Source organism: Mesoplodon bidens (genome assembly GCF_964165515.1).
Source record: "Mesoplodon bidens genome assembly, chromosome: 6".
NCBI classification, from domain to species: Eukaryota; Metazoa; Chordata; class Mammalia; order Artiodactyla; family Ziphiidae; genus Mesoplodon; species Mesoplodon bidens.
This window is the reverse complement of record NC_138162.1, coordinates 57,080,346-57,152,434: the sequence shown is the minus strand read 5'-3', so window position 1 is coordinate 57,152,434 and position 72,089 is coordinate 57,080,346.

Sequence of the window (72,089 nt, the reverse complement as noted above, 5' to 3'; positions counted from 1 at the left end):
ACTGGGCACTGTTCTTTTTTTTTTAATCTTTGTACATAGAACAATCAAAGGTTCTTATATTATCTAAGTGAAGAGGACAAATTGGCTTTGTGTGTGTGTGTGTGTGATTTTTTGTAGATGTTTTAATATTAAGTGACCAAAACAAGACAAATACCTCCAAACTGAGAATTTGTTTCTTCTTCTTTTAGTCAGTTTTATTAATACAGTTCTGGAGATTAGTTTTCAGTTCAAATGAGTTTTAAAACAGCAAATTGAGTGACAGAATTTGAATTGGTTAGAATCACATTTGTTACCAAGCTGACTTCCAAGCCAGTTGGTCTTGCCTTCTACTATTTCCCACTTTTCTATGCAGAGAGAATGCAAACACTTTTTCTTAATCTTCTCTGAGATTCTGCATGAACTCCACAGAAAACAAGGAGGAAATGTAAAACAGGGATCAAAATATGTTCAATATCTTTTTATGTACCTTTTAATTTCCTGTCATCTCTGTTTCTTTAAAGTTTTCATTACATGAGTTAGTGTTTATTTTTGTAGTGGATGCAGTTGTTTTTCATATACAACCAAACACCTTGCAGAAAGGAAAAAAAACTAGTTCAAGGTCAGTGCAGGATTATAAAGACTAATTAAAGAAACCATAAGTAAAACAAGAACCTAAAGGCACATGGCTGTTTTATCCTAGTTCAGAGGATGAAAATCTCTTTTAGCTTCTCTTTTAGTGTTTGTTCTGTTTATAATTTACTAAAATTGATTGTCAAGGCTGGTTGAGAAAGTAAGATTAAACTACTTTTTTATTTTCCTATGGGTTCATATTTATTAGAGAGTAAAATGTGTATATTTGATTAGCATAATAGAGAATATTCCATAGCTCCAGAATATGTTATTTAGAACTGAGTCATTTTTCACACCCCCTGATACTGCTGGTAGTTGAGCATATAAAGTTGAGGGAGGGAAGTCAGTCACATTGAAGCTTCTGAAGCAAATGTCAGTCTCAAATTTTGAAGAGTTACTTCATGTGTTTTAAACATGTGGTTTAAAAAAAGGAAATATAAAAAGATCTCAACAGTCTTTCTACATACATTTTGGCTCAAAGTATGGAAATTTCTGGGTGAGTTTAAATACTCTTAATGACTTTTACCCTTCTTTTGCCATGTAGAAACATGAACCTATTATAAAGCTTCTGCCTGGTTTCCACTAAAGTCAGAAGACTACCATCTTTATCCAGAGGTTTTTTTTTTACAGGGTAAGAAGTTAACCTGCCACATTCACCATCTCCACCATCTGCTCATCTCTGCCTCTCTCCCCTGTGACCACTGCCACCACTGCCCACCATGCCCTGCAGCATTCCTTAGAGCTTTTAAGTGAGTTTAAGAGAGCCATTTGCTTATAGATCAAAAGTTAGCAATAGTGTACATTAGTGAGTAAAGGAGTTTTCTATAATTTATTTGTCTCTCTCTTGTTCTCTGTATTTTCTGTAATTTGTCCTACATCTCTTACTATAGTGCCTCCATTCCTCAGTTTTTCTCAGTGGGAGTTCTACTGGCAATTTGGGTGAGACAGTGCTCTATTTAAGTGCAGAATGTTGCTTCTCAATTTTTTTTTTTTTTTTTGCGGTACGCGGGCCTCTCACTGTTGTGGCCTCTCCCGTTGCGGAGCACAGGCTCCGGACGCACAGGCTCAGCGGCCATGGCTCACGGGCCTAGCTGCTCCACGGCATGTGGGATCCTCCTGGACCAGGGCATGAACCCATGTCCCCTGCATCGGCAGGCGGACTCTCAACCACTGTGCCACCAGGGAAGCCCGCTTCTCAATTTTTGACATTTAGCAACCCTGGCTCCCACTCACTAAATGTTGTAGCACTTCCTAGCCATTGTGAAAAGCAAAAACATTTCCTCACATTTCCAATACCTTCTAGGAAGCTAAGTTACCAGCCTTTGTTGAGGACCATTGTTAGACTAAAGCTCCACAAGGATACTGGTAGGATATATGTATTTCTACTATTCAAGCATTGATGTCTACTCTGTGGGTAGTATTGTGACAGATGTGGAAGCATATAAAAGTCAAGACTTGCAAGCAAGACAATCGGTGAACAAACTGGGGCTCCCAGTTTATTCACACTGTAATAATTCTCACGTGAAGTAAATATATAGGTTTTTAAATCATCTGCAGTTGCTCTGGTTTTCCATAAGAGCTGTAATCCACTGGATAACAGAAAGAAATTCAGTTTCATTTTATGATCTCACTGTAATCAACAATGTCAGTGACTTTCTATATAACCCATTCTTTTCTTAGATGCCTCAGGAAAAACACTCAGTCTTTTTAGATTTGCTCCATTGCCAGGGAGTGCTTGGATATATATGGAAAGGAAGGCTGATGGCATCAACTTGGCAGCAGAGAAGATGAAGCCCTCTGATCATCCTGTTGCTCTTTAGATAGTCTTTGTAGGTCTGCTCCTCGGATTGATTCCTGCTACATTGCAACTGACTGTTTTTAGCTATTTGGATAAACATGTAATCCTCCAGGTGAAGCTCAGGGCTCTGGCACCATTGGTCTTTGAGCTTGAAGTCCCCGCAAGAGATAGCCTCTTTTCTCTGGGTCTAGGGTTTTTTTTTTTTTAACGTTCTTTTTTCCACATATGCAAAGACTTGGTCTCTACACATAGGCCATGGAAAGACAGAAGGATTGTTTCAGTTTTACCTGTCTACCTACCTTGCAATACTGCCTTAGTTCTGATGCCCGGGTGCTGGGTTGGAAATGTCAGTGTGCAAACTTGTAGAGGTTTACTCTCTCACCTTGCTAGTACCTGTGTATTCTTGGCCACCTCTGTACTTTCCCTGGAGTTTCTAAGTGTTACCCTCCTCCTACATCTTACCCCAAATTCCTTGGGACTGCAAGAGGTGGGAAATTTCCTCCTTCCTCTTCCTTTCTAGACCATCCTTATATAAATTGTGAAGTGTGCCAAGCATCTGTTTCAACAATACCAGGATTTGAAACATATTTTTTGCTGTAATATTTTATTTTGAGCAAAAGCAGATGAATATTAACTATTTTTTCTATTTCTGTTCCTCTTACTGATATTAGTAAACTCATCCCTGGACAAATGGCTACATTTGACTTTTAGAGGAGAAACTTGTATTAGGGAAATGCATATATATGCAGATGTATATATGGAAACTTGTGTATAGAGAAAAGCATACAGATTTATTTTTATGTTATTAGCAACGTGTAACAGCCATGTATGTATATAATTATATATCATTGAGTAGGTCAAGTGTTATCTATGGGAGTTATGGAATATGGGAAAATTAAATCTGACATATAAGTATGGTATGGAATCTGATACATAGGTATGGTGTGAATGTAAAAGGAGAGAGATGGCACAATTACCACTGCATATGTATATTTGCATTTCTGATAACATAATATAATTTTAAACTGCCTGAAGAGTAACTATTTATATAAAGGGGTATAAAGGCACAAAACTAACCATTACAAGGGCCTTTTTAATTCTCTCCCCAAAATGTCATAGAAAATGTTTACAAACATGTCAAAATAAGAAAGACAAGATATAAAACTAAGGAAGACCTTCTGCTCTTTGTAGTAATTATTTTACTATTGTTATTAAAAAACATTCTTTTCTAATTATTCGGTGGTTTTGTTGTATGCTAGTGCTTACTAGAGGAAGTGTGGTGCCCAAAGGTTTATAAGATTTTTTAAGAGAGAAAAGTTAAAATTGGAAAAAATATTTAGTCCTCCAAATAACTTACTTTCCCCTCTGCAAATTGGAAAAAGGTGATCCTCTTTCAGTTTTAACCTCTGTAGAGATTGTGAATTATTAAGGTTTCCAGAGAATAGATTGAGAGCCGCTAAGATTGTAGTTTGTCCTCAACAATTGCTTATTTTAAATTAAAGAACATTGTTGCTTTGTTTTCTTTTTTCCACTTAATTTGGTAATAACCCTGTAAAAAATAATGTTTATTTTTAGCCATCAATTTAGATGTAAATTGTGGTTTAGGAAATACGATTTTTTTCAAGAATTTTCCATAGGTATGTTTTTTCTTTTTTTTAATTTATTTATTTTTTTGCAGTACACGGGCCTCTCACTGTTGTGGCCTCTCCCGTTGTGGAGCACAGGCTCCGGATGCGCAGGCTCAGCGGCCATGGCTCACGGGCCTAGCCGCTCCGCGACATGTGGAATCCTCCCGGACCGGGGCACGAACCCGTGTCCCCTGCATCGGCAGGCAGACTCTCAGCCACCGCACCACCAGGGAAGCCCCATAGGTATGTTTTTTATTTACCTGTTTATAATCTGAGGTATTACATATTAAAAGTATTATGTATTTTCAGGACTATTACCACATTTCAGATTTTTCCTCATTAACTCAGAGTTTAACTGGATCATGTTAAGAAGGTATATGTGACAGGCAGAATAATGTCTTCCTAAAGAAGTCCATGTTCTAATACCCTACACCTGTGTACATATTAAGTTACATAGAATAGGGGAACTAAAGCTACTATTCATCTGACTTTGAGATGGGGAGATTATTCTGGATTATATGGGTTGTCCCAATGTAATCACAAAGGTCCTTAAATGTGTAAGAGGGGCAAGAGAGTGGTGCTTTGTGAGAAAGACTTGACAGGCAATTGCTGGCTTTGAAACTGAAGAAGAAAACAAGACAAGGCATGTGAGCAGTCTCTGGAGGCTGAAAAAGGCAAGAAAATGGAGCCTACAGTCTCCAGAAAGGAATGCAGCCCTGCCCAAACCTTGATTTTTACTACAACAGGATCCATTTTGAATTTCTGACCTCCACAACTGTAAAACGATAAATTTGTGTGACTTTAAGCCATTGAGTTTTTGAAATTTGCTACAGCAACAGTGGAACCTAATAGTGTGTTATTCAAGTAAGAGTATTTGACTTGTGTAGGTATCTAAAACTGAGTTGCAGTTCTTCCTTTGTGTTGAGTAACTTTGAGCAATTTATTAAAATTCTGTAATGATACATATCCTCACTTCTAAAATGGGAAGGGTAACTGTTACCTTTCAGGATATAAAAGTAAGTAAAATAATGTATGCTTTTTGTCTTAAAATTTGAGATAAGTGTTAAACACTTAATGTAGGCTAGATACTATTTTATAGACTCTGGAAATCAAAATTATTAAGAAAAAAGAAAGCCTCAGGTTTTAAGGGATTTATATTCTAATCTAGAAGACAGAGAATAGAATGAACAAATCAAAATAGAAGATGATATTATTATCATAGAAATAATAGCAAATCCTTGGGGGAATGCCAAGAGACATACCAAAAAAATCATTTGGGAGGTTATATCTGAGATGGATCTTGAAAGATGAATAAAATTTTGCAAGATGAATGTTAATATATCTGGAATATCATCACTCCATCTTAAGGCTGAATTTTAGCTTGCAGTATATTTTTTAATAATGTTAAGAAAATATTCATTTATTCCTTAAAGTATTTTTAAAAATCAGGAATAGTTTTAAATTTTATCAAAAAATTTTTGGTATCTGTTGAAATAATTAAAGATTATTTCTCCTTCTAGAGAAAAGGGAACACTCCTGCACTGTTGGTGGCAATGTAAATTGATACAGCCACTATGAAGAACAGTATGGAGGTTCCTTAAAAACCTAAAAATAGAACTACCATACCACCCAGCAATCCCACTACTGGGCATATACCCAGAGAAAACCATAATTCAAAAAGACAGGGCTTCCCTGGTGGCACAGTGGTTGAGAGTCCGCCTGCCGATGCAGGGGACACGGGTTCGTGCCCCGGTCTGGGAGGATCCCACATGCTGCGGAGCGGCTGGGTCCGTGAGCCATGGCCACTGGGCCTGCGCGTCCGGAGCCTGTGCTCCACAATGGGAGAGGCCACAACAGTGAGAGGCCCATGTATCGCAAAAAACAAAAACAAAAACAAACAAACAAACAAAAAAAGACACATGCACCCCGATGTTCACTGCAGCACTGTTTACAATAGCCAGGTCATGGAAGCAACCTAAATGCCCATGGACAGCCAAATGGATAAAGAAGATGTGGTACATATATACAAGGCAATATTACTCAGCCATTAAAAAGGAATGAAATTGGGTCATTTGTAGAGACCTGGATGGACCTAGAGACTGTCATACAGAGTGAAGTAAGTCAGAAAGAGAAAAACAAATACCATATATTAACACAGATATGTGGAATCTAGAAAAATGGTACAGATGAACCAGTTTGCAAGGAAGAAATAGAGACACAGATGTAGAGAACAAACGTATGGACACCAAGGGGGGAAAGGGGGGGTGGGTGATGGTGGTGGTAGGATGAATTGGGAGATTGGGATTGACACATATACACCAATATGCATAAAATAGATAACTATTAAGAACTTGCTGTATAAAAGTAAATAAATAAAATTTTTTAAAAAAGAGTCCCAATAGAGTTGATACATATTTTTTAAAAGGAGTAATGTGCAAAAAGAAATCTATAGCTTCATTAGTCTTGGCCATTATTTCTTATTCTTGGGCACAAGAGAGTATTTATAATCATGCTGGAGGGCTGAGACTAAGCACAATAAAGGGTTTTTTTCTTTACAATATTACCAAAATTAGAATGCAATCTAACAATTATTAATTGCAAACAAAATGAATTCTGTTTTGAGTAATCATGGTGTTTCTGTTCTTGGTACTTTATAGTTGTTTTTAGGATCTTATTCCTATTTTTTTCTTTTAGACTTTTAAATCTGGATTTTCTTTTTCTATGCATCTTGTTTAATTTTTATTCATCTCTACTATACTGATTTAATTAAATCCACACAGATTTAAACAGTCTTCTTTCTTTTTCCAGATGGTTTTTTTTTTCTCAGACCTATTTCTTGCTTTTTCAATACTCTTATTCTTATTGGAACCACTCTTAATGTATTTTATCTTCTGCTTCCCACCCCCACCCCATTTTTTTGTTCCTGGCAAACTATCTCTTGTTTTTAGAAATAAAATAACTTGTAGGGTCATATTAACTGTCACACATTGACTTTTGGATGAATGACATAATGACACTTCAAGATTTCAATGTAAAATCATCTAGCAGTTGGGATGGAATTAATCTTTAGAGAGTTCTCTATGTGTTTGTTTCAGTTATTTATGGAATCTGATCATGTTTGACTTAAATATAAGCATTTTAGTAATATATTAGTGAAAACTAAGATATAAACTTGAATTACCATGAGATAGAAAGTTAGAATGGATTACTAATAAGACAGAAAGGAAATAAATTTATCTGTATGTCTAAACTCTTGGCTCCCATCAGAATCAATGATCATTTACCAGAATTAATTTCTTTTTAATTGTTACTTCTAACATATTAGTTTGGTATTGGCTTGGGTCTTCCACACACAGATTGGAAATGTCCAACCATCACAGTTCCAATAAACTTCAATTTTAGTGTTGTTTATTGAGCAATAAAATCCTAATATGATCTAGGATGAGTTGCAAATCAATAGGAGACAGATGGGTGTATTTCATTGTGGCTCTGACTTGGATTTTATTTAATGCAAAAATAATACTGAACACTGAAGACACACACAGACACACATACAGACACACACACACACACACACACACAGCGCTTCTCTGTCCCAGGTTAATGACTTAATTTAGGGATCTAAAGAAAATATTCAGATTTGAAACATTACCTTATATAATTAGTTTAGTACTGATAAATAAATTGATTTGCCCAACCGAAAAAAAGTACGTAGGAATTTAGGAACCCTTCCTAAGACTTAGGTTACCTTGGTTCTAATTCCTACTGTGTTATGAATTACTCCATTTTGTAACTTTTGTCAAGTAAGTTATATCATCTCCCTTGGTCTTGCTTTTTACATGTTTAAAATGAGTTTGTGTTATATAATTTCTGTGGTTAAATACGCATCTCTAATATTCTATAATTCTGTAAAACACGTTATCAAATGTTTGAGGGAAATTTTTTAAAACATTTTTTTGAGAAGGGCATATATTTCAGTTTTCATTTCATATCCCAGTTTAATATTCTTATTGATTAAGTAATTTTACACCCAGGAAAATATACCTACTAGCGGATAGCTCAGGTGCAGCAATTCTGGGGATTAGCCCAATGAAGTTATGGCAACATTTAATATTATTTTATAAAATGAACAGGAGATGCAATTTTTCCCATACCATTGAAGGCAGGACTTCTATCTAGACTATTTGACTTGGTTTAATTCTGTGATAGCCAGAACAATGGCCCCATAAAAATGTCCACATTCTAATCCCCAGAACCTGTGAGTATGTTAACCTCTGTTGCAAAAGCCATTGTGCAGCGGTAACTAATGTTTCAGACCTTGAGATGGGAAAATTATCCTGCATTATCTGGGTGGGCCCAATCTGATCACATGAAACCTTGAAAGCAGAGAATCTTTCCTAACTGGTCAGAGGGAGATGTGACTACAGAAGAATGGTCTGAGAGATATCAATACAATATGGAAAGGATTCAATCCACTGCAGGCTTGCTTTGAAGAGAGGAGGAGGGCCATGAACCAAGGAATGTGTTTCACATCAAATTTGGAAAAACCAGGAAAATGGATTATCTGCGAGAGGCTCCAGAAAGAAGTACAACCCTACTGACACTGATTTTAGTCCAGTGAAATCTGTATAGGTCTTCTGACCTATAGAACTGTAAGATAACATATTTATATTGCTTAAACTGATAAATATGTGGTGATTTGATGTAACAGCAAGTGAATGCTAATACACACACCATGTGTATATAGGCTGCTAAAGTTATTTGTATCAAGTAAAGAGAGGAGGTATGGTGGATTGGGAACAGTTTTTGCCTCCTCAAATTTAGTAAACATGAGACCCAGAAAACTGATGCATTTTGAAAGCTGAACTTGGAAACAGTAATACAACAAATCATAATTTAATTTCACAGGGGGCAGTTTCTCCTGACCTCCATGATAAAATGATCGCACATAATGCACCATGAAGGATGATCCTCCCAGTTCTCCTTTCCTACTTTTCATAAGTGTTTATCTGCTTACATTTCATGCACAGAGTTCCTTTACCAGAACCCTCTGCATCTAATCATAAATACATTTTTGCAGTTAGAATATGGCCAATAGACCCTTCTTTTCAGTAATCCTGAAGAAATGTTGAGCCTCTGAACCAGAGGCAGAATAAGTATCCCAGGCCAGTTTTCTTAATATTTCCTAATGTAAATTCTGCAGATCAGTTAGCTCAAATGAAGGCATTCTCTAACATCAGGGTCATCAATCATGTTGTTTTTTGTAACTCATAGTTTGAAGAACATGACTAGATTTTAAGGAAGGATATTGATGTTACAAAGCAAATTGAATGGGAGACAGTTCACACTCATCAAAATGATTTGTTATCAGAAGTTTTAGTCGGTTAGTAAAGCTATTCAACAAGTTTTAGAGCAAACATAATATTTGGGAGTGAGGTAATCATAAACAGTAATTTATTATGAAAATGGGGACATTTGAAGGGGTAAAGTTGGCATTACTAATAATATTCTTGCTAGTGTGGAAGGCAAATCAGGATATACAGTGATACTAGTAATGTGAAATTCCAACTTTATTAACAAGTTTTATATGAAACAATAATTCACTAATAAAAATGGGAAATATGTCAAACTTCAATAGTCTAAATCTTCTTTAACAAAAACCCCCAAATACTTGGCACATACCACGAATCTTATTTCAACAAATTACTATTGAGGATGAGGATTGAGGCTTAAGTCAGGAGGCTTGAGTTTCACCAACCTGCTTTGTGTCTTTTGCCTGCAAATGTCCATTAAATTTTCCTTTACATGAAAAAACAGATATTTGCTGATATTTAAATTCTCTTTGAGTATTGATATAAGTTTATGTAGAATCAGTATTGGGAGATCTTTTGTACTTCTTAAAATAATCACGTATACTGTGGTTTTCTATGAGGATAGTTCCTTCCCTTGAAAATTTGTTGGGACAACATTCATTGTTCTAATTATTAGAGGTGGCACTGCTGGCATTTAGTGGGTGGCTCTTGGGATGCCAGATACCTTTAGTGCTCAAGAAACCTAAATGATAAATTGTATTTCTTCCCTCACAACTTCAGAATGTTCCACATGATATTAATGTACATGAAACACCTGTTTATAATTTTTGATCTGAGAAACAAACCCATTTTATATATAAATGCAAAATAATTTTGCATAGTTTAAAGATAAGTGATTTTCAGGAATTCTGCTATTGTGAAAATTGGGGAAAGTTGTATTTTATTTTGTTCTTTGCCTGGAGTTAGTAATCATTTTAAAAATGTATGTCACTCTTTGCAGTGCTGCTCATGATATTACAATATACCTGAGTCACTGTGCATCTGTAGCTTCCCAGTGATTCTACTAATATAGTATAGTTATGCCCAAACATTTATATTAAAATACGTAATATTTTAAAATATATTAATTTATATCATAATTACATTGCTTTTTTAAAAGTTATGTGTGTAGATAGACTGTATTATCCATGAAGTTCATTTTAGGAGAGTAAAAATTTCTTATATAAAGGGGCATTGAGTCTGACAGGGTTGAGAACTACAGCATTAAGGAATAGCATTTTAGTGGTGAGAGAAAATTTAGAATTCAGCCTACATAGTGGATGAAGCAGTGGATTAAGGTTTGAAGACCTGAGTCTTAATTACAGTTCTGACTTTAGTCAGATTACTTTTGCAAATTATAGTTTGCTCATGTGTAAATTTTAAAAGTTGGGATGACTTGAAGTGGAGAGAACAGACTTTTAGTGTATTGCTCTTAATCCAAGATAAATAGCTAGAAAATACATGAAAATAGAACATTAATTAGCATATATAAGAATCCTCAAATAATTAGAGCTGTACAAAAATAAAATTGGCATACATTTAAGATATTTCAAGCTATGTCTGGTTACTCATTTGCTCTGGGTAGTATGTTGGGAGGAGGATGAATTCAATAAAGGCTACTCAACCAGAGAAGCATGTCAAAATCATCATTGGGGCTTTTATAAGTCAAGTACCATGGACTTGGTGGCATATAGATACTTCTAGAGTTTCGTGTATGATTTTGGTACCCACTCCAGATTGAAAACAAATGAGTTAGATTATCTCCAATATTTTCTTCCGTTATAAAATTATTTCCTACCACTGTATGTAGAGTTATCTCTAAACTTAAAAATCTTATTGTAGAGGTAGACTAGAAATAAATAACTCACCGAGTAGTATTTAATACATATATCTCATGCAATTGCCAGACCTAGTTTTTATTCCCCAGGAATTCTCTAATCATCTCAGAAGATGTCTTGATGTTTAAATTTTCTTTAAAAATTATGTGATATAATGCTTTAAGAAAAAGGCCTATAGGGCTTCCCTGGTGGCGCAGTGGTTGAGAGTCCGCCTGCCGATGCAGGAGACACGGGTTCGTACCCTGATCCGGGAAGATCCCACATGCCGCGGAGCGGCTAGGCCCGTGAGCCATGGCTGCTGAGCCCGCACATCCGGAGCCTGTGCTCCGCAATGGGAGAGGCCACAACAGTGAGAGGCCCGCCGCGTACTGCAAAAAAAAAAAAAAAAAAAAAGAAAAAGGCCTATATATGAAATCTTAGAAGATTTAGGATATTTTTCTAGTCTGAGTTAAAAGTCAGAATTCACTGATATGACCAAGAATCCAAAAAAGATACTGAAGCTTATGGAGTTCCATTATTAGGCCTTGCTCTTTAATTTTACCATTTAGTCTAAGAACTGGTCTTTCTGATATTTGTAGCCTTGATGAGCTCAGCTCACAATGAAACCACTCTGTAATTCCATGACGCCAAGTCTCTTGAGCCATTGCCTACTCTTTTATTAAGTATGTCCTGGTCTTATATTAGATTTTTTAAAAAAGTAAACTGAAGCTACTCAAGGATTACTAGTTTGGGGGTTGTAACAAGGTCATGTTAGCAATATTATTTGAATCTTATTGGCTACTGTTTGTGTGATAATAGGAATCTAGTCCCCATTTCAGAGTTCCATGTTCTCTCAAGTAATTTGGGGGATCCTTAGGGCATGAAACGCATTCTGCAAAGTGAATCTGAGCCCCTGCTCACTCCTGAAGTGCTTCACTCTCTATCTTTAAGCCTTTTACTCACCTTGGCTCATTGTGCCTGATACCTTCTTCACATAGGATATCGATTTGTGATTGGAAGGAGGAGGCATTCTTCAGTCACCTCTGGCAATTCAGCTTCTTTGGATGCACATCCTTTCTGTTAGACATCACTGTGATATCAAAGTCCAGATGAGGATATGACTGCATCATTCTATCCAGGAGGCTCTTCAGCCTTCCTGTAAATCAAAGTGTATATGGGTTGAGCAGTACCCCTTAACAACATTCAGCAGATAGAACCACACCTCAGATCTGCCTTGAGCGAGGATCACTCTACTCCAGCCCAGGCATATGACTTATCATTGTCAAGTGGGGAAAAGAATGAGTGAAGGGTTAGAACAACTGAATTTTAGACTAGACTTTTAGACAGAGACTAACTGTGTAACTTTAAATAAATCCTGTAACTTATGTGACCTTAGTTTCTTCATCAACAAGATATCAAAGGTCTGGAGTATATTATCTGTCAGTGCCTTCCAGATCTCAGGGTCCATCATTTTAGGTATAGGCTCATTGACAGCAGGAAATTTACACTTCTCTCATTGTACTCATCCCAAGCTAGTACAGTATTTTATATACCTTAGTACCTTGCATGATAGAGAGATCAAAGTTCTGAACATTTAGCCAGAGACTTCAGTTGAGTTCCAGCCCTGTTCCTGTAGAGTCCTGTAACTACAAATTATTCACTTAATTTGTTTACTTGTAACATAATGCCCTTCAAGGTGCTTTACAGCTGTGAGGGGGAAAGGTTAAGGTATTGACTATATTATTTATATGCCAATATGAGAAGGTATGTCTTGGATTTTTTTTCTTTGTTTAGCCTCTTACCTTGTCAAAGGATATCTCTAGAGGAGATTTGCTCAGGTATCAGTCTCCACTGTTTATCATCAGTGAGACATCTTCTTCCACTGAGTGGGAGAAGAGCGATTTGAAATTCTGTGTGTGAATTGTGTTTACTTAGCAAAGCTTTACCTTTTTTCCTCATTGTTTTCCCCTTGTCTCTCTATGATGCACTCAGGGGGCTTGCATTAAGCTTATGATGTCTGGCATGATTGATTATGTTTTCAGTGGCTGGACACTTTGCTGGGAGCAGTGGTTATGTCTTGGAAAATCACACTAATTGAATCTGAAGACACTGATGTGCATTCTCAAGTAAGAGCCTGGCTCTTGGGGGTTTCATCTAGGTCAGGTCTTATAAATTAAGTGATGATTTTTTTTCCTTAAGTCAGTAAATAAAATTCATCGGTGGCCTCACATTGCCTTCACACTTCTGCAGATCAGCCAACCTATGAGTCAAGTAGCATTTTTATTTGCTTTAAAGCTAATGTTTTGTGGTAGTTGGCAATCCATTTATTAAAGGTAGAAGATGGGAATGCAGGGAAATTCTGTTCTCAGAATTTGAGAACAATTTCTGAGATCACTGGAAAACTAGAGAAAAATGATCTTTAAATGTATGTCTCAGAAATAGTTGGAGAACATATGTTTACTATAATTTCTTTTGTACAGAGAGTAATGTAGAATTTTCCAAAAGTCTCAGAGCAAAAGCAGTTTTAAAATGGGAAAATGATGTTGTCTTTTTTATTTTATTTATTTATTCATCCACTTATTCAAAAATATTTATCAAATACCTGCTCTGTCAGGCATAGGCACTACATCACTACATGGTATAGTAGGAAGCTCATGGCACTGGAAGAAGGCCAACCTGTGTCTGAATTCTGTTTTGCCACTTATTAGGTAAGTGATAACACATAAGGAAAATGACCTTTAAAAACTTAGGGTTTTGTTTTGTTTTGTTTTGTTTTTTGGCAGTTGGGGTTCGAAAAAACAAAGCAGATACTGAGAATCAGCCCACAAGAACAGTAACATTATTGGGATGATTTTAAGTACTATGAAATTTTAATATATGGTACCTGGATTATAATAGATGCTTGTATATGTCAGTCTGTTTTCACTAGTGAGAGATGAAACTGACAAACGTAGATTGTTCTCAGACCACAGAAGATTTTGAATGCTGTGGGACTATGTTTATATTATTAATTGATGTATACTAGTCCAGGGCCTTACTAAGCACTTGTGGGTACTTAACAATTTGTTTGTAATGAATAACAATGAATGAATAGAAAATAGAAAGTCATTGAAGATATGAGAAATCTGTTGAAGATGCTGTAGACAGCTTTTGCATTAGATGGGATGTTACTCTCGGTGATCTTTATGGGAAAAGTATTTGCAAAACCAGAAGATAGGGACAGACACCACAAAAGTGTTAAGTATGGTTTATTGAGGAAGCCATAAGCAAAGAGTCATCAGGACTCCTAAGCTCTCATCCCATAAAGAGGTATGCTTGGCTGGAGTGTAGCTAAATACACAGTGGAAGGTGCTGCATGAGAGGGACCCTATACCTACCCTGATTTCCACTTCTATAGAGAAGCTGGGAGAGGGAGCAGAGAGCATCTGATCCACACTGTAATAAAAAGAACTTTTTGGTCAGTGAAAGTTGAGCTTTGAACTTTGGGAACTCACACAATTGTCTAGGTTAGTTTGCCTACTAACACCAGTATTATGAGAACCCTACAGAGCAAGAGTGCCTCTAGGCTACCTAAGAGAGAGAGGAAGCCACAGGGATTGTCCAGCAAATAGAAGGATTGTCTCTGCTTGGTGTTGATGCCATCATTTGTGCTTTGAAACTGTTGCAATGACCCAGAACTCTGTATTAAGAAGGAGCCTTAGATTTGTTTCTCCTTAGTCATTTTGTTAACGATTGTGTGAAAAACATTAACTACTGTGAAGAGCTGCCATTTATGGGGAATTTTTTTTTTATGTAATCTGAGTTTAGATTTAGTTTAGGAAGGAGTTTCTTAGGAAGTCACAGAGTGAGGATGGACAAAGCAAAGTGAATGTTGAGAAGAAATCTGCAGGTAGGATGATAGTATTAGAGATTCAGATTTTTAAAAAATTGGTGTGTATGTTAAGATAGAAATAAAGAACAGACAGATGTTGGCTACCTTGAGGATGGATTTGTCTAGAGCTAGGATACCTACAAATGTTAGGAATATACGGTAGCAACTTGGAGGAGAGAGTGTTGGGATTATACATAAGCTTTCTGATTTTACCTCTTACGGTTAGCTTTCTTGATTAGGCTATTCTCTCATTAGCTGCTGCACTGAGTTGGGGGAAGAAAACCTAAAACATGGATTTGAACTTCTACAGGTTGGATTTGTCCTTAGCTTGGGAGCTACACTCCCAGTGGAAGCCCAGGGAAATGACTGATATTTCTACATTTCCACATAATAGATTCAGGATAATCTTGGACATAATTTGTTCTCTTGGCTAACTAAAGCTAAGCAAAACCAAAATTTCTCTTTTCTCTTAATTATAAGCACTTGTATGGAAAGTTGATTTGTGTGGGTTTAATTTATTTACATATATTTACGTTTGACTCATTAAAATGTGCCAAGAGTTGTTTTGCAACTGTTGAGCATTTTAAGTCTTTTGAAAAATGAAAATATTCTTTTTGCCAATTGAGAATAAATTTAGAAACCCCAAAGTTTGGGTTGTGGTATGACTAACTTCTAAATATGAGAAAGTATTTTGTGCTGTCCACCACTAAATAGCCAACAAATAAAAACAGAGCTCCAGGGCTTCCCTGGTGGCACAGTGGTTGAGAGTCCACCTAACGATGCAGGGGACATGGGTTCGTGCCCTGGTCTGGGAAGATCCCACATGCCACGGAGCGGCTAGGCCCGTGAGCCATGGCCACTGAGCCTGCGCATCCGGAGCCTGTGCTCTGCAGCGGGAGAGGCCACAACAGTGAGAGGCCTGTGTACACCACACACACACACACACACACACACACAAACAGAGCTCCAAAGTAAGCAATCAATCCCTTCTCTCACATGTGCACCTTCCTATCTGTACCCACACGAAAGCTTTATGAAATCCATAGATTCAAGGTAAAAATGCCACACCCACACAAAAATTGGTGAGAAAAATGCAAGATGGACGTAAATTTCATTTCCATATTTGTGAACATTCAGTCACTTGTCAAACATTTATTAAATACCTACTTTGCGCAAGACATGGTATTAAAGCACCCCAGATTTGTTATGAACTATGGTCCTTGTTCTCAAAAAACTTATTATCAACCCAAACTTCAAAGAGTTACTTATTATGATGATACAAATTCATCACCCCTAAACCTTCCTGTATTATTTTTTATCCTATCACGAGCTAATAGAATTTGTCATTTGCTGAACCCTATGCTATGGTATTTGCCTAGTATGTTATATGCATTGCCTCATTAAAAGTCATATGGCCACATTTGGGGTACATGCTTTTATACCCATTTAATAGATAGAAGAAAGAGACTGAGAAACTGATGAACTTTTCAAGGCCTGCTGACTAGAAGGCTTTAATTCATTATCACTGTCCTTTTTCAAGTAGTTGAATGAATTAACGTATCCTTAGGAGTGAGGGCTAGGTGATAGAGGATTGTAGAGGATAATTTTTCATATTTTATCTAGGAAATAGTGGTCTTTTGTAAGAAAAAAATGATAGAACAGCGTCAGTGAAACATACAAAAAAAGATTCCTTAGTTATAGAGCAGAGGCAGTAGGTCCATGAAGCCAAATATTTAGAAGGAGAATAATGTTTAACTGCTTTGTTTGGAATATCTTAATGAACAATGTGATGGCACTGGATGATTTCTGACCATGTCAAAGGAGATTTTAGCTGACTGAACTAAATCTTTTTAATTCTGACCAGTTAATAATGGCCAGTTAAGAAATCTAAATAATTAAAATAGCTTTGCTTTTACCTAAACCTTCATATAAACCACCTAATTGGCTCACTGAAGAGTGGACATTATGATCTGACGGGTGGGGGGGTGGGGGGGTGGGGGGAATCAATCCTGTTAAATTCATTATCTACCTTTTTGCCTGAAACTGGATTAAGCCGAAAAGCTGATTGATTCTGGATCAAGGATGATTTAGGCTTTAGAAGTTAGATCTCCAAACAGAGAATTTGAAATAGGCCCTAGGGAATGAGAAGAAACTGTCACTTTTCACTAAGATTAGAGAAAAAAGTGTTAGGCGACATTGTTCTTAAGAGACTCATTTAATTTTGGCTGCCCCAAAGGGTTTTAGTCTTTGTAGTTTCATCTGTCTCCTTCTTAGTAATGGTATTTATTGAAATAAATGCATGATCCTAAGTCCAGGGAATACCTGAAGTCTGCAGTTATGTTGATCTATCTTTGATTTCACTAGAGTTTTCCAGTATGTTTTAAATCTTAAAGCATATGTATGGTATGAATAACATTGTAAAACATATTTATAATATGTATAGTATTTTGGAAGTAAAAAATACTGCATGTCAGTCTAAGCTTATGACTATTCCAAAGGGAATTACTCTAACATTGTTGAGTTACTCAAAAGAAATTTTCTTTTATAATAGAGCAAGCAGATACCTGTCTGGTTAACATGGATTAGTGGTGCTGAGTTATTTTGTCATGTAATCATTTCATTTTGTTTGTTTGTTTGTTTGTTTTGTGGTACGAGGGCCTCTCACTGTTGTGGCCTCTCCCGTTGCGGAGCACAGGCTCTGGACACGCAGGCTCAGCAGCCATGGCTCAAGGGCCCAGCTCCTCCGCGACATGTGGGATCTTCCCGGACCGGGGCACGAACCCGTGTCCCCTACATCGGCAGGCGGACTCTCAACCACTGCGCCACCAGGGAAGCCCCATTTTGTTTTTTTAAGAAATGCTCAAGAAGAAGTTTAGGAAATACAGATTTTAGTAAAATTTTTTAAAAAATGGAATCTCTTAAGATATTAAAAATTTTCATCTACACTAATTTAACCAATTGAACTATCTACCAGCAGTAACAAAAATAATATAATTTGACATACTTACAACAAAACAAATAGTTTACTGCAACAAATAACATGGAAATGTTGCTTCCTATATCAGTCAGAATAGGTATATCAATGCTGTGGTAATAAACAAGGCTCAATCTTAGTGGCTCAAATAACAAAGGTTAATCTTTCACTCACACCACCTTTCCACTGTGGGTAAGTGGGAGGCTCTGTGTTGTAATTATTCAGTGACCCAGACTGATGGAGTAGCTACTTTTTTGAAAATTGTTGATCTCCATGCCAGAGGAAAAAGGAGAACTCTAGAAGGTCTTACACTGCTTATTAAATTCTTGACAATAAGCTTGAATTATTACCACTAGAATAGTGGCATGCATTACTTCTACTCACAACTCATTAGTGAAAACTCATCATTCCTCCCTCCCTCTCTTTACATACTGCTAAAATAGGAGGGGAATTATACTAACAGTCTGGAAGTGGTAAGAAATTAGTGAATGTAGAAAATTGTAACTGATGACTAATACACTCTACTTGCTACCAACTATTTGATTCATCTTCCTCCTTGCACATGAAATAAATTACTTCCTTTCCAAGAAAGATAAGAAAAAAGCATCACTCAGTCCTTCAAGCTCAAAGTTGAGATCGTTAGTTGATACATGCTTATCTCTAAAGGAGGTTTGAATGTGGCTTCTCTAGATCTAGGTCCTATGAACTAGAAAGAAAAGTTTTATACCATCAAAAACTAATATACAATTGAGGAATCACAATAAATATTTCCATTCATAAAGAGAAAGATTGGGAGGTGCACAGCTATTTTACTTCTCCGCTGAATGTATAAAATCCCACTGATCAAAAATTTTAAGACCTAATGTCCTAGGAATGAAGAATGTTGCTTAATTAAGTGCTTAATCTGCTTCCTGGAGCTCTCAAATTTCATATTCTTTATGACTCTTGGCTCCAGGCTCTTGGGGTTTCCTATTTCTCTGTTATCCTCCTTGGCTACCTTTGAAAGAGCTATGGAGAATATGCTGTAGTTGGTGGCTGAGCAAGTCTCTTTGCCTGCTTCCTGCCTGTAGAAGTTTAAGGCTCAATGGGTCATTTTAGCTTTTAAGCAGTTGTAGTCTCTTTTAGTCCAAATTGCTGGAGGATTTTTTTCTGATTTCGTTTTTGTTTTTTTCTCAGAATATCAGATGCAGAAATATATTTGGCTTTTTATCTCCTTGATTCCAGTAAGAAACATGCACCAGTAGCCAAACTTATGGTTCTCTTTGTCATATCTACTTACTTTTCTTTTTCAACTTAATTGTAGTTATCTTGAGCCTAAGAGACTTTTGGTGGGAGAATGTCATTTGTTAACATCTTTTCCAGGGAGCAATTCGTAGAACTGCTAGGATTTCTTCAATACTATATTAATTCATTCAACCTGTCAATTCATTGAGAGGTATAAAAAATATCTGATCCTTACCACAGGCTGAGATTTGATTGGTCTTTGTCATCCAACATATTTTATAAATTTTTAAATTATTATTTTCTTAAACAGTTGCTTTTTTCCAGTGCTACAAATCCCCCAGTTTTGGACCTGTCCTAATCTTTTTTCATTCCTGCTTGCAAACTGGTCATTTTTTCCTAATTATTCTTATAATACCCTGTCAAATGCCACCAATAGCAGCCACCACATACTACTGATAATCTGTTTTTCATGTAAAGTAACAAGTTCATTGGGTACATTATCTGCATTTCAAGTCACTACAGTTAACATTTTAACCAAATGCCGTACTTTTGTATAACAAAGTACCATCTTTCTACTCTTCCATATAATATCACTGTTTCCTCTTTACCACCTAGTCAGAACCAGTGCCATGCATTTTAGGTCTTATTAGAGCAGTACTGTACTTCTAGGGAAATTGTTTATCAATAAGGATAACTAAGCTATTTTGATGTAGGAATCACACTCCAAATTTCAGGGCTTTTAAACAACAAAGAGTTCTCTGTCTCTCTCCTCTGTCTCCTTTCTCTCCCTCCCCCTCTCTTTTTTTTTCTCTCTATCTCATACTACATGTTCATCATGAGTCAGCTGGGAGACTTTTCTCATTTAGTGAAGGGGTCACCATCTCAAACACTGTCGATCTTTGTGCTGACAGAGAAAATAAGCTGCTCTGAGGGCCACAAACAGTTAAATGCTCAGCCCAGAAGGGACTTCCATTCATTGGTCAGAATTAAAAAAACACCTGATCACAGAGAAAATGTGCTCTAAATAATGGAGAAAAGAAATATTTGTTGAACATTCTAATGACATTCACACTCTCTTCTCTCATATCTTGTATTCAATCTCTTCGCAAATACTGTTGGACTTTGCTTTTAAAAATATCCAGAATCTGACTATTTTTCATCACCTTTATCACTACTAGCCTGGCCCTGTATTGTTCCAGTAGCCTCCTGACCTTCTCCTTGAAGCATCGTTATATAATTTCCCTGGCTAAGGAAAATCCTTGGATAAACTTTTGAGTGTTTCTTAGGTTTCTTAGGTGCAAGGCATTACTCTAGCCACTGGGAGAAAGATTGATGTTAGAGAAAGGGGAGCAGAACACCAGGTACAAAGATGAAGAAAAAAGTCCCTAACCACTAAGAGTTTGTAATAATGAGTAGAAAGTATATGACTTCAAGAAGAAACATAAACTTGAACGGAACGTTTGGAGACATTTATTAGGTATATAATGCAAAGTTGTAAATTTCAGAGTTAAAGAGATATTTCTCATTATTTTGCCCACTTTTCTTATTAAATAGGTGAAGAACTTAAGGCTCAAAACATAAAGTTACAATGAAGTAGATGCGTTCTGCTGTGGGGTGTGCTGGGATGATGTTTGTAGGCCAGTGGGGAAGGAGAAAAAGGTAAGGTCAAGGAGTGACTTGAATTAGAAGAAATGATACAACTTTGGTATAGGAAATACCAGCAGAAAAACGAGTGAAGACAGAATTGCTTCAGGCTAAAGACAATATACAAGGAAGTCAATGTCGGAGAAAGGATGTGCCATCAGGAGATGCAGTTATCCATTAATCTTTACAGGCATGTGGGTGCTATTATTGTGTTATAGTTGGTCAGTCCATAGGAGCATCATGCCTAGGGGTATAGGCATGTACTTCGGTCTGTCTTGCGAGATAAGGGCAGGACAGGTTAGGAACTAGGCAGGGATTTAGAATTTGGAGCTAAGTTCAGTAGGATTTCACTGTTAGCAAAGCCTTTGAGCCTAGCAGTCTCAGTCATAGTAGAAACCAAGCTTAGGATGGAAAGGCCTCCGTTTCTGAGGATACTTAAGTAATAGCTGCCTGAATCATGATTGGCTTAAAGGACTCCTAGACCCAAGTGTGCAAGTTGAAACAAGGAATTGAAGTTTGGGAAGGCAGTGACTGACAAAGTGATTTTTCGCAGATTATATAAAGAGTTGATGGGATCAAAGGAACAAAAAGCTTGATTGTCTGACTCTAATTTATCTTAGTTATTTTCTATTATACCATACTTTTGAAAAGATATTTAAAAGAGAGAGACAACCAAAGCAAAGGAAAAGGCAAACTAGAAATGATTAATTTCTTTAACTGTTTCATGACATTTTCAAATATTTTAAATATGAAGGAATTGAGTTCCCAAGGGTTTCAGTGTTTTGCTCTAGGCAGGTCACATCACACAGATGATGTTGCTAAGGCACGGCTAAAGCCTGATTCTTCCTGCTTGCCAAGACAGAACATCCACCTATTGTGCTTCCTCTCCCAATTTTAATTATATGTACATATGTTCTTGTTTTGGTTTTGTCTTTTTTCTGTCTGAACTCATCATTCCTGTGTTTGGACCCTATTTTTTGCTCTGGAATGTCCTTGGAGTGGAATGTCCAAAATTCCATTATGGGATTTGGACTCAAATATATATTTGAATTCAACCTATTTGGGCAAAGTATTTAAATTTTCTGATGCATATTTCTCAAGTAGAGATAATAATACTGCTAGGTACTGAGGAGTGCCACAGACAGGAAGGGGCTCCACTGTTTAGGAGGCAATGGTACCAGGGCAACCCTTCTGGTTTTTCCCCACATCTTACTCCATTCACAGAGAAGCAGGAGTAGGTGAGTTTTCTCACTTGATTGGAAAAAGAACACTTAATCTGAAAAATCAGCTTCTTCTAACTTTTTCTTGGTTTGATTTACATGCTCTTTTCATGCAGATTTTTATCTGTTTACCAGATCAAAAGGAACCCCACAGTCTATACTCCTACAGTGAGAGATGGGGGTGGGGGTTATCAGGGATGAAACTACAGCTGATCAATTACTGTGACCTGTTGAGTAACATGGATCTGGAGAAAAGGTGTAGAAAGACCATATTGTTCCTGGGTACAAGCTGTACTATGTGATCACCATGCTCCCCACCAAAAACTGATATTTCAGTGTCTATTTGATTCCTTTATCTCAAAGGATACACAATTTAAAGGACAAAGGGCTGTCAAACCCTGACAAACTTTAAGGGTATGCTTTTAAGAAAAAACAAAGTTTATGAAAAGTATCTAGCAAAGAAGTTGGTACACAGTTGGTGTTCAATAGATTATATTATTATATATGTTCATATCTTTCCCATCATTGTTTGTGTATAACTTCTACATTAATATTAGCGCTGCGTGATATTTGTTAGAAATTACAAGGAGAAGGCAGAAAGAGTATATTAAAACCTTGATTAGTATACCTCTTTTTATGCCAATTCCTGTTTAGACAGTATCTGTAAAACATTTGCTTTTTCCTCTGCCAAATAAGTAGAGCTGGTCATGACAGTCTTAGAATTAGTGTAAGCTAACTGATAAACTAAAACTAGCTGGTGAGCAGGAACAATATTGTTACTGGAAGGGGGACCCTTTCCAGGGCCCCAGAGTGGGCTCTTGTCTAACACTTGGAAATGAATTGCCTGAGGTACTGACAAAGCAAAAGACTTTACTGGGAAGGAATGCCGAGGGGTTAGGGAACCCAGGAGAACTGCTCTGCCATGTGGCTCGCAGTCTCAGGTTTTATGGTAATGGGGTTATTTTCCAGGTTGTCTCTGGCCCATCATCTTGCTTGTGCCCATTTTTGGTCTGACTCAGGGTCCTTCCCGGTGGTGTGTGCATCTCTCAGACAAGGTCAGTTCTAGCACGAGGGTTTCTGGGAGGTTGGCAGGACATATTACAGACTGGCATCTTGTCCCTGCTTTTGGCCCTGCCAAATTCTTCTGGTTATCGGCAGCAGCAGACAGCACTGTGCTCCTTATAGTGACCTCCTTTTGTGAGACAACTCATGCAAGTGGTTACTATCATGCCTGGCCAAGGCGGGCAATTTCTGTCAGTGGTTCCCTAACAATACAGTTTCAGGTATTCTATAAATAGTACCTGTGATTCTTAAATCTGCAATTGTATTAAGTACTTGGTTTACAAATTAAAGAAACAACTCAAGCTAACTTAACAAAAGTGGAAATATTTTAGAAGGTCCCTGGAATATGTCATGGAACTCAAAAAAAGATGGAGAACCAGACCCAGGGAACAGCAGCATAAGGTATAGGTAAACTTTGATTCTAAGTTATGCCATCATGTAATCCACTGTCCTCTCCCAGTCAGTTTAGCAGTGCAGTTTCTCTTTTTTGGGTCTTATTGTCTGGAATCATGTATCTGGCACAAGTCAGTAGAGATGTAGTCACTAGCAGCTTGACTCTGTGGCTTATATGTTAGACACCTCAAAAGTTGTTTCCCATAAGTCTTTAAAAAATATTTATTTATTTATTTGGCTGCACCATGTCTTAGTTGTGGCATGCGACATCTTCATTGCAGCATGTGGGATCTTTAGTTGCGGCATGTGGGATCTTCAGTTGCTGCATGCAGGATCTTTTAGTTGTGGCATGCGGTATCTAGTTCCCTGACCAGGGATTGAGCATGGGCCCCCTGCATTAGGAGTACAGAGTCTTAACTACTGGACAACCAGGGAAGTCCCCTCTCATAGTCTTTAAAAAGAAAGAGATTATTTGAAAATAACCTGATAAGATAATTATGGAGGAAATTATTAATGGATTCTTTATGTTGCTCAATTTGTTTTGTATGAAGATCCTAGTGGCAAATTCCTGTTAATGCGTAGATTGCAGAAAAACCTTATTTCTTTTTATCAAATGGATTGTTTTTGTGACAGTGAGACTGTATCATATCTTGTATTTTTCTTTGCCTTTATTTCTGCAAAGTTCAGAAAGAAATCATATTCTCTCATTTTTTGTAGCCCTCTTCAGTCAGAAGTTTTGACGTTTCCCTACCACTACTGTTTTCTGATTCTTTTTTTTTTCTGATGATATATAATTTTGCTATTATTACCATCATTGAATAAAGTATTTCAAATGTGTTTGGGAGCAGATATCATTGAAACAAATAGAAATCAAAACAGAAAATGTTGAGGAATTAATATATTGCATTTTATAAATATGCTAAATTAATCAGTTATATTTATTTACCATGATCTCTTTGTAACCTATATAAAGTCAGCTAAAGTTGAACACCAATCCTACCTCAGTAGCAGATTGGTAATAAAAAGATCATATAGTTATAGGCCCAAATACTGTTTTTCCTCTGTTCTCTAGTCTTCACTCCAGTCCCTTATATCTTTCTCGATTCTGTTCATTAAACTGGCTATTGAGTCTTGGGTGTTATTCTCCATTTAACTCTGGGCATTGAAATATAGCATATTGGTTAAGAGAATGAACTATGTAGTTAGTCTGATTTAAATTCAACTCCTGGTTTTGATATTTGCTAGTTATGTCACCTTGGGCGAGTTACCTAAATTTCAGTTTACCTTGGGCGAGTTACCTAAATTTCAGTTTACCTATCTATAAATATGAGATGTTAATACCCACCCAATCAGGTTGTCATATAGATTAAAATAAAATATTTCATCTAAAGCATTTAGCATGACATAATACAGGACCTAAGTAAATGGTAGGTATCATTATTACTGTAATGGTAAAGTTTTATTTACTTCTACTGTAGATTGTTCAATTTCCAGTTATTTTGGTAATTTCTAAGGCTTTATAGGTTTTTCTTCAATTCTTAGTGGTTCATTTAATTTCTTCACCTGTTTTTGCTGCTTGGTACTGATTTTGTTGTTGTTGTTGTTGTTGTTTTTTGGCCATGTTGCACAGCTTGTGGGATCTTAGTTCCCCCACCAGGGATAAAGCTGTGCCCCCTGCAGTGGAGCATGGAGTCCTAACCACTGGACCACCAGGGAATTCCCGGTACTGACTTCTTTTTGATTTGGTTAGAATTCCTTGTTGTTTGTTCCCATAGCATCCTGTACTTTTCATTTTATTGAGTTTAAAAAATATTTATCACGTGTTTATGTTCTCAGATAAGTGTAAACTCCAAGTAGGAAGGGATCATAAAGGCCAAGTGCATAGCATAATGCCTGCAACACAGTAGGGACTCAACAAATGTTTATTGATTTGAATTACATATCTCTGTCACTTTCTCTACTTTGCACCTTGCACATCCCTTGTTTCACCTTATTGTGGGTAGTTTTTATAGCTCTTCCTCCCTTAAGACTCCTGCTTTTTCTCCTCTCTTTGTGTTTATAGTCTCATTCCTTTGTTCTGAAATCCTTGGTTATTATTATAGATCATTGAACAAGCAGGCCCACAGGAAATCGTGTCATTTGAATGGTAAAGGACTGACTTTCTGCAGGGCCACTAGAAAGGGAGTCATCCCTATGAAACAAACAAACCAGCCAAAAACCCGTATCTCTTGAGCGCCTGTTTTCTGTCACTTAAAAATTTTTCCAAGCAACAGCCCAAAAGGGGGAACATTTAACTCTATAGGCCGAGTTGAGTCAGGACTGCCACCTCAGCACTTTCACTTATAACCATTTACTGCCCACTGTATGAGTTACAGTGGCACATTATCATCTTAACTGCCTTTTAATGGTAATGATGATGTCCTGCAAATTGAGAAAAAGAGTTTGTCTGTTAATTCCTAGGAGATTATAGGCCCAATAACTGCTGTTATTAGTTCCAGGATGATTGCCAATAATGCAGCATCACTTGGGCTCCATTATGTGCAATCTTTAGAGTGCTAAGAATCATCTAAATCCCTAAACCATTATGTTTAACTTAGACCAAGACAACTATGATGACAAGAACAACTGGGGTTTAGTCAACAGATATTTACACTGGGAAACAATTGCCTTTTTAGCAAAATACCCTTCTAGAAAATAAGTCAGAAAGAGTTTTGAAAGGTTAAGAAATGGTAGGAAAATAAATGCTAATTCTTTTTTTCCTGCTAGTTCGTGAGCCATTTTTTTCATAAGCAAGATTCTGAAGGAGTTTCAGCGGCCTGTTTAATTAGTGACCTTAACATTAAACCTCAGAAATCTCACAGTCACTCTTATATATAAAATGTAGAGATTTCTGTCTGTTCTGTGGATGCTATCAAGCTCAGTTCATGTAAAGTATCAGTGTAAGCTCCAGTGATGTTCATGATGTCAACCAGCATCTTTTGTTATTCTAATTCTTTTTCCTTAAGTTTGGGCTAAAGGACATTAGCCCATACATGTATGAGATTGAAATCAATTATTCAGAAGGGAAAACATCTGAAAATCAAAAATTCAGATTTTCTTTAGTAGTTTCTAGGATTTCTTGGTATATAAAACTGGAAGTGTGGTATACTGAAGAGACTATGGTTTTGAAATTAGATACAGCTACATTTTTTACATCTAAGGCTTTGGGCAAGTCACCCTCTCTGAGACTAATACTTATCTTGTTATAATATAGTTAGGACTAAATAAGATAATTTATGCAAAACTCTTCAGAGCTCAGAAATTCAGAATAAGAAGGAAAGACAGAAAGGGAAGAGGAGAATGTGTGTGTGGGTTAAGGCTGAGGGTGAATTTTGCAGAGACTTTGGGAGTTCTGATGCAACAGCAGTATGAAAAAATTCATCAGAAACAAAAAAGAAATTTGAAAGAAATATCACTATGGTTTTGAAGTCCTCTTCATTACACTAGAAAAATGGAAGTAAAGATTTTAAATTGTTGGAAATTCTTTTATTTCCAAACTGTTTTTCTTTGACTAAGACATTGCCTTGAGGCTGGATTGTTGAGATTGGTATAAACTCTTATATGGCTATAAATACTTCTCTCTCCAACTCCCCTGTTATTGATTGGGTTTATAGGGTTGCAGAGCAGAGAAAAATCCATGGTGTACAGATATTGGTTTGACTTCATAAGATTCCATGTACAAGTTCTTACTCTTTCACTTTCTCATTTAAAACCTTAAAGAAGTTCTTTACCATCTCTGATTTTCATTGTGTATTCTATAAGTTAGGAAAAATAATACCTCACACAGTTATTATAGTGATTAAGAGAATTTACACATAAAAACTTGAAGCATGGAAATGTACCTTATATTATTTACCATATTGATATTGTGAAATTGAATCAGTAAAGAAGGTACCACAGGAACAGACTAAGAGCAGCCCTGCCAATTCTTCATTGCTGTTGTATGTGGGAGTTGCCATTCCACAGAAGAACTTGACAGGGACTCCATCTCTTTTTCCCTTGAGTTTTCATTTTATTATTTGTCTCCCTTGTTTTATAAAACTTTTAAAAATTATTTTTATTTTTTCCCTTCTGTTCCCAGCACATCCTTTCTCCTTAGGTCATAAGTTATAAAGAATGTACAAGAAATGAAAGTAAGGGCACAGCTACACTTTGACAGTTTCGTTCAGATGTAGGACAGTATTTTCTTCATTTATCCCAAAGGGCTTTACATAACCTGTATTACATGTGTCTATAACTATGTGACACATTCTATAAAGTAAGATGTACAATGATAGAATCAGGGCTATTTTCATAATTAGTTCTGTTTATTACAGCACAAGCCTGTTATTAATAACACTGAGAACATAAAGACATTTACTAAAAATGACCAGTAACTTTAAGATATTTTGCCATGTTAATATAAAACTTGACTGAAGATTGCTAAAGACTGATGTTTTCCAAAGGAAGAAATTCAGATGTAAAAATATCCAGACCCCACAACTCAATTCAGAACTGAGAATTATAAACTCAGCTCTATCATTGTCCATCATTGGGTAGGTGTCTTATACTTCCTGAGCCTCAATATCCACATTTACCAACTGAATTATATCATAATCTTCTCTAGATGTCACTAATTAAGAGGCAGTCCATAATTACCATGTTTGGGGATAGTAGGGAGAAAAAAAAGCAGAGGAGAACCAGAGCTGTTAATCTGAAACAGAAGAAAAATGTAATCAGCTGAGATTAATTGAAGGCAGGGGTCCAGAATTGATTTTATAGTGTTGTAATCATGTGGTACAGTCTTGAGAAAAATTCGGATGACCAAGGTTTTGACAGCAGCTTGGACTATCTGAAGACTTAACTTGATCAACTCATGGCTGCCCTTTTGACCACAAACATGATTTTCAAGTCTGATTTTCAAGCCAGAGTCTGATAAATTGTTTGTGCTATTTCCTCTAACTTTCCAAGTACTCTGACTCTGAAAAAAAGCAACAAAACGAAATAAAAATTAATCGATATTCCTGAGCTGGAAGATCATTTGATGACAACATATAATGCATCTGCATGAAAGATATCAATAAGAGTTAAATGGTAGCCAACAAAGTAAAAATCATGGAGGTCAAAAAGTTGTTGAGTTATAGTTATTCTTTGACTCTGAAAGAAAACCTTAAATAGAGATAGCCTTCCAAAGTGAATGATTGTCAACTTGGGTCCACCTATTTAAATGTAATTCTCATCCAGAAACACCTACACAAAGGACACTTACAGCGGAGACCCCAGGGAAACATAATTATTACTATTAATTTTACTGTGTTTTGGTTCATTCTGTTGTTTGTTCTAGCTTTTTTGTTGTTGTTGGTTTCTTTTTCTTCGTTGTTGTTTTAGTTTTTTTTTCTTTAGTCTTTTGGGATCTCCGTGTTTTATAACATTTTTTTTTCTAATTTTTTTATACATTTCTATTATGATTTTGCTTTTCTGTTGTTCTGTGTTCTTTTCCCTAATTTTTTTTCCTCTTTGGCTTTAATATATATATATTTTATATTTCCATTTCTACTTTGCTTTTCTGTTGTCCTGTGTTTTTTCTCTTTTTACTTAATTTTATTTTATTATTATTATTTTTTAAATCATTTTTATTGGTTTGTTCTGTTTCCTTGCTTTTTTCTTCAGTTGGCACACTGCTTTGGTTTGGTTTCTAGATTATGTGTTTTTGTTAGTTTTAATCCTAACTGTTTGATTTCATTTTTGAGTTCTTCTATTTGTGTTTGATTTCATTTTTGAGTTCTTCTATTTGTCTGGATGTTCTCTTGCTTTTTGTTGTATTTGGCTCTGTTTCTGTTTCTTTTACATGTGTGTGTTTCCTTGTTTCTGTTTTTATTTGTTTCATTTTGTTTTTACCATTTCTCTGGGGTTTTGTTTGTCTTTTTTTTTCTTTAATATATTTTCTATTTATTTTTTTTAATATTTCTGTTTCTACATTGCTTTTCTGTTGTTCTGTCTTCTTTCCCTTTCTCTTTTTCTTTTAATATCATTTTTGTTGGTTTGTTTTGTTTCTTTGCTTCATTGTTCAGCTGGCACTCTCCTTTGGTTTTGTTTTTTGGTTTTGGGTTTTTGTCAGCTTTCTTCTTAATTGTTTGATTTCGTTCTTGGGTTCTTCTGTTTGTCTGGTTGTTCTCTTCTTATCTGATTTATTTGGTTCTGTTTTTGTTTCTTTTGTGTGTGTGCGTGTTTCCTTGTTTCTGTTTGTTTGATTTTACTTTTAACCATTTGGGGTTTTGTTATTATTATTTTTTTTTAATCCCCTTTATTGCTGGGATGAGTGACTTGCAGGGTCTTGGTCCCTCGACCACAAGCTGGGCCTGAGGCTCTGGAGTGGGAGCACCAAGTCCAGGATGCTGAACCACTAGAGAATTCCCAGCCCCAGGGAAGATTAATCACAGAGAGCTGTCATGGAGGCCTGTATCTGAATCCAAGACCAAGCTCTACTCAACTGCCAGCAGCTCCCAGCACTGGACACCTCACACCAAACAACAAACAAGACAGGAACACAAACCACCCATCAGCACACAGACTACCTGAAGTCATACTAAGCTCACAGACACACCAAAACACACCACCTGACATGGCCCTGCTCATCAGAGGGAAAAGACTCAGCTCCATCCACCAGAATGCAGGCACCAGTCCCTCCCATCAGGAAGCCTACACAAGACACTGGACCAACCCCACCACCAGGGACAGAGAACAGAAGCAAGAGGAACTAAGACCCTGCAGCCTAGGGAAAGGAGACCTCAAATCCTGTAATTAGACAAAATGAGAAGACAGAGAAATATCTTACAGGCAAAGGATCAAGATAGAAACCCACAAGACCAAATAAATGAAGAATAGGCAAACTACCTGAAAAAGAATTCAGAGAAATGATAGTAAAGGTGATCCAAAATCTTGGAAATAGAATAGAGAAAATACAAGAAATGTTTAACAAGGGCCTAGAAGAACTAAACAGCAAACAAACAGTAATGAACAACACAATGACTGAAATTAAAAATACTCTAGAAGGAATCAATAGCAGAATAACTGAGGCAGAAGAATGGATAAGTGAGCTGGAAGATAGAATGATAGAAATAACTGATGCAGAACAGAATAAAGATAAAAGAATGAAAAGAATGGAAGACAGTCTCAGAGACCTCTGGGACAACATTAAGTGCACCAACATTAGAATTATAGGTGTCCCAGAAGAAGAAGAAAAAAAGAAATGGTCTGAGAAAATATTTGAAGAGATTGTAGTTGAAAACTTCCCCAACATGGGATAGGAAATAGTCAATCAAGTCCAGGAAGCACAGAGAGTACCACCCAGGATAAACCCAAGGAGAAACACGCTGAGACACATATTAATCAAACTAACAAAAATTAAACTCAAAGAAAAAAAATTAAAAACAGCAAGGGAAGAGCAACAAATAACATACAAGGGAATTCCCATAAGCTTAACAGCTAATCTTTCAGTAGAAAATGTACAGGCCAGAAGGGAGTGGCAAGATATATTTAAAGTGATGAAAAGGAAAAACTACCATCAAGATTACTCTACCCAGCAAGGATCTCATTCAGATTCGATGGAGAAATCAAAAGCTTTACCGACAAGCAAAAGTTAAGAGAATTCAACACCACCAAACCAGCTTTACAACAAATGATAAAGGAACTTCTCTAGGCAGGAAACATAAGAGAAGGAAAAGACCTACAAAAACAAACCCAAAACAATTAAGAAAATGGTAATAGGAACATACATATCAATAATTACCTTAAATGTAAATGGATTAAATGCCCCAACCAAAAGACACAGACTGGCTGAATGGATACATAAATAAGACCCATCTGTATGCTGTCTACAAGAGACCCATTTCAGACCTAGGGACACATACAGACTGAAAGTGAGGGGATGGAAAAAGATATTCCATGAAAATGGAAATCAAAAGAAAGCTGGAGTAGCAATTCTCATACCAGACAAAATAGACTTTAAAATAAAGACTATTACAAGAGACAAGGAAGGACACTATATAATGACCAAGGGTTCAATCCAAGAAGATATAACAATTGTAAATATCTATGCACCCAACATAGGAGCACCTCAGTACATAAGTTAAATGCTAACAGCCTTAAAGGGGAAATCAACAGTAACACAATAATAGTAGGTGACTTTAACACCCCACTTAACACCAATGGACAGATCATCCAAACAGAAAATAAATAAGGAAACACAAGCTTTAAATGACACATTAAACAAGATGGACTTAATTGATATTTACAGGACATTCCATCTAAAAACAACAGAATACTTTCTTCTCAAGTGCACACGGAACATTCTCCAGCATACATCACATCTTGGGTCACAAATCAAGCCTTGGTAAACTTAAGAAAATTGAAATTGTATCAAGCATCTTTTCTGACCACAATGCTATGAGACTAGATATCAACTACAGGAAAAAACTGTAAAAATACAAACACATGGATGCTAAACAATATGCTACTAAAAAACCTAGAGATGGGCTTCCTTGGTGGCACAGTGGTTGAGAATCTGCCTGCTAATGCAGGGGACATGGGTTCGAGCCCTGGTCTGGGAGGATCCTACATGCCATGGAACAACTAGGCTCGTGAGCCACAACTACTGAGCCTGCGTGTCTGGAGCCTGTGCTCCACAACGAGAGGCCGCGAGAGTTAGAGGCCCGTGCACCACAATGAAGAGTGGCCCCCGCTTGCCACAACTAGACAAAGCCCTCACACAGAAGCGAAGACCCAACACAGCAAAAATAAATAAATTAATTAATAAACTCCTACCCCCAACATCTTCTTAAAAAAAAACAAACCTAGAGATGACTGAAGGTATCAAAGAGGAAATCAAAAAATACCTAGAAACAAATGACAATGAAAACACGATGACCCAGAACCTGTGGGATGCAGCAAAAACAGTTCTAAGAGGGAAGTTTATAGCAATACAATCCTACCTTAAGATACAAGAAAAATCTCAAACAACCTAATCCTACGCCTAAAGCAATTAGAGAAAGAAGAACAAAAAAACCCCCAGAGTTAGCAGAGGTATAGAAATCATAAAGATCAGATCAGAAATAAATGAAAAAGAAATGAAGTAAACAAAGCAAAGCTCAATAAAACTAAAAGCTGGTTCTTTGAGAAGATAAACAAAATTGATAAACCATTAGCCAGACTCATCAGGAAGAAAAGGGAGAAGACTCAAATCAACACAATTAGAAATGAAAAAGGAAAGTAACAGCTGACACTGCAGAAATACAAAGGATCGTAAGAGATTACTACAAGCAACGATATGCCAATAAAATGGACAACCTGGAAGAAATGGACAAATTCTTAGAAAAGTACAACCCTCCAAGACTGAACCAGGAAGAAATAGAAAACATGAACAGACCACTCACAAGCACTGAAATTGAAACAGTGATCAAAAATCTTCCAACAAACAAAAGCCCAGGGCCAGATGGCTTCACAGGTGAATTCTATCAAACATTTAGAGAAGAGCTAACACCTGTCCTTCTCAAACTCTTCCAAAATATAGCAGGCGGAGGAACACTTCCAAACTCCTTCTATGAGGCCACCATCACCCTGATACCAAAATCAGACAAAGATGTTACAAAAGAAGAAAATTACAGGCCAGTATCACTGATGAACATAGATGCATCCTGAAAATACTAGCAAACAGAATCCAACAGCACATTAAAAGAATCATACAACATGATCAATGGGGTTTATTCCAGGAATGCAAGGATTCTTCAATATACACAAATCAATCAATGTGATACACCATATTAAAAAATTAAAGAATAAAACCCATATGATCATCTCAGTAGATGCAGAAAAAGCTTTTGACAAAATTCAACACCCTTGTATAACAAAAGCTCTCCAGAAAGTGGGCATAGTGGGAACCTACCTCAACATAATAAAAGCCCTATATGACAAACCCACAGGCAACATCATTCTCAATGGTGAAAAACTGAAAGCATTTCCTCTAAGATCAGGAGCAAGACAAGGGTGCCCACTCTCACCACTATTATTCAACATAGTTTTGGACATTTTAGCCATGGCAATCAGAGAAGAAAAAAAATAAAAGGAATCCAAATTGGAAAAGAAGAAGTAGAACTGTCACTGTTTGCAGATGACATGATACTATACATAGAGAATCCTAAAGATGCTACCAGAAAACTACTAGAGCTAATCAATGAATTTGGTAAAGTAGTGGGATACAAAATTAATGCACAGAAATCTCTTGTATTCCTAAACACTAACAAGGAAAAATCAGAAAGAGAAATCAAGGAAACACTCCCATTTACCATTGCAACAACAACAACAAAAATACCTAGGAATAAACCTACCTAAGGAGGCAAAAGACCTGTATGCAGAAAACCATAAGACACTGATGAAAGAAATCAAAGATGATACAAACAGATGGCAAGATATACCATGTTCTTGGATTGGAAGAATCAACATTGTGAAAATGACTATACTACCCAAAGCAATCTACATATACAAGGCAATCCCTATCAAATTACCAGAGGCACTTTTCACAGAAGTAGAACAAAAAATTTTACAGTTTGTATTGAAACACAAAAGACCCCGAATAGCCAAAACAATCTTGGGAAAGAAAAATGGAGCTGGAGGAATCAGACTCCCTTACTTCAGACTATACTACAAATCTGCAGTAATCAAGACAGTATGGTACTGGCAGAAAATCAGAAATATAGATCAGTGGAGCAGGATAGAAAGCCCAGAGATAAACCCACGCACATATGGTCACCTTATCTTTGACAAAGGAAGCCAGAATATACAATGGAGCAAAGACAGCCTCTTCAATAGGTGGTGCTGGGAAAACTGGACAGCTGCATGTAAAAGAATGAAAGTAGAACACTCCCTAACACCATACACAAAAATAAACTCAAAATGTATTAAAGACCTAAATGTAAGGCCAGACACTATAAAACTCTTAGAGGAAAACATAGGCAGAACACTCTTTGACATAAATCACAGAAAGATCCTTTTTGACCCACCTCCTAGAGAAATGGAAATAAAAACAAACAAATGGGACCTAATGAAACTTAAAAGCTTTTTCACAGCAAGGGAAACCATAAAGAAGATGAAAAGACAACCTTCACAATGGGAGAAAATATTTGCAAATGAAGCAAGTGACAAACGATTAATCTCCAAAATATACAAGCAGCTCATGCAGCTCAATATCAAAAAAACAACCCAGTCCAAAAATGGGTCTAAAACCTAAATAGACATTTCTCCAAAGAAGACTTACTGAATGCCAACAAACACATGAAAAGATGCTCAGCATCACTAATCATTAGAGAAATGCAAATGAAAACTACAATGAGGTATCACCTGACACCAGTCAGAATGGCCATCATCAAAAAATCTACAAACAGTAAATGCTGGAAAGGGTATGGAGAAAAGGGAACCCTCTTGCACTGTTGGTGAGAATGTAAATTGATACAGCCACTATGGAGAACAGTATGGAGGTTCCTTAAAAAAGTAAAAACAGAATTACCATATGACCCAGCAATCCCACTGCTGGGCATATACCCTGAGAAAACCATAATTCAAAAAGAGACATGTACCACAATGTTCATTGGAGCACTATTTACAGTTGCCAGGACATGGAAGCATCCTAAGTGTCCATCAGAAGATGAATAGATAAGGAAGATGTGGCACATATATACAATGGAATATTACTCGGCCATAAAAAGAAACAAAATTGAGTTATTTGTAGTGAGGTGGATGGACCTAGAGTCTGTCATACAGAGTGAAGTAAGTCAGAAACAGAAAAACAAATACCATATGCTAATGCACATATATGGAATCTAAAAAAACAGTATTGATGAACCTAGTGGCAGGGCAGGAATAAAGGCACAGATGTAGATAACGAACTTGACACAGAGGGGAAGGGGAAGCAGGGATGAAGTGAGAGAGTAGCATTGACATATATACACTACCATATGTAAAATGGATGGCTAGTGGGATGCTGCTGCATAGCACAGGGAGATCAACTCGATGCTTTGTGACAACCTACAGGGGTGGGATAGGGAGGATGGGAAGGAGGCTCCAGAGGGAGGGGATATGGGGATATATGTATACATATTGCTGATTCACTTTGTTGTACAACAGAAATTAACACAACATTGTTAAGCAATTATACTTCAATAAAGATATAAAAACAAAACCAAACAAAAAAAGAACACCTGCATAGAAACATCCAGAAAAGTCCCAGCTATTGATAAAATAACTACCACAGATTGGATGGGAGGTATGCCAAACAATCTCATATGTCTATTATATATTATACATACAATATGTAATTTAATATAATCTATAATGTATAATGTATAACATAAAATGCACTGATCTCATTTTTATCTCTATCTACATCTATCTAATCTATTTATTTGTATATATCTATCATAATCAACAAATCTCATAAAATAACCAATGTCGTATATATGTATATACAGTAATGTTTATATGTACACACACAGTAGCAAATATCACATATTCATATAACATAGAGCATTTAATGTATATAATTGTGAGTGTGAGAAATCATGTATAGTGTGATTTTTTAATTAATTTTTAATTCCTTTTCACTAATGATTGGTAAAATCTCTAGCCAAGTATTGTGGTCAGTTTAGGTCTTCTTTTTATTTATCTTTTAAAAATACATCCCTGCTTTATATTGAAATGATTCTTCTTCTTTAGTTCAAGATTTAAATATAGGCATTATGCCATGGTGGTCTCTGGACTTCAACTGACAATTTTCAGATTGTAGCCTTTACCAGAGCTTTCCTGAAAGCTGGCTTGCATTGGCTTGCGTTGGCTCGTGTTGGCTTGCAAGAGGAGCCTGTGTGCATCTCTTCCTAACTCTGCTCAGCGGTATTATGTTTGTTGGTAGCTTGAAATCAGTCTTGGTGGGAGTATTTACAAGACAGAAATTGGCAAATGCTACAAAGCAGAGTGTTTTTTTTTCCTCTAGGGAACCGGTTGTTAAACATTTACTAGCCATCCCTGGCTTTAACATTTATGTGATATAATCTTGGGCAAGTAACCATTCTGTGACCCAGTTTTTTAATGTGGAAAATGAAAATTGTAATCTTTCTTTGCTGTTTTTTAAAAAATTGGGAGAATGTATAATAAATATACTATGGTGCCTTGTACTAAAAGTGCCTAATAAATGCTTTCTTTTATTAATTGCACAGAATTTTAAATTTCTGTATTTAGTTAATACTTGGAATATAGGCTTCATTACTATTTATGTGTATTTTGTTTCTGTTGTCTCTCTAATTTCCTGCTTTTTAGATCTGTGCAATAGTGGGAGCTTAAACATATTCATATCTCCCAGTAGATATTTTCCTACCTAACCACAATACAGTGATCAAAATCAGAAAATCAGCATTTATTTATTACTGAAATCCTATTTCCCATTCAAGTTTTACCTGTTGCTCCAATAATATCCTTTATAATAATAACAATAAAACACTTGTATTTAATTGTCTTGTTATTTAGTCTCTTTAGATCTGGAACTCTTTTTCATACGTTCCTTAATTTTCCTGATTTTGAAGATTATAGGACATTTGTTTTGTAGAATATGCCACAATTTGGATTTATGATGTGTTCTCATGAATTAGATTTAGAGTATCTGTCTTTGGCAGGAATATCATTGAAGTAATGCTATGTTCTTTTCATCCCATCGACTGGAACTCATTTTCTATTTGTCCCATCGCATGTGATGTTCATTTTGAGTACTAGATTAGGATGGGATCTGAAAGAATTTCCACTGTAAATTTACCATTTTGCTGTTTGTCATTACTAGATAGTTTGTGAAGAAGTACTTTGAGGCTATGTAAAATTCTGGTTCTCACCAAATTTCAGTATATTCTTTTATGCTTTTATATCACTGTGGATTTATGGGATACTATTTCATCCAATGGTTTATAATCTGTGACTGTGATTTTTACTGATGCTCACATTGCTCCTATTTGTTCAATAGGAGCTTCTTCAATCTGGGTTCTGTATACTTTGACTTGTCTTCATCATTTTTTGAACACTTCCTTACTTTCTGGTACAGAAAAATGATAGTTCAGAGTCATCTTATATTTGCCTGCTCTCATCCTGGAGTCAGCTATTTTTCCAGGGATCCATGGTTTCTTATAGTGTAGAATAGCTTTTAGAAATCCAGATCTGTTAATTAGGTATACTTATTTTTTGAGGGTACTGCTGTTTGTCCCTTTCAATAGACAGAACAGAGAATATTACATTTATACTTACAGATATTTATTTATCTAACTATGAATTATTTATCAACATATATATTTAGATATCTCTATCTCTGTATATTTTAAACCACCTGTTAACTCCAATATCTGCAATTTAAATCCGATACCACAATGTTTATTCTAGTTTTCCTTTCTTCTCTGACAGTGAGAAAATTGGTTCCCATTATCCTCAATATAGTTACTTGATGCATTCCTCATTTTGGTTACATATTCAAGGATTTATCCAAATTGCCATTGCTCATACTTTGTCTACTTCACCTTGCATCTAGATGCCCTCCTTACCTTGCTTGGGCTTTGAGATCTGCACAATATCCCTGCAGCACCATTCCACTTGAACATACACTCTCTTCCACCTGAAAAGGCTCTGAACACCAGGCCATTTTCACCACTGTCCTTTGAATGGATACCCTCCTCACCTTACTTAAGCTTCACCCTAGGATGCCCTCCTTTCTCTTCTTGGTTCTGGGCCATTCTCTTGCACATAGCCATCCCTCTTTTGTTCCAGCATACCGTGTCAGGCTGCTAACACTTCTCTTTCAGCATGTGGATGCTGAACCAACCAACCTTGCTTGGTCCCACCAAATAGCTTTTGGACTGAATTGTTCAGGAAGGGGAGGGAAGGGAGACAAGAGAATGAAAGGGAAGAGGGAATAAGAAGAGGAAGAGATATAGTAAATTCTTAAGAAAGTTTGTATCAGAATTATAATGTGAAATGGTGATAATCCTTGATTTCTGATTATTTGGAGGTTTTTAAAAAAATTATGTTGTTTTTCATGGAGTTAATTGAGGGAATTGGCATCATGGGTAAAGTAAGCCTGGCAACAGAAATTAAGGCCTGCTATCCAGATGTTTAGTGATATAATTAGCACTCTAACCCCATGCTATAAGATGTCAAGATTAAGTATTTATTGGATAGAGTCTTCAGAAAACAGTTTCCTTGGTCACAGTGTATAGTTCTTCAATCAGTCAATATTCTGGGAACAATGCTAGATTTAACACTTTAATCTGTGCACACAGATGGAGTTGGGTAAGGTTCTGATTCTCTTGGAGCTGGGTTTATGGAGACCCTGGCTAACCTGGTGGAATCTGTGGTGCTCTTTTACCTACAGCCTGTAGTAAAAACTAGGTCAATTTTCAGCCCAGCTCAAATTGTCCTGATAGCCTGTGGAGGGACAACACTGGTACTAAGTGACTTAGAGTCCCTGACCACAGCTAATCCAGCAGGAGATTACCCTTTGGCTTGCAAGCAGTCAATTAGATTCTCCCTCCCAGGAATTTGGATCTGAGGTACGGTTACTCTGCTCATTCTTTTTAGGGCACTTAAATGAGCCAGGGCTGACACAGTCTGGTGGCTATAAGGAAGTAGATCAGAAAAAGCCGGTCTGCAGAGAAAAAGAGAATAAAGCAGAGACATGTAGAGAAAAGCAGGGGAAAAAAAAAAGGGCATACAGACCCAGAGAGTTGCTACTTCGGTTCCAGCTAATTTCCAATTCCTAGTTCTGTCCCTCTTTCTGGGATTCATTGAGATTTTCCTGCAGTATTCCAACCACACCCTACCTCCCCTCGTTTCACTTAGCTGATATAGCTGTGTTTCTTTTCCATGCAACCAGGTGATTCCTGACTAAGGAAACCTTAGGCATGGGCAAGACCTGAGCCATGCTTGAAGGGAGACCACATTCATAGTGCTCAGACCATTACTGTGGCAGTTCCATTTTGTCCTGTGTATGCATGGAGAATTATTCCAAGAGAAGTGGGAGAAGGCTAGAGGGCTGTTGGTGTGGGAAGGAGTGATCACTCTTCCTCTTTCCTCTACTACGCTTAAAGCTCTAATATTTTATTTCTTCCTCTTAAGATAAATGTTTTTATAATAAAGTCCATCTTTTAATTTTTAAATATTATTTTTACTGTTTTAAAAATATTCTTTAATCTCTTTTATTTACCTTACTTCAATTCAAAAGCTTTAATGAAAAAGTTCTGTAAAAATTCTTGTGCAATAATGGTTTAATAAAATTAACAGTTTCTAGAATTCTTTTAGTCTGTACTTAACTGTGCATATAACTAATGCATATTAACAGAAAAAATATAGGAGGATAAAACCAAGAGTAAATAGTGTACTTTCATCTCTGTGTATTTTCTATGCCTAACCTTCAGGATTTCCACAACATCTTAAAGTCTGATCTGTCATTATTTATTGAGCATTTTCTCAATTCCACAAGCATGTTTTATCAGAAACAAATGAAACAATTATTCTTTGTGAAATCTAACGTTTTACTGGTTTCATGGATATTTAGTAATTAATTGTATGCATTTTCGTAATATTGGGAGTGTGATCTTTGTTTGGGTACATACATTATTCCAGCTATTTAGCTAACAATGGTAAAGTACTAGACTATGAGTGAAATAAGACAAGAGTAATATGACCAGCAGCACAAAAATCCATTATGCTATGGTGCATAAGATCTTGCATTTTCACTTTAATAAATCATCATTTTGGCAACATGGTGAATTTGTTGTTCAGGAAAAGACTAAACCAGGCTTTAAGAGTCATTTCCCAATATCATTTAATGGGAAGAGGAAAATGATTATTTTGTAAAAGTGTTCATATGAGTTGGACATATTAGTTGAGGGAGAAAATGCCTCCATAGGATATGTAGAATAGTTTTCAAAATTATAACCTGAAAAATAAACAAGCAAAAAATTTTAATATGATTATGTTTCAGGAAAATATTAGGCATTTGTTCTTCATTGTCAGCAAGTGTTTACCGAGTGTGTACTGGTTAAAGAGCAGTGTGGTACCCTCCAGTCATAAAGCTGATTGGAATAATTTCATTGGTTGCTAACTTTGTCTAGTTACTGGAGGATACACAAAAATGAGTAAGACAATTGTCTTAGAAAGCTCATGCTATAGTAGTATAAGAAAAGGTTTACATTTACAGCTGGAATAAGTAGTTAGAATAGAATAAGTAGTTGGGAATAGATCTTTCCACTCCAACCCATACTCATCTCTGAAATGATTCATTACAGTTGTTTGCAATTTATTCCTAATGGGAGCTCAAAAATGTGTATAAGAAATATCAAAATTATTGGAACTTACATATTACTAATTGCTAACTTCAAGATGCATGTGTCATAAGGGTGTGGAGGATTTTTGAAAAAATTGATACTATGTATTAGGAGAAAAAACAGAAAAAGTTTCTGCACGGTTGAGTTGATTCTTTGAATTTAAACTGTGATGTTAGGTTTGGGTCCATAGCTCCAAGATAAAGTTCTTTATTAGCCTAGGCCAAAGTAAACTACTTAGGCTGAAAGCCTAAGAGGCTTTCACTCTCTGCCTCAGTCCAAATCTAGACTTTACCGTTGGACAGTCTCCAAGGAAGACAGGAAACAGCAGAGAAGATGGTACCCATGTGAAGAAGGAAACATAGATCTGTTTTTAGGATCTGATTATTTCTTCTTCCTAAGGAGGAATTAAAATGTGGATTCAGAGAAGGGTGTGTTTCCCTTCTTTAAAGGCCTAAAAAGACAAATCATTATGTAAAAATGTAACTGTGGTTATATCTGAGTTATCAGATTATAGATAGTATTTTTTCTTCTAAAGGGCCAGATAATAAATATTTTAGGCTTTGATGGCCATCCTGTCTCTATTACAACTAAGTAACCCTCTGGTTGTAGTAAGAAAACAGACATGGACAATAGGTAAACAAATGGGCATGATTGTTTTCCAATAAAACATATCAAAGTGGGCAGTGGGTTAAATTTGTCCCACAGGCTATAATTTTCCAATCCCTATTTTAAATAGTGGTCCATATTTTTCTAAGTTTCTAAAATAAGCATGTATATTTCTATAAACATGCACACACACACACAACAAATTATAGAATAAAAAAGTTCTAAATTGAGTTGCTCTGATTTAGTTTCTTTTCGTATCTTCAGTACTGTAGAGTGTTTCTTCCTACTCATTCCACAGGAGAATATCAGTGATTTGAATCATCCTTAGCAGAAATCTTGGTAAACTGTTTGCCTTGGTAATTTGTTGTGGCTCTTTGGATAGAGAGGAGAAACCTCTCTTTTCATGATTACTTCTGATAGGTTTTATTTTCTTCTCTGCATTACTCAAAGGAATATGTGAGCAGCGGTTGAAAGAATATCCCAATTATATTGTGCTTAGAACATCTGCAGAGTTGGTCCTGGAGGTTTGGGCAAGGGAAACCACAGCTGTGAAGCTTTGCTTCTGCTCCTAGCACAGATGCCAAAGCAGATGGAAGGGCAGGGATCATCTGCAGAAAGGCTCCAGATCTTCAACGTGAGTGGAGAGTGAAAAGCTTAGCAGACATGGCTGAACTGGCTAGATTGATAGACTCTACACTCCCAGGAGCAGCAGAGGCGACAAACTCTCCTTACTTCTGTGCCTCAGACAGAAACATGATGGATGGTGTACATGCAGTAGTTTTCAGTCCCTTTGCAGCTGTGATTCCCTGTTCCAACAGACACTCATTTGGTGCCCTGCCTGGAAATTGTTTCGATGCTGTTTGTGTTTCAAATGCTTAGGAAAACATTTCTATTAAGGTTGCATGCCAAATACAAGGCTATACTGAATAGCAAGAAGGAAGAAGTAAATTTAGTGCTGCTAATCTGCAAAGGAAAAATATTAAATATGGTCTCTCTGGAGAATAATGACACTTGGCATGTTGCTGTGCTAAATTTACTGCAGGACTATAAGTGTTAAAACATCAGCTGTGTAACCGGGCTGTGGGGTGGTAAAAGGTTGACAGGATGATTATGCTTGAGGGGCCACTGTTATGTATGTCCTTTGGACAGTAGTTTGGAAGAGCTTCCGAGACACTAATTAATTCTGCCCCACAGTGAGGGGTGGTAACCAGCAGCCCAGTGGGAGGCTGAGCTAGAGTGCTCTGTCTGAGGTCAGAGGACCAGGAAAACACTTCAGGGTATGTCTAACTTGATCCTCCAGAGAAAAGCTCTTTAATCTTACTTAAGGTTACCAAGTCTTTGGCCTCATGCAAAACATTTCATCGTGTGCAATTTTCAGCAGTTCTTATCTTTGAATAAAGTAATAGGATGAATCAAACAGCTCAAAAAGACCAGTAGAACCTTATTCTTTTAAAATGCTAATTATAGTTTAGGAATATTACTTCTCAAACTCCTCTAATCACCAAATCTCTTTCTTGTACACAATTCAGATTCCTTAGTTGTATCTCACACAGCTCCAATCATAGGACTCATTGGATTTTTTTTCCCCTGAAATTCCTAAACAGGGATAGCCCTGATTCCTGAAAAGGTTAGTACAAAGGGAAAAAAACAAAATTTCTGTGAGGAATAGTGCCATCCACAAGTCAAAATGACCACATAGCACTTAAGAATAGGCCGCAGTATAGCTTTTCATCGGGTGAGGTTTTTTTTGGTTGAAATTTCTATTCTACATTTTTTTAATTGTTTCAGGTATAATTAGTTAAGAAGTATGTAGTTTTCTTATAACACTTATTGAAGATAGGTAATATTCATTAGATATTTATTTTGTCCAAACATTGTACTAAGTACTTTGTATAAACTATCTGATTTATTGTTTCCTTGACTTTTAGGAATAAGTTTGAGGATAAGGTGATGAAACTTATGTAAGAAATATGTATGTAACTGAGATAGAATATTGTAGTATGTGGTGACGTGTTCTGGAAAAAAATTAGATGTGGTATAATTATAGTAATACTTTTACTTGATGTTGTGATTGGATTTTATGAATTGTTAGTGCTCCACTCTTTCTCTCTCACCTGTTTATTATGTCTTTGAGTCAGTGAGGTACTAGGTGGGGATGAGGGGAGGAAAGAGAAAAGGGAAGGAGAGAGTAAAGAAGAGGCCAGGGAGGGAAGAAGTACTGAGTATCAAATTAGTGATACAGAAAGAATTTCAGAGGAATGAGTGATGCATATCTGATAGAACATAATAATATATAGGTAATGATTAATAGAACAATAGGACAAATGATTTTATATCTTTGTAGTGTAATACATTTTAAAGTATAAATTAAAATATAATAAATTAAACTTTACAAATGAATTTTTATTATGTGCCCTTTGACTGATTAATAATATCTTGTGTTCATTCATTTGAAAAAATCTGAAACTCTTTACCTTATTTGGAATTTAACTAATCTGACTAAAATTATGAATTTATCTATCTTTTCCATAACATAGATAGTTGTGTTAGAGTGGAGATATTTTGATGCATGAAAATTTGGTGTGATAACTGGCATTCTACTAATTTGGTTTCTCCATGAATTTGGCCTAACCATTTAAACATATTATGACATAATTATTTTATCTGTAAATTGGGGGGGGGAGTTAATAATATCTTCCTTTAACCTCTTTCGTAGTGACATGGTCAGGATAAAAAAAAAGAAGCTTCCAGAAAATTATTCAGTTTTAACAAGATTATAGGAATTCATGAAGTATAGTTTATTGTATCAATATGATAACCAAAAATTTTGAAGACTGGAAGAATGCTTATGATATAACATTAAACAAAATCAGACTACAACTGTAATAAACATTTGCCTCCTAAGCATTCAGCTGCTGTTCTCTTTTCCAGAGCACTCAGCCTCATTTGGGAATCTATTTCGGTTAATGATGGAACATATGATCTAGATGAAGCCAATCATTGGGTTCCATTTCAATAATTTTTATGGAAATTCTGTTACACAAATAACTTTTCTCCTTCTAGTATGGTGTGGTATATAGAAGTAAAACTTAAAAATGCTGCAGTCTTGTTGTCACCGTAAAGGAAGTCAACTAGGCAGTGATGCTGACACATAGAAGAAGAATGGAACCAAGAGGATCACACAGCCAGGAGTCTGAACAACCATGATTTAAACTCATTCTTCTTCTAGGCCTTTGCAATTACATGAAATGAGCTTGCTTTGAAATAAGATCTATCTAAAAGTGATAAGAAAAGAAAAGAAAAGAAAATGTAGCATTTCTAAGAGCAGTTTTTTCAGTCTGCATTCTGAAATCCACATTGACTGAGAGGTTGTTGAAAAGCCAAATTCTCTAACTGAAGTTAACATCAGCACTAGCAGCTGTAGGGAGATTGAAGATAAAGTATCATGTAAGATTAGGGCTTGTATAAAATACCCTTTGAAATAATTTCTTTTAAATCTTCTTTGCTTGAAAAAGGTAACAATCAGTCTTATTGTGGAGATTAAGTTGGAATTCAATTTGGAAATGAGAAGAAAACAAGCCATCTATCCCATGATTTAAAATTGCCTTTAGGTGGACTTCTGCTCTGACCATCCTGAAATAATGGACACTAGTCTAGCCTTCCTGACACAAACATCTATATAAAACTGGAAAAACTATAAGAAGCTTGAGTTTCACGCATTTTACAATAGGCAGTGGAGGACTATGATTCCTAAGAAAAGGGTGATAGACATGATCACATGGGATTTCACCCTGGAGGTACATTTTGGACCACAGTGCAGGGGAGTACATTTTGGTGGTCTCACTGAACTGAGAAGTTAGAAATATGAATTTGTAGGTGCTGAAGGAGCTCACTTTGGTGTGGGTAGAGTCCCAGAAAAGTCCGGTACACAGAGAAAGAGGTCCAAAAATTGTCATGGCAGTAGCATTAATCCTTTGGATGAACACTAAGGTCACATATACAAACAAAATTTTTGTAAAGCATGGTGGAGAAGAACTAGTGGAATTATTAGATAAACAGAAATTCCAGTGCTACCACAGTACTGGAAAATGTAGGAGGTCTGACCAGCCAGCAAGGAGAGACCTTGGCATTTGGTTCAGACCTCTGAAAAGATATGTATTATGAATAGAGTTACTCAAGCCCTAGAGTGTGGGTCACACTAAAACCTCCTCAAAAAGTTAAAAAACAAATTAATCTGATGGTAAATTAACTGCCCTCAAAAACAAAACTCAAAACTTAAAAAAAGAAAACAGCAAAACTCCACACTCATCAATGTATCATTCACAGTGTCTGGAATGCAGTAAAAATTGTTATACCTGTGTAAAATGTTACTCAAGAAATATGATCCAAGCCAAGAAAAATAAAGAAATAAAATAGGACAACAGAAAATGTTAGCAGAAATGGACTTTCAAGCACTTATTTAAAATATTTTAATGATACAAGGGAAAATAGACATAATAAATGAATAGATGGGTAATTGCAGAGAGCAATAAAAACTGTAAAAAAGAATTAAAATTCTAGAACTGAAAAAAAGCTTGTAAAAATGAACTAAGCCTCAGTGATTTGTAAAAAAGAAAAAGCAATTCGTCCAACATGTATGCATTTGAAATCTGAGAAATAGAGGAGAAATTGGGGAAGGAAAATTTTGAAGAAATAATGGCTAAGGAATATTTCAAATTTTATGATAAATATTAACCCTTCAAGCTAAGAAGCTCAAGGAATACTGAACAGAATAAACATAAAGGTACCCACACCTAGACACTTTGTAGTCAAATTGTTGAAAACAAGATATTAAAAGAAAAGCTTTTTAAAAAAGACATGTAATTAACTACAATCAAGAGAAAAAAGAAACCAATCAATAGAACACTGATAAGTAATTACATTGGTTTATTATAAAAGCAATGCAAGGTACAAGACAATGGGAAGGCCATCTTTAAAGTGTCAAGATAAAATGTAAATTTGTCAAACTAGGCAATGTCTTCAAAAAGGAAGGCAAAGTGTGAGAAATGGTAACTATGCAGGTAAATATGTTTATTGTATTTATTGTTTTTTATTATTTTTTTAATTTTTAAAAGATAATTTTCTGTCTGAAATAAAGACAAAGTACTATGGAATTTATATCATGTGAAAAAATAAACAACAATTTTACCAAAAGTGGGAATGTAAGAGAAAAATACGATTTTAAAAAATATTTCTTCTGCCTGAGTTTCTTGGGTATCTTTTTAATTTTCTTACAATTTGGCAAATTTTATACATTATCTCTTCAAATGCTTTCTTCTGTCCTTCCCCTTTACTATCCTTTTGTTCCTCCAATTATTCATCTATTATACAACTTGATACTTACCCACATGTTGTTAATATTCTGTTCATTTTTTCCAGTATTTTAATTTTTCCTCTGTGTTTTAAATTTTGGATCATTTCTTTTAATATACCTTCATATTCACTGATTTCCTTTTTTTCAAGTCTCTGATTTGTAAATCATGCCCCATGTATTTTCTCTTTAGTTATTATATTTTTCATCTTCAAAAGGTCTATTTGGGGCTCTTAAATCTTCAGTTTTTCTTTTCATCATGTTCATATTTTCATCTGTCATCTTGAATATGTTAAATTTATTTTTAATAGATGTTTTAATAACTGTTTCTGTTAATTTTACCTTATGTGAAATTCCTGGGACTGTTTAAATTGTTTGACTTCCCTATGATTTTGAATCATATTTTCCCACTCCTTTACATGCCTAGTGATTTTTATCACATACTAGATAATATGAACTATACATTATTGGATGTTGAGATATTCCTTTAAATACTGTTGAATTTGTTTTAGATTGTAGTTAATTACATGGAATTACTTTGATCCTTTTGAGTCTTGGTTTTAAGACTGTTGGGGCAAGTCCATAGGAGGCTTTGTTCTAAGGTTAATTTGGGCTCACTTTTTTTTTTTTTTTTTTTTTTTTTTTTTTTGCGGTAGGCGGGCCTCTCACTGTTGTGGCCTCTCCCCTTGCAGAGCACAGGCTCCGGATGCGCAGGCTCAGCAGCCATGGCTCACGGGCCTAGCCGCTCTGCGGCATGTGGGATCTTCCCAGACCGGGGCACGAACCCGTGTCCCCTGCATCGGCAGGCGGACTCTCAACCACTGCGCCACCAGGGAAGCCCTGGGCTCACTTTTAATGCCATTACATTTTGAGGACTCTACCAAATGTCCCCTGTATTAGGAAGTCTTTCCACTTTGGCTGATGTAAACAGAGCTGTGTGAGCCCAAAGGATTATTCTGCTTATTTCTCTTTGTTTGTTCTTTTCCTGGTCCAATGTAGTTTCCTAACACTTTAGCATAGATTAGTGCTCAGCCTAATCTAATTAGTGCTCAGTTCTAATCTAATCAGAACTCAAGAATTCTTCTCTGCCCCAATCTGGAGCTCCTTTTTACTTCTACATCTCTTTTAGGATAATAAGGCAAGAAAAAGTAACAAGAGGCCTAAAGTTTGGGAATGAAGACATAAAACTCTCTTTATTAAAAATGACATGATTATCAATTTAGAAAATCCTAAGGGCTCCGGAAAAAAGGTACTAAAACCAATAAATGAGTTCAGCACATTTGTAGAATACAAGTTCTACAAATAAAAACTGTATTTCTATATACTAGCTACAAACAGTTGGAAATTAAAATTAAATAAAAAATACAATTTATAGTAGCACGAAGAATATGAAACATTCAGAGGTGAATTTGACAAAATATGTACAAATCTGATTGCTATAAACTATAAAATAGGTCTGAGAGAAATTTAAAATGCCTAAGAAATAGAAAAGTACATTATGTTCATAATTCTGAAAATTCAATATTGTTATTATGGCAGTTCTTTCCAAATTGATCTATACATTCGTTGCAATACTAATTAAAATCCCAGCAGATTTTTTTTGTGGAAATTAAAAAAAATTCTAAAATGTATATGGAGATGCAAAGGAAGTTTAATGATCAAAATAATTTTGAAAAAGAACAAATATGAAGCACTTACACTACCTGATTTCAAGAGTTCATTTAAAGCTTCATTAATTATGACATGTTTTAGTTTCACCGTTTAATTGATGGAATAAACTAGTACAGTTTACCAGATTTTCCTAAATTGTTATAAATAGAGGTGACTTTTGCTTAATGTTTTGTCAATACATGTACCACTTTAAAACTCAAAATTTGATGATGTAATAAACTGTGAGCAAGTTTGGCATCTAAGTACCACTTTATGCTGCTGCTAAATGTAGTCAGGCAACTTTACATCAAGACAAGTTATGTATCATATCATATAAAATCATTATATTGTAATTTATTTTAGATTTGAAATTTGAAAAAAACGATTTTTACTTCTATCATTATTCTTTGTATGTCAATGTGCTTTTGTTGAGATAAATGATTTATTTTTCTTGTTTTGAGTTGAAAATATCTATCCTGTTATAACAAGATGTAAAGGAGGTGGTATTTATTTTTGTGAAGTCCTTTCTTGGCAAAATCAAAACTTGGCAACTCTATGTAAGTGCCCAATTTCTTTTACTTAGAAATTTCACACAAAAAATTCTTCTGAAATTTGAAATCTTTGAAACCAATCATCTAGTGAAACCACAGGTCTATTCCTTATAATATGGCTAGTTGGCGCATCATCTCTTACTGAACCAGTCTTAGTCTAATGCCACAGGACTTGTAACTGGCATCCTGTAATTTGTGTATACCTTCGGATGAATATCTTTGGAGATTAACTCTTTATATTTTAAGAGTCCTTATGGGACCTCATGGAGAGACTATGAAGGAACTTGGAAGATATGAGAAACTCCAGTTCTTTTAACTTTGGATCATAAAATTTGTGCTACCCAGAATTATTACAGATTTAAACTACTAATTGATTTATTTTTGTTTTAAATGTGCAACATAACAATTTACTCCTAACTATATTATGTTTGTACAATTTAAAATTAATGCGAACTTGGATGACTATAACATTCATCATCCAAAACTCTTATGGGTTCATGGCATGCTATTTGAAATTATGCTAGACAGTGGCATAAACTGATATGGTTTTGGACAAACTAAGCCCTATGGTCACAATAATTATAAATATATAGTTATAAATATCTTATAGAATGTGTATAAATGCATATATTCCAAGAATCTGTATGTATATAGATAGATTTACATATTCTAAGATGACAACATGTATATATATACTTTATATACCTATATACGTACATAAATACTACACAGACTATATATATAGATATGTACATAATATACAGTGTATTCTTATGATTAATATGTGTGTGTGGGTGTGTGTGTGGTGTGTGTGTGTAGTCATCTTAGAAATGTGGACTTTTTTTCTCTTATGGTGAAATGTTGTGAGTTGTGATATCTGTTGTGAACAACTGAGTAAGAACCATTTTTCTTATACTCCTTCCCTTCATCACACAGCCTTTCAACGCAGAAGTCTTAATGCCCTTCTTAATATTATAGCAGACTTCGTGGACTAGGCTTGGGTGGCCAGGGATTTGGTTTAATTGAATCTTTTTTCACAGAGTTTTTACTTCTCTGATATCACCATTTGATCTGAAGTTCAAGGGCTATAAATAATTTGACTTCCATCCCCCATGTTTAAAAATAGTAGAAAAAAAATTGAACTGGCTTATGCCAAAAAAAGAGAAAAAGATCCTGGGAATCTTGTAGAGTCCAAGCACAACTATCTATCAGGATTCTGGGAGGCTCTGCTCTGTTCCTATCCCTGGCCTCTGAATCTCACTGAATATCAGCTTTATTCTCCTTAAATTTGATTTCTCTGATTTTTTTTGTTTATGCAGACACTCTGCATTTGTCAAGTTTCTCCCCCAGGTGTGAGTCCAGCCAAGACTGCCATTTTTTCTCAGTTGCAATTCCAAAATTTATAAGAGAAAGAAAAGGTTTGGCTAAATTTAGGTCCGATTTGCTCCACAGGCTCAATAAATGATAAGCACAATCACATATGAAGACACATCTATCAGAAAAAGGGGTCACTGTGAGCTGGACAGGCACCCTAAAGGAATTTTCAACTGTACCCCAAACTGAGAAACACAAAGCTATATTCCTATAACTTAAATACGAGCTTTTCAAAATATAGCAGGATGTGGCTATACTATACATGATGGTAATTCTTTTATTTAGAGTTCAATATATGCCACTCTAATTTTTTTTGTAGCATAAATTTTTTAAGTAAACAGTAAAATTAGTGATACATATTAGGTTCAGTGACAAAAGGAGCACCAAAATCAAATAGTATTTCACTGAACAATCCTTTAGGACTAAGAATAACAATTGCTGTACATGAAAAAGAAATTCAGGACTTTGAAAATTGCATTTCTATGGCAAAAATGAATAGAGAGAAATAAATCCACTAGACAAGAATGTGAAAGAATCAAAAGACCTGAGAAATGTGTCACTCCTAACATCAGTCACCTGTGTTTTTTAAGATGTAAATTCTGATGCCCAGCTGACAGAGATTCTATGATTACACTTGATACAAATGCCATTTATATTTCCTGGTTACTGAAAAAAAATTCTTTGGGGAATGTGTCTGAATAAATGTTTTGGGGATGGTATGATTTTCAAATAAATTAGCATAGGATTCTTATTTCAAAATGGAACACTAATAATAACCTAGTTGATATGAATGTTTTTACATTTATGTGGATCCTGTTTGCAAGTGACCCCTGGGAGCAAAGCCCATATGCCTAAGAAATAGAAGTTAGACACTACTGTGAGCATATAGATTGACTACTGAGTGTTTACATTGAACTGTCCAGTGAAGAAAGTAGAGAGTTAAGAAATTTGATCACTAAGCCTATGAATTTGGGATTCATAGGTACAAACTGAAAAAAATGGCTAGGGCTGCTACTGAAAGCTTTGTATCAGGGAAGCACTAAATTTCTCTTATTCCATGTGGCACTAATATATTTCAGAATTTTCTATAGAAACGTCCCTCTCAGATGAATGAAGAATATACTTCAGATAAAAGTACCGAGACATAAAAAGGAGGCTAAAAGGTGAAAGGAAAGGGTCTCAGAAATGGCCTATGAAGTGGGGGATCCTAGACCAACCAACTGCTGTATGGAATTGGGCACATTATCATGCTATTCAGTATAAATTAATTTACATGATCACATTAGCCTGAAAAAACCATGTGGTATTCATTAGACTGTAAAGCTCCTTGACCTACTAAAGACAAAATGGACAATGGTGTAGTATTTTTTTTTTTGGTAGAAGACATAGCATATGTAGTTTTTTAACAACTTAAACCAATGTCTATTTTTGAAAACACTTTAATTTTGAAAACATCACAAACTTAAAGATAAATTGGAAGTACAGTGCAAATTACTTTTTTCTTCTGAACCATCTGAGAGTAAGTTGCCAACTGGATGCTCTAATCACTCCTGACTACTATAAACAAGAAGTCCTCCTACATAACCACAATACAGACAAAAATCAGGTAATCAGAACTGATACATTACTACCATCTAATCCCCAGACTCCATTCAAGTTTTGCTGATTGTCCCAATAGTGTTTTTATAGCAGAGTGACCCAGTCCAGAATTTTGTGCTGCATGAAATTGTCATGTCATCTTAGTGTTCATTCTGGAAGAGTTCCTCAGTCTTTCCTTGATTTTATAACCTTGATACTTTGGGGCTTGACTGGTGTTTCCTCATGATTAGATACAGAATATGCAACTTTTATAGGAATATGACAGAAGAGATGCCACATTCTCATGCATCCTACCAGGTTGTGCCTACTTTCAATCAATAAATATCTGGTAGAAAACAATCTCTGGTAGAGACTATGAAAATATCCCCTTTTTCATCAAACTTTCAATTAATTTATTTAATTATATTTATATGGATTTATGGTTTTCTATTTTATTCAATAGGTCACAATGTATTGCTATTATTATTTATAATTAATTCTCATTATCTGTGGTAGTTCTATGTTCCATAATGTCACCATGAACACTGAATTGTGAATATTTAAGTATTACTCCTAGGGGAAATACAAGGTTATGTCCCTTTGAGCCTCTGATTACAACGTTTTAATCAACTGATCAATCAATAATCTTGGTTTTTTTTTTGGTTTGTTTAAAGGGACTTAATTTAATATATTTTGTAGATTCATTAACATTGAACTCACACCCAACATTACTATAACTCATGCCTGATCAAAACTTATCTAACACAACATTTTCTTCTTAAGGGATTTCACATCCTCTTGTACCTAGGAATACTATAAAGCATGCCAGCACGGTACTTGGGGGTCTTTTTAAACAGTAAATTAAACAACAAAAAGCACAAAATTTGAAAAACATGGCACTGAATAGACTGTGAAAAGGACACTTCTTTACAGTGTGAGAGCTGAAACAAGAAGATGGTGTGCCATCATGTTTGACCTCAGCTGGGAACGTGTATGTCAGACAACTCAAAATTTTTTGTGTTTCTTTGTATTTCTGTGAATCACTGTGAAACTGTCATGAGTATTGATTTTGGGGTTACAAATACAGTTTAGTGAGTAGGCAGATTTACAGATATGAAATCTGTGGATAATGAAGATTGACTATATTTTGATACCCAAAAAGGAGCATTTAACAGTGGGAAGCCCATTGAAGCTGGCTTCAAAGTTCTTTTGACATGGCCTCATCATTTTTTGAGCTCTTTTTTGCTTTCTGGCACAAGATGTTACTGGTGCATGTTATCTAATACAGCCTTGAAATGTGTCATTTATTCAAGGATAATCATGCCTTTTAGTGGAAAATGGTGTTAGGAAACCAAGATCTAAGAGCTGGTTGTGCTAATTGCTTGTGCTTATTGCTATTCTCAGTCCTTCTCATAGGACGGTTCTAGGGAAAATAGATAGGTAGATAGTGTTTAAGTATAGTGTAAGTAATAGGGTTGTACCAAGGAGGTCAAGTCTAGGAACACTGAAGTTATATATGGTGATGGTGAGAGTTATGGTGGAGAGAAAGTATGAGGGCCAGATGCCATGCCCTTAATAAATATAAGGAACTAATTAAGAACTTAATTATCATTGAAGAGTGATAAGTTAATAAACCCTGATTTCATGAACCCCAAAGAAGGAGGGTAGATTGGTTAGAATTTGGTTCAGTATGAGAGTCAGAAAGCTGAAATTACAAGATTTTGATTATTGTTATTACAAGAATAAACAAGATTGAGTTTATTTTACTTTTAGGTAAAATTTTAGAGGTAGTAATAATAGATTGCCCTACTTTCTAGGGAAAATAGAGCAATCCATTATGTCAGACTTCACAGATCTTATTTCTCCTCCAAATGTAGCCTCTCCTCCCAAGTTCACTTCATGGTCCAAGATATGGGTTCAGCTCCACTTCCTAGCTACCAAAAAGGAGGAAAGTGAAGGGGCATACTTCTCCCATTAAGAAACATTTCTGTAAATTTTACATACACTTCTATTTACATTCCGTAAGCCAGGATTGATTCACATTGAAATTTAGGTATTCCAGGTGGCCATGTGCCAAAATAAAACATCAAGGTACCTATTTCTGTAGAAGGAAAAACAGATTCTGAGAGATAATGGGCAGCTTCTGTCACAAAGAGGGGTTCATGTAAGATGAAGGAAAATGAATAGCTTAAAAACATGATAGGGAGCTAGGAGTATGTGGAATAACTTCTCCTTGCCCCATGTAAGGCAGAATGAATATTACTCTCCCATAAAGAACTGTCCTTCCTTCATTTCTTTTGTATTACGCTTTGCTTCTTTTGTTTTAGTTTTTTTGCATCTATAAGTTGCTATCTTCATTAATGTTTTTGCTTGCCTCTGTATGTCTGTATTTATCCGTCTCTTTCATTGAAAATGAGCTTGTAGGCAGAAAATGTAACCTTAGTGGTTGCTTTTTTTTTTAGGAAAACAGTATTAGAGTAGCAGTTCAGAAGCCAGATCCTTAAGAGAAACTGTTCTACGTTCAAATCCTGGTTCTGTCACTTCTCAGCTATATTACTTGGGCAAGTTAGTTAATCGTTCTAAAGAGTAGCTTCCTTATCTGTGATGACGCATGAAAAGATCTTAATATGTTGCCTGGAAGATAATGTCCTGAATTAATATTAGCTATTATTTTTGGTATCCACTACCAAAGTATACGCAGTATATACCTTTCTAACTTCTATTTGATTGAATGGAATACTTCACTGTTGTTTTCAGAAGAAACAGAGCCTGAAAAAGTGAAAACTCTGTTGCCATTTGACTAGAAATGTTATTAAAAAATTAACCTCGCAGCTCAGGAACCCAGACTCACTATCAACAGATTTCACATCATCTTTACTGCTAAGCTGCAGACCTCCAAGTGCTTGATTATTATTAAATTCTCTTTTCCAGTTAAGTTATTTCACACTATGATGAAGCAGTGGGCAGACGTGTAATGAATAATTTCAAGGAATTTAAGATGAGAAAAGGGAACACCATGTTCATATTATGGACCAGTGGTCAGACACTTATTTACATGCCTGTCCCAAAGCACATGGTCATCTTCAAATCTGGTAGATCTTCCACCCCAAGTTATGCAGTAAACATAATCAGTGTGCATGGAATTCACAGGGATAACTGCATTCATCAGCAGTTGAGGTGAGGTGGAACATGGCAGCAGTTTTTCTGTTTCCTTTGGGAAAGTTTGAATTTCACACAGCAGTCTAGAGCAAATGAGAATGACTCAGGTCTCTCATTCATAGCAGGAAGGGTCAGATCACAAATAGCTTGTCTTTACTCATTTCCTTTAACATTAGGGACTTTTTTTTTTTTTTTTTGCTGACTACTTGCCTGTTTGGCTCAGACAGAAAACCAGGCACATCTGAGGGGATTTACAAGGAAATCTGTAAATGTCAAATGCAAAAGCAAGAGTAAACACTCAAAGGAGGCAAATGGTAACAAAAATTCCAAAAGTAAGAGCTGTAAATCAGATAAAGAAACTGACATAAGGAAGATAGACCCCCAAAATATTAAGTGTAAATAAGTTATAATCTTAGTTCCAGGGAAACTGGTATTCCAAGGAAGGACTTGAAATGCTTGCTCAAAAAATAGCAGTTGAATGAATTAATTAAATTTGTGGAATCTAGATTACATGTTACTGAAACCATCTCTTTCTCCCTCTTTTTTTGTCAAAATAAACTACCCTACTTCATTATGTGTCTTTAATTTTAAATGCAAGATTATTAAGAATTTATCACAGATTTTCAAATTACAAATCTATTTTTGAGAGTAAATTATACTTAATCTCACTTATTTTTCCTCAGTTGAGTTATATTCCATGGTTGTTGAGAGGATTAAATGGGATGATTTATATGAGGCACATTGCATGGTACTTGGCACATGGTAGATCCACAGAAAATGTTTGGTTATTAGTTCATGTAGGTTTTACCCATGGAATTATTAATGTGTGAACTTCAGTTAAGGTGGAAGGAAAGGTTTTTTTTAGAGTGAATGAAATGGCTTCTCTAAGGCCAGCGTGTTAAATAAAAAAGATCTATATAGTTTCTATGATCATTTGGTAACCAGAAAGTCTGCACTTCAAATATATCTAGTCTTCCTATCATATTAAAATATTTACATAGCCTGGAAATCTGCCATGTCAATTAAACCACTTACCTTGCAAATAGCCAGCCTCCTGAGATAATCCTGCAAGACTGATATGTTGAATGGTGCATATGATTCCAATTTTAGTAATTATAGAGCTTTTAATAGAGAACTGAAAATGCTGCTATTAAAATTAAAAATGCTAATATTACATTAATCAGGGTTTCAAACAGAAGTAGAACATAAAGTGAGACAAGACTGTACTTATGAGAGAGGCAACTAAAATCCTCTACACCCCTGGCACCCAAAATTAATTTCTCTGTAGTTTGAGTTATTTCTACAGCTCCCAGGGTCTCTCTTAACACTGATTGTCTGTCCTGAGTAGAGTTCAGTATCTGAAATAGAACTTTTCAGTGGCCTTTCCAGTAAAGAAACAAAAAACACGACATAGTCTTGTAAAAATAAAGGGCAGTTTGCAGTGAAGCAGGGAACCCAGGGCTCTGTTTCAAGCATTCTGTTGTCTTTTTTTCTCCTTAGTAAAGTCACTTTAGAGATCTTTCGTATTCTGCATCATAGGGAAAGAGCCCTTTTCCTCAGAATTCTCATAAAAAGCATATAAAGACAGTTAAGATGGATCTAACAAGGTACTTAGAACTCTTTGGAAAACACCTGTGAAATGCATTCATATCAGTATTTTATGTAATAAAACGTTGAAATATCACAAGAGCTTCAAAATATTTCTAACAAAATCAGTCATAAATTGTTACGTTATGCAAAAGTGGGACTTGAATACCTGAGAATAATTTTTCAGGTCATGTGAATATCCATAGTCTTACTGCTTCTTATTAGAATAACTATACCAAACCTATGATAAGGGCATAAGTTTGAGACTCAGACCTGTATTCCAAGTTTACCCTCTTAGCTCCAAGTTTCACACAAATTACTCAATCTCAGTGAGTCACTGTTCCTCATTTGTCAAATGGTGCAACTCTAGTTATATCCCATGATTTGGGGGAAATTTAAATGAATGATTTATGTAAGGCACATTGTAAGGTACCTGGTACACAGTAGATGCACTGCAAATATTTGGTTATTAGAAGTTAAATTCTTCACTGACCTGTCAATATTCCAAATATCTAATGGAAGCAGAGAAATGAAAAATACAGGGTGCTTATAATTTGCTCTTCTGTAAGTTAAATATTAAAAGTTCCAATATCCAATTATTTTATTTTTAAATTCTTTTAATTTTTAACCTTTTAACAATTATATACGTATTTAATATAAATGTACATTTACATTAAATATAAATCTATCATCTATCATCTTAAACTTGGATGCTCTTAGCCATTCTAGTGATTAAACAAATTTTCACATTTCAACCATCAGCACCTACTGCTGATAATGCCTTCTAACAATTTTGTTTCAGGAAAATAGCATTTATTTTACTACTACTAACTTGTAACCCTATCTTTAACAGTTAATACCTCAAAATCATGTTTATAATCATTAGGGATCAAAACTCCAGCTAAGTCATTTGAATTCATTTTTCAAATTGCTTCCTTCCCAGCCTTTCCAAAAGATATTAGTAAATGCTAAGTATCTCCCTTTGCTAGCCAAACATTCTAACTACAGAACTCTGGAAACATATTCATTAACATTCCAGATAGTACATTCTCTTCCCAGTCAAAATGATAAAATCATAGATTCCTTTTTATCTAATTTGCACTGGAAAACTATTAATTTTGTTCCAGTGAAAATATAAAGCATAAACTAATATTTATTGAGCTACTATGAGCTTACTACTGAAAAATTTACATGTATTACCTCATTAAGCTTCAGATTCACTACCGTTTTCACACTTTTTCGGATTATGATACTTAAAGATGTGGTGAAATTGGCTCAACATCACACATCTATGCTATTGTGGACCTTGCAGTTGAAACTGAGGGTTCTAACCACAGTGTCTCTGCTTTTAAATACTTTCCAAAAAAGCAAGAACTCTATACTGATTCCAGTGAGGTCTCTCTAAGAATGTCTTCTTTGACCACATATTCTTATCATTAATGTTTCTTCAGAATTATTATCTCAGCTGGATTCCTCTCACCCATTCACCCTTACCTCCCACACTCAATTTCAGCTTTTTTTTTATTACCTCAAATTTGCATAGTTTCTTCTCCTTTAGGTAGAAACCATGGTGGGTCTCAGGAACAATAATCAGTGTCTTATGTGATAAATGGTATAAATAACTATTGATTTTTGTTGTGGAGCAAAGTAAAATAACTCAGAGATATAGAACATCTGACCTTTAATATTTTTAAAGGGCTATTGTGTGAAAAACAGATAGCAGAACTAGAACCTATGGGAGGAAAATACAGGAATGAAGATTTTGGTTTAAACAAGAAATAATTTTTTTAAAAGAGATGTATTAATATTATCTAAATCAGAAATGAGCAGTCTTGGGAAGCAATGAGCTCTCTGTGGATCAGTTCATATTCTGGAAAGGAATAAGGTAATGATGTTACAGAAAGATGATCCAGCAACAGATGGGACTAAAAAAAATGCCAAAGATGAGCCTGTAGTTATATAGTTATGTCAGTTTCCTCCTGAATGTTACGGATTGGTGGAAGATTAGAGCAGAAGATGTCATAGGACATCCAAATTCCCAGATGAGAGGGCATTGCACAGTGAAAAAATAAAAAGAACAGAATAGAGATTATGAAACGAAACTTTGGTGACTTGACAAATACACTTGACAGTAGACCATTTCCCTTTTCCAGCTCATACATCGACAGAATCTGGAATTACTTTTGTCATATCCTGCTACCCTTGAGCAATTTCCCATAGAGGCACCATAACTGAGCCTGTGATAGAAGCAACCCTTTTTTGCTTTGCTTACAAAGCTTTTCCTTAGTGGGTTTTTCCTTGGTATGGAAAAGAAGAACTTTGCTTCATAACGAGTTATCTAAAATCCATTCTTTAAAAGCTTTATCAGCTGATAGTTGGCTACTAATTTTTCTCTTCTAAAATCACTTAATAATAAAAGGCCACAAAATTTATCTCTTGAGACATTTCTCAGGTTTTCTTGTCACTAAACTTATTTTACTCCTGAGCAGCGGTATTTTAAATTTGAAGATATTCATTGTGCTATTCTATGCAAATTTTTTATCAGTTACATCATTAAACTTAAATCAAAGCTAAGAATAGATTTTATATTGACATGTAGTGATATTGACATGCTGAAAAGTTTATAGGTTTAGCAACCAGAAGAACAAGAAATTTCTAATAAAAATCTGAAACTGGGAACAAGTGTTTTGTGAATATAACTTAGCATTGTACAGTATTTCCAATAAGCTGTCATTACAAAAACCCAGAGGCCTAATTACAGTCTAAATTTTACAATCTAAAATTGCTAATATCATTCTGTTTTCAATATTTTTTTCTTAGTAGTTTCAGATTGGACTGCTGGCTCCAAATGCATGCACTGACCTAGTAATTTAAAGCCAGTGGAAATAATGATCACATAAAAAGCTTAATTTCATGCATAAGTTAATAGAGAACAAGAAGTGCAAAGAGAGGCACCAGGTGGTTCATAGGACCTTCAGGAAAAACAAATGAGATTTTATTAGGCTTACAGATATAATTTGTGTGTGTGTGTGTGTGTCAGAGGATAACAGGAGTGTTGATTTGAGTGGCTTATTAAACAGCCATGTTTAGCTCAGCAATATTTCTCATCACTCGGCTTTTTCATCTGCCAAGAAATGGGTACCATTTGCGCTTATGAACTGTGTGTAATTATAGTGATTCAGGTTTCAGCGTATGATGAATCTTCTATCACAGTCTGCTCTCTTGGTCTTTTATTTTTTGTTCCTGTAATTGAAGTGGGACTGAAGAGAATTCTACTTTGGCCCTGGCTTAAGAGTAGAATATGTATGTCTATAAAAATATTTAGAGTGTACATTTAAAAAATTTTTACTTGCATTTCCCTAGGTTTTATATTTTGGTGATAAGAGAGTAAGTTGTCTGTATCATTCAAGATGGTATTTTTATACTGTATTTTTGTACTGATGGGTGAAGCAAAATAGAAACAAATCTGTATTTAAGCAGCCGGGACTCTCTTAGGAAATGGAAAATAGGTTATGTTTTGTCTTATCATGTGCATTCCTTTTAGGTTTCTCCCTCTACTGTTACCCTCAGCAACTTAGACTACAGTTCCATCTCTATATTTACTTCCAGTTACACCATAATTGATACTGTTGGATGGAAACCTAGATCTCAATGTGTTCAATCCACTAATTTTTACAGCTGAGATCACTGAGTTTCTGATTTAAGAAAGCAAGCAAAACTGGAACTAGTGCTCCTGACCCAGCCCTTTGATATGGTTGTTACAACTTTACCAGTCATCTTGTCCCCTTTTCCATTCTCCACTCTGATCCCTTTCTTTCTTTCCTTTTTTTTAACAAGAGAAAAAGGAACAAGTTTATTAACATGTATTCCTCATGTATACATGGGAGATACCCAGGGAAAAATGAGTCATTCTCTGTGATCTGTCTCTTCCTTAAAGCTATTCTAATCTCTGCCAATATAGTAAACATTTTAGGAGTTAGTGGTATTTTGCCTCCGAGGGTCATTTAAATCAAAAAGAAACTCTACTTAAGGCATCTTAATTCAAAGGAATGAATCTCTGCTAATGGATTAGTGAATTTTCAGAAACCATCCTAGACATAGACCAAAGGGTGAAACTTTTCTGTATGGGGAGTTTTGGAGGGAGATTCTTACCCCAAATCCTGATATTTTTTGCCTTTATCTGCTTTTTTATTAATTACCCACCTGGGGAAGTGCAGTGACTTACTCTACTAGATGAATTTGGAGAGAATGAATTAGGCATGTTCAGATTAGTTCCATTCTTTTTGTTTTTGGATACAACTGCCTGAGGAAGAAAGATTTTACCTGACAAATGGATATAGATGTCCTGGTCCAGTATAACATGTAACTGGAAGGGGAATTCTGCCTAATTCCTAGATTATACCCAGGGGTTCTCACACTAAACTTTGTCCTCCAAATTAATTTTTTTCATAGTAAGATTGATGTTTTCAGTTTTATTTGCTTCTGTTTGTCAGTTTGATAGGTGAAGAATGCTACCTCATTATGGTTTCTAGTTAGATTTTTTGTAACTCTCAAATATAAATATTTAATCAAATATATTGCCTGTTTGTTTCCTTATGAGAATTGCTTTTTTATCCCCTTTTCCAATTTTTCTCTCCAGGCTCTCTTTTAAAAGTACTTTGAAAGAAGTTTCGTTGATGATAGGAAAGTATTCTCATTGGGGGAGGGACAAGGAGTAGTTCTACTTGATGTTAGCATGTATCTGTATGAACATTTTCTCTCATTGTAAAATATTGAACACAGTTGTGTTCAATAAGGGGAGGGGGAAGAAGGACAAATAGACATTACTAAGAAAGAGATTGCTCCTTAACAGTGTCTCAGTTAACTGGACAGAAACAACAGAATTTGATGTGAGGTGGCTAGAATACTGAAGGTGTTAACCCAGAGGTGCTATAGAGCAAACATTTCTAACATTGATCTGATATACCCACACTCACCATGGAAGCCCTTTAAAAAAAATCTTATGGAAATCCCATATATAACATATATAAATGAGTGGTCATGCTTTTGGAGTATGAGCTGATAGATCCTTGTTCCCCTGACTTCCTTATATCTCCCCTTTCTGCCTTCTTCATGTAGCCAATAATGCAACCAAGAAGAACTTAAGGATTGCTGAGAACTGAGAAAGAGCCCACTGTAGTTGAAGGACATATTTGCTTGTGAATTAGCTCCTGAATGGTCAGTTATGTAATCACTTTGCCCCCAAAACAAGTGTCTCTGTGGACATCCTTTCCTTGGGCCTGACCATAATTCATTAGACTAGACTCTTTTCAGAATCCCCAATTCTAAGCTTGATACTATTGATGACTCCCATTTCATTATATTTTGAAAATTGTCAATATAGAAACTTTTCTCATGAATACCATGAAGGTTCTTAGGAAGAAATATCTTTTCTTTATAAAAATATTACTGGTATTCTATAAAATTTTAATGCAGAGTTTGGGAGGGTAATTTTCTGGCTAAGACTTATTCAGCTACACTGAGTCAAGTTCATACATCTTTTTCCTCTAAATTACAATTATTCTACCCCGACCCCCAAAGCCTAAAAGAAAAATCTTTGAAGAAGCTATATAGCCTTATTGAAATATGAAGCATTCACATGTACTTCTAGACTTTCTTAAAGATACAGAAAAAAGTCATGGGCTCTGATTGCTAGCTTCAGAATCTTTGACATTTCGTAATGAAAATTTATATGTATAAAGATTTCAGCTATTTGGAGACTTACATTTTAAAAGAATTTCTACTTTTTTTAGGCTCTGTAACTGTTTTTAGTCAAGAGAAAGAAAAAACGTTTAACTGAAAACATTTAGTGACAGTGTTGTGATAGGAGCCAAAATGTCTCCAGCTGACCTTATTCATAGGAAAAAACTTTGTTGTAAGACACTTGGAGCTCTCTTTGCAAAAGTGGCTTGCTAGCGGATATTTTTGTTCTCTCTCTGTTACACTAATGGGTAAAGGCATTCTGGTAAGTTACTGTAGCCATATAGGGTTCATGCCAGAACGGATGCCAGAGCTCTACTCTTTCTTAAGGGATACTTATGGACACCATTACAACATATTTTACAGGAAAACTACCTTGCCTCTGGAATATACTGTAGCCCCTATTCTCTGCATTTTTGGCTCACTACAACAATTTCTCCTAGAAACGTCTCAGTTTCAGTAAAGCTGAAACTTTACTGAAAAAGTTTGGAAACTTCTTTGGGGTCTTTCTCTCTTATATCTACTCCTCTGCTTCTTTTCCTTCCTTTCTGGTAATCCGTTTTCCTCATTCTTTCTGTCTGTAGAAAACATGCTTTAAAGATGGTCAGATCTGAGCTCAAATTTTATCTTGGTCACTGATAAAAATGTGGTCAGGAAAAATTATTTGGTTTCTAAAGCCTCTCTGCTTCCTCATATGGAAAATGGAGATAGTATACACTCAATCAGCTCAGTTCTCTGTAGTATATTGGGCAGTTATCAATAGGGAAAAGCTTGGAATTTCCAGCTTAGTTCTTAATATTTTGAAGAACTATATAATTACTTCCTATAATTACAAGTACCTAAGCAGCATATAGAGCAAAAATTATAATTAGATTGGCCCATTACATCTTTGCAACTACCAACAGAAGAGATTTTTATGTATATAAATGCAACCCTGAACTTCCAAATAGGTAGCCAAGCTTTGGTCCCATCACTAAACTCTAAAACTTGATAAATGACAGATCGTGAAAACTTGATAAATGCTCCATTTCAAAGTGCCTGTTTTCACTGGAACTTTGAAATGGAGCAGGGTCTCATTTTTTTTTAATTTTTATTTTTTAAAAAATTATTTACATATTTATAGTACATTGAATTACAATGTTATATTAGTTTCAGGTGTACAAAACAGTGATTTGATATTTTAATACATTACAAAATGATCACCAAGGTAAGTCTAGTTACCATCTGTCACCATACAAAGCTATTACAATATTACTGACTGTGCTTCCGTGTTGAATTAAAATGTTCAGGGCTCTTCTAACTGTATGAATTCCAGGTTCATCTCTTACAAATAACCTACCCTTAGAACTTAAAAGAACATGGGTAGGACTTCCCTGGTGGTGCAGTGGTTGAGAATCCACCTTCCAACGCAGGGGACACGGGTTAGATCCCTGGTCCGGGAAGATCCCACATGCTGCGGAGCCACTAAGCCCGTGTGCCGCAACTACTAAGCCTGTGCTCTAGAGCACGCGAGCCACAACTACTGAGCCTGCATACTGCAACTACTGATCCTGTGCACCTGGAACCTATGCTCCGCAACAAGAGAAGCCACCGCAATGAGAAGCCTGAGTATTGCAGCGAATAGTAGCCCCCACTTGCTGCAACTAGAGAAAGCCCGCACGCAGCAATGAAGACCCAACACAACCAAAAATAAATAAAAATATATACATATTTTTTAAAAAAAAGAGCATGGGTAGAATTCACCATTTCATACTGATCAACCAAGGAAAAAACAGTTAAAGTGTTTCCTGGATGGGTTCCTAACTCTATGACATTTCTATTAAATCGGTAATTCTCAAATTTATGTGTAAGTAAAAAGCATACAGAAATTTTAAAGTGCAGATTTCTGAATCCCACCCTTGGAGAATCTCATTTTGTAGCTCTGGAGAACAGCTTAGGACTGCATTTCTACAATGCATTTTAGCAATCCTAATATAAGTAGTCCTTGGACTTTACTGAAAAACTTTGCCCTACACCCTACCTTATAAATAAATTATGCAAGTGCTTCTTGGGGGCTGCTAAGCAGTAGAGTCTAGTGCGATAGTTGCAATTTCTTGTGCCGAGAGAAAGAAATCTAATTAAGAAATGTAAATTCTTCTTCCTGCTGAGAGAATATGAGGCAATAAAAATATGAATTTCTTTATGTTGCATGGAAGCTTCTGGGAGCCCATAAAGGGTGAGCAGTCCTTGCCGAGCAGCTGGACTGTCATCATCTTCTCTGGCTTTTATTGGAGAAGATGAGGCACTTTTGGCACTTTCCTGAAAACAATCTCTTCAAAAGAGTTTCTGTACAGGCTGCGAGGCTCTCTATTTTAATGCTTGATATCCATAATTAACTATTTAGAATGAAGGGTACTGTTAAAATACGTAATGAGTGCAATTTTTTGTTAGGATAATTATCTGATTTCTAATTGCACCCTCCTCTCTACAATACATTTGTGCAGAAAAGCTGGTGGTTGGGGGTGAGGAAAAGGTTGTTCAATAACATTGGAGGGAACTACTTGGTGCTTTAAAGAAGAGAGACCAGTTCTAACCACTACTAATGCTCCAACACAGTTGTTTGACCCTGAATCAGGTCATAGTATAGGGCTGAAGCCCATGAGCTACTGCTGAAAATGGCAGAAAGGAAAAAGAAAAAAAAGTAACTTGCACACTGTTGGTGGGAATGTAACTTGGTGCAGCCACTATGGAAAACAGTATGGAGGTTTCTCAAAAAACTAAAAATAGAACTACCATATGATCCAGCAATTCCACTCCTGGGTATATGTCTAGAAAAAATGAAAATTCTACTTCGAAAAGATACATGCACCCCAGTGTTCACAGCAGTACTATTTACAGTAGCCAAGATATGGAAGCAACCCAAGTACCCATCAACAGATGATGTATTATTGGGGGGAGGGATAAATTAGGAGGTTGGGATTAACATATAAACAATACTGTGTATAAAATAGATAACCAACAAGGACCTACTGTATAACACAGGGAACTATACTCAATATTTTGCAATAACCTATAAGGGAAGAGAAATCTGAAGATTCTCTCATACATATATATATGTCTAACTGAATCACTGCTATACACCTGAAACTAACACGACACTTTAAATCAACTATGGTTCAATTAAAAATAAAACAGATGAATGGATTAAGAAGATGTGATACACATACACATACACACACACCATGGAATATATTAGCCATAAAAAGAATGAAATTCTGCCATTTGCAGCAATGTGGAAGTACTCAGAGAATATTATGCTTAGTGAAAGAAATCAGACAAAGATAAACACTGTATGATATCACTTATATATAGAATCTAAAAATAATACAAATGAATGTATATGCAAAACAGAAACAGACTCACAAATACAGAAAACAAACTTGTGGTTACTGAAGGGGAGAGAGAAGGGGGAGGGACAAATTAGGGGTATGGGATTAACAGATCAAACTACTATATATAAAATTGATAAGCAGCAATTATATATTCTATAGCCCAGGAATTTATAACAATTATCTTGTAATAACCTATGATGGGGTATAACCTGCAAAAATACTGAATCATTGTGCTGTACAACTGAAGCTAATATAATATTGTAACTCAACTATATGTCAATAAAAAAAAGTAAGTGGGACTTTGGTTTGAGAGATTTTATTGCCTTGATATGCCCATGAAAGCAGAGTCAGGTTAGGGAGATGTTTTTATTTGAAGTGGTCCTTTCATTTGGTTTTCTGAGAAGATGCTATGTGATCCTGGCTGAATCCTCCCTACCACTTCAAAAACTGTCTTCTTTCCCATTTTGCTGTTACATTTATTTTTTAATTAATTAATTAATTAATTAATCTTATTTTTGGCTGCATCAGGTCTTAGTCATGGCGTGCGGGATATTCTGTTGCGGTGTGTGGGCTCTTCGCTGGTGGGGCAGGCTTCTCTCTAGTTGTGGCGTGCAGGCTCCAGAGCATGCAGGCTCCAGAGCATGTGGGTTCTGTAGGGTGGCATGTGGGCTCTCTAGTTGTGGCCCACGTGCTCAGTAGTTACGGTGTGCCGACTTAGTTGCCCTGTGGCATGTGGGATCTTAGTTCCCCGACCAGGGATCAACCTGCGTCCCCTGCATTGGAAGGTGGATTTTTAACCACTGGACCACCAGGGAAGTCCCTAGTGAAATTGTTCAGGTAACCTTTTTCAAGAAAATTCCTGGTTATGTTTCCTTCCTTGTGCCTCAGCTTTTGTAAATTCAATTTCTAACTCAAAGATTCTAAATCCATATAAATTGAATCCTGTATAAGTAAATATATATTGTTCAAGACAGATCCCAAAGCAGCATCCTCTATACCCCTTCTCTCTGTTTTTCATTATGTTCCTGATTATTGATTTAAAGAATGCTATTTGGGGAAAACTAATGTGCTTTAGGATTAACAGCAATTCCCTTTGTACACCAAGCCTGTTAAAAATGCATTTCCAGGAGCCCAGTATGAGCTATACCAGAAAGTCTGAGCTTTTGCTTCCTGTGTGGAGAGAATTCTAGGTTCCTATCTTCAAGGATTGCTTTATTAGACACAGAAGAAACAACTAAAGTAGAGATTCCCAAAACAATTGTAAATTAATCATTGAATTTAGAATACCATTTTCCAATGATTTTCAATCATTGAACAGACTTAGTAAGTACAAATACAACTCAATTCTTGGTTTATCTTAGCCATTTAAAGATATTCATAGGTTTAAAATTTAATGTTTTCTTTCATTTATAGTGAATTTATTGTTGGCAGAAATGCATGAGAGTCCAGCCTTGGAGAATTAAGTCTTCTGTTCCCTACATAATGGATCTAGCACCCCTGCTTAGCTATTTAGGATTCACTAGTGCTGCTCTGCCAGTCTACATTAGACATTATTTGCTAGTGCCACAAGAAGTGAGTATATATTAAACTTTGCAAAGCATTTCAAACCATCTTGTATCAGGACCTTGTTTAGGGAAGGAAAGCTAAGAATTTGGCTAAAACTCCTTACTGTGGTATAAAGGTTGAATACCTTAGGACGTTGCTTCAACCATAATCTCTGACCTCTTTTGTCCTTTAGGTTAAGGCCCATTTTCTAGCTTAATGACTCTATATATCCTTCTGTGTGGGCTCTTCTCTGTGACATGTTGCTGATTTCTGTAAGCATCCATTAGCGTATTCTCACTGCTATGCTGTTTCCTGTGGAGAAATCTTACAATGTAAAAGTAAGAAAATCCCACCCTTTCTGAGGTCCAGAGTGGTGCTATTGCTTGCCTAAGGCCACATCCTTAGTTTGTGAAAGGGCAGAGACTTAAATTCAGATCTTAGGAAAAAGTAGTAAGGTAAAGTCCAGCCAAAGTTTGTAATATGTGACTTACACTTAAAGCTTCCATTGATTTCTTCTGGAAAGGAAGAAGAAAGTGTTTATGGAGCACATGGATTCTAAGTCAGACAAACTTGGGTTCAAATTCTGTCCTCCACTTAATAGCTAACAGATTTAGGGGAAACCACTAAACCTCCCCAAGCCACATTATTATCATTTATAAAAGGGGAATAGGGCCTCCCTGGTGGCGCAGTGGTTGAGAGTCCGCCTGCCGATGCAGGGGATACGGGTTCGTGCCCCGGTCTGGGAGGATCCCATATGCCGCGGAGCGGCTGGGCCCGTGAGCCATGGCCGCTGGGCCTGCGCATCCGGAGCCTGTGCTCCGCAACGGGAGAGGCCACAACAGTGGGAGGCCCACATACCGCAAAAAGAAAAAAAAAAAGGGGAATAATAATATTAAACTTTATAAGGATTTGCAATGCTATTTATAAAGAGGTTGACAGACTGCTTACCCAATGTGAGATTTAGTGAAGGCTCATCTATAAAACCTAATCTGTCTCTTCCATACCATACATCTTTCCCATTGACAACATCACTATGTCTGCCATTGCATATTTCCCCATCCACTCTAATGATAGTAGCAGGACGCTTTCTATTATAAGACATCAAAATTCCCAACTTGGGGGATTACTTTGGCCAATATAGTTAGAAAGGTAAAGAAACGTGCCATTATATATTTGTAAAGTAGGATATAAAATGAGATAATTGAAAGTCTGCTTGTTTATCTTTAGGGAACAATGGTGATTCTTTTTTCTTCCCAAGAAATGGATTGTTATATATTTAATTGCTATTTTGAGAAAGGTGTTCCTCCAAATGGGCATTAGGGAAATAGGACAGATTTTAATTAAACCATTTAGCACATACTGAGTAACCCCACCAGGAGGCATGATAAAGGTATGCTTAATTGGCCTAGAAAGATGGTAGCAATGTGAGAATTTCAAATACAAAGTTAACTACAGAGATAATTCTACATCTATCTCCTAATCAACAGCAAGGGAAATTATTGAAAATTTTAAAGAATAGGTTGACTTTCTTCCAATTTGTCCCCCCATATACTTTCTCCAGGATGTGCCTGTATGTTCTGTTTTGTGGATCGTTCTACATAAGGAAGAAGCTGCTTTATTCCTAAGGCTATCTGGCAGCATGTTTTCCTCCAATACTTTGTATAGTGCGTCTGATAGAGTTTTTCATTCTCTCATTCCTTTCATTCTTCTCTCTATCCAGTCTCCTAATTAACACTTTTCTAAATGTCAGTGCCAGCACATGGGCACATGAAAACTGGGTGACAAGTCTGGGTTGTGTGTCTGCCATGCATCTATTTGTCATCATCAGGCATTGTAATAGGTTGGAAGATCAGGTGGACTGGTAAGAGAACGGGGAAGCTTTAGGACCAATTGCAGGGCAAACAGCTAGACAGACAGCAAAATAGCTAGTTGAAGTCAACTAGGTTTTGAGGTATGAAAACCAGAAGGCCATAGAGATAAAGTAAAAGAGCAGTAGAATTGAGAGAGGTAAACAAAAACCAGTTCAGCTCCATTTAACCAGTATATAGAAATTGCCCATTAAATGCCAAGGTTTGTGATAGATTATAATACCTTTGGGTAAACTTTGGAAGGCAAAGGTAAAATACACCTACACTTGTTCTTCTGAGAGATATTATTGACTACCAGAGGAGACATGTACATGAACAGATTATATTGAAAAAGAATGGAAAGTCCTGTGATAGAGGTTTGTATAAGGTATTAGGAAGGCACATGAGATGACCACCTATTCCACTGTTCTTTGATTTTTACTTTTATGATTATTGTTATTTTGGGGATAATAAAAACTTTACAACATCATTCTTTTATCTGAGGCTTTTTTAAGCAAGAGTGTTCTCAATATGGGCATTTCTATGTCAAAAAAGAGAAAAACTTCAAAATACATGCAATTTTTAGTTCTATTTTCCATATATTTTAGTTTTTATTTTATAGCTTCCCTCTTTTTATTTTTATCTACATTTTCCTTTCTTTTGTATTTTCAACATAATCTTTTCCCAATTCACATATTTATTATTAAATTGTATTATCCTCTTTTATCTGCTTTTATAGTCATGATTTCTATCAGTTTTAAAATAAGATTTCTTGTTCTTGCTTATATTGTTAATATCTTCACTCATCTCCTAATGGATGACACTTATTTTAAATTATTGATCCATCCATTCCAATGTTCATATGGTTTATTCAGTTTGTGTTTTTCTTTCATGGTCCTTGCAACCCTTACGTACCTAATTATCTTCCCTGGATGTTCATTTTATTCTGATGTTATAGCTACTCTGTCTGGTAATATATACTTTGTGAGCCTAAGGCTAGGCTCTCCTCTGTGTATGCTCAAGCAAATTTGGAGAGAGTTGGGGCTCATTGCCTGAGAGTCCAGGAGTCCAAAGTTTCTCTTTGCTTACCTTCTACCAGGCACCTCTGAGATTTATCTTTAACATCTTAGGAAGAAGCAGCATTGAGAGAAGGTTATGTGTCTGGTTTGTTATACACAATCTTGGAGTTTAGAGGGAGAAGGGATAGAGAAGAGATGACTGAGTGGGGCTTGTCTCTTCACACAAATAAGCCATTTAAACTGCACTGGTATTGTCCAGGTAACAGTTCAGTGGCCTGACCTGAACCAACAGTCGGTGAACTTGGAAGCAAATTCTTACTCAGACTTCGAAATGAGACCATGCAACAGCTGATACCTTATTTGTACCTTCTAAGACCCTAAACAGAGGACCCAATAAAGTCATGTCAGGACTCCTAATCCACAGAAACTGTGAGATAATAAACGTATGTTGTTTTTTAAGTCTCTGAGTTTGTGGTAGTTTGTTACACAGAGATAGATATAACTGATGCAGTCAGTATTCCTCCCAGAGGGGATGGCATGTAAAGGAAGAAGAGATATGAAAAAGCATGGCTGTCTTGTAAATGTTTAAGTAACTTGATATAGCTAAACCACAGGAGACATCTATATTCATCAGTGATACTGGTCTGTAATTTTCTTTTTTGTGATGTCTTTGGTTTTGATATTAGGGTAATGCTGACCTCTTAGAGTGAGTTCAGAAGTATTCCTTCCTCTGTGATTTTTTGAAATAGTTTGAGAAGGATACGTGTTAACTCTTCTCTACGTGTTTGGCAGAATTCACCTGTGAAGCCACCTGGTCCTAGACTTTTGTTTCTTGGGAGCTTGTTTGTTTTTTTTAATTGCTGATTCCGTTTCATTACTGGTAATTGTTATATTCACAAATTTTCTGTTTATTCCTGATTCAGTCTTGGGAGGTTATGCCTTTCTAGGAAAGATGGCCTTTTTTTTTTTTTTTTTTTTTTTAGCAGTACGCAGGCCTCTTACTGTTGTGGCCTCTCCCATTGCAGAGCACAGGCTCCAGACGCGCAGGCTCAGCGGCCATGGCTCACGGGCCCAGCCGCTCTCGGCATGCGGGATCTTCCCGGACCGGGGCACGAACCTATGTCCCCTGCACCGGCAGGCGGACTCTCAACCACTGCGCCACCAGGGAAGCCCTGTCCATTTCTTTTAGGTTGTCCATTTTATTGGTGTATAATTGTTTGTAATAATCTCTTATGATCTTCTGTATTTCTGTGGTGTTGGTTGTAACTTGTCTTTCACTTGTGATTTTATTTATTTGGGCCCACTCTCCTTTTCTAGATGAGTCTGGCTAAAGGTTTATCAACTTCATCTTTTTAAAGAGCTAGCTCATAGTTTCACTTATCTTTTTTTAATTGCTTTTTTAATTCTCTGTGTCATTTATTTCTGCTCTGATCTTCATTATTTCTTTCCTTCTATGAACTTTGGGTTTTTTGTGTTCTTTTTCTTCTTCCTTTAGACATAGTATTAGATTGTTCCTTTGAGATTTTTCTTGTTTTATGAGGCAGGATTGCACTGCTAGTTTTAAACTTCCTTCTTAGAATGCTTTTGCTGTGTCCCATTGACTTTGGATTGTTATGTTTCCATTTTCATTTGTCTACAGGTATTTTTTATTTCCTCTTGTATTTCTTCAGTGACGCACTGGTTGCTTAGTAGCATATTGTTTAGC